This window comes from Callithrix jacchus, chromosome 7, assembly GCF_049354715.1.
Source record: "Callithrix jacchus isolate 240 chromosome 7, calJac240_pri, whole genome shotgun sequence".
Lineage (NCBI taxonomy): Eukaryota > Metazoa > Chordata > Mammalia > Primates > Cebidae > Callithrix > Callithrix jacchus.
Window position 1 is genome coordinate 57,007,524 of NC_133508.1, and position 57,823 is coordinate 57,065,346.

The window sequence follows — 57,823 nt, forward strand, 5'->3', positions numbered from 1 at the left end:
GGTGACATCACTACGTGGTGCGTGCAAAAATGGAAGGAAGATAGAAGCCAAATTTTGTGCAGACAAGGAAGGCAGAGACTAGTCTTGTTTTCCAATTACTCCCAGCCTGATGAGACAAATGCAGCCTCATCCCAAGGGGGAAGCCCTGGGCTTTTGGAAGAAACAAAGGCCCCTTCCTTCCCAGATCCCCAGTCTGAGGGAAGTGTCAAGATTCGCAAACCAAAACATATACAGGTAGCTACAAAGGAATGCATCACCAAACGCAAATGAATGCCCTCCCAAACAAGGATGTGTGATTGGAGGCAGTGGGGTTTTTCCGGGAAAACTTCCAGGAGAGGAGAGGAACCTGGATCCACAGAGAGGAAGCTGGTCAGAGGAAGGGTGGGGGCGGGGAGGGGGCAGTGACATGTGGACTGTGGTTTGGTACAGCCAGAAGAGGAGGCTGGCAAAGCTAGGGGCAGGAAGGGAAGCGCCAGGAGTCTCTTCTGCCCCTTGTCAGCAGGTTTGAGGACATCGAGAGAGACGGGTCACCTTGAAGGTGAGTGGGTTATCTGCAGTGTGAACTTCTAAGAGTCCTCTTCTCCCACCTCCCATGCCCTCCCCCCCGGCATCTCAGTCCTCCCCTAGCTGGAGATCAGCCCCTACTTTGTTGTCGTTTGTAGACATGGAGTCTCACTACATTCCCCAGGCTGGTCTCAAACTCCTGGCCTCAAGCAATCCTTCCGTCTTGGCCTCCCACAGTGCTGGGATTGCAGGTGTGAGCGATCTTGCTGGCCCAGGCCTCTACTTTGTAACAATCAGATCTTTATCTGGGCACCGACACCTGCCCCCCACCACATGCCACCCCACATCTATGAGCATCATCCTCATTCCATGAGCCTTTCTTATGTGCACTTACAGCCAGGGACTCAGAGACCAGGGAAGGGAGCTCTCCTGCCAAGGTCTCACAGCCAGGAAGTGGGGGAGCTGGCATGGGAGGCTCTATCAGTGCGACTGCGACTGCTCAACTCCCAGGCTCAGCCCGGGTAGCCCAGCCCTGAGAGGGGCTCCCAAAACTCACACCCCCTTGGATTTTCTCCAACCCCATCTTTCTCTTACACACCACCCCCTCTTCAAAAAAGGCAAATGGTGCTGACAACCAGGCACCGCCCCCAGCCTCTCCATCAGATGTAACTGTGCCCCCTACAGGGGCAAATCTGGCAATGGCACAACCCTGCTAAGTTGGTTTAGGGAAAATCCCCAATTTTGTCCTCCATATCTGGTTGCGTTCCTCATCCTCCAGGGCCCCGAGGTGGTGTCTGAGCAACCCACCTGCCTTCAGCAGGAATCGTGCTGCGTTGTTTAGCCAGTCTCCCAAACCCCCACAGACGCCTGACGCTTCTGGATAACTTCCCGTCCTCTTCCAGGGTAGCCAAGACCCTACCCTGCTCCTTGGCTATCAATTCCCGATTTTCCCTGTTGCATCTGCAGTTGAGTCCAGTCTCTCTTCCCTGCTGCGGAACCCAATGCCGTGTCCCTACATCTGACCCCATGGCTTTGAACAAAGCCTGCCTTACTTTGCTTCAACAAGTGTCACTGGGTGAGTTTTTTTTTTCTTTAACATCTTTCAGATGGAGAAAGAAAAGCCTTTAGGCTCATTTCCTTTTGGATGCCTGGCAAGAGACCAATTCTCCTATCATGTGTGTAAACCCCCCAGTCAGGCAGGCCAGAGTGCCCGGGGGTGGGGACTGTACCAGCCAGCTGTGGGCAGGGCTGTGGGGGTGGGAGGAGGAGGTGGAGTCTCCTTTTTCTAGGGCATGTGTCACCTGCCTCCTGCCCAGGGGCATTGCCCCGGCACTCCCCTGCCAGTGTTCAAGGCAGTGTGAAGCTGGGGCCAGCTCCCTGCAGCCTCTGGAGTGCATCACAGACCTTTCAAGACCTATGTTGCTGGCCCCCCAGAACCCAGAACATGGCAGAAGGGGCGCAGGCCAACCCCAAAGGGTTCAAAAAGAAGGTGCTGGGTAGATGCCCCTCTGGGGTGAGGGGCTCAAGCTTCAGGGCCTCCTGTCCTTCAAGAACCTCCAGGTAGGTGCCTGCTGCCCTGAGATGGAATCTCCCAGGGAGGGGCAGGGACGGGGGTGAAGGACTGGCTCCTAGAATCCCTTTCTCCAGAAAGGAGAGCTCTGAGAGTCAGCATGGTGGACTGAGATGGTCACTGCATTTCCAGCACCAGAAGGGCCTTTGGGATCATGTAGTCAACCCTCACGCAGTACTCACGTGGCCCAAAGACAGTGAGGCCACAACCCTCCTGTGGTCCAGAGAGGCTGAGGTCACACATTTTGGAAGCAGTGCTGGGACTGGAATCCAGGGACTCAGGACTCCTGGCTTTGGGTTCGAGACTCAGCTGCTAGGCTGGGTCACATGACTTCCTTCCTGGACTCCCTCGCGTGTGCATGGGAGGTCTGGCCTGAGACAGCGGGCTTCCTGTCCTGGAGGCTGATGTGTGAAGGGGGCTCCTGCCAGAGCTGGGGGCAAAGAGATGCTGGTGCCTCCTGGCTCTTCCATCTAGGGTGTGCTCCTCCAGGAGGGGCTGGGCAGGTGCTGATGACAGCGCTAGGAGCAGCAGCTAGGATGTCAAAAGACAGCATTGATGACACCTGTCATGAGGCTCGGGAAGGCAACAGCAGGTCCTGCTCTGCCAGGGGTGGAGGGGATGGACTTAGGCTCTGGGTTTCATCCTCCCACAGGTCTAGCCTAGGTATGAAAAAGTTCTTCGCCATGGCCATCCTTGCTGGCAGTGGTAAGTAACGACGCCAGGGGGACTCCTCTCCCGCTCCTGGCCTGTCTCCCTTGACCTTGGATGCCTGAGTTATGGTTTCACTGACCGGCCTAGGTTCCTTCCTCTCTCTGGGCCTCTGCTTCCTGGCTCGGTCCAGCAGGCTGCGCCCAATTCTGGAGCTGTTTACCCCTCCAGCCACCTGTAAACAGGCATTTATGAGCCCTGGGGGGAGGCAGGGCTCAGAGCTGAGCAAGCATCATAAAATGCTGTTGTTGGCTGGGCATTTGTGTACCTGAGTGTGTATCAGTGTGTGTCCATCAGAGAGGAGTTAATGATTTTGTGTGCAGACAGATGCAGGCATCCGTGTGTAGGTGTGTCTGAGCACGTGGTGATGTCTATGTGTGCAACACGCATCAGTAAAGTATGTGACAGTGCAGGCACCTGAGTGTGAGCCCATTTTTGTCTCTTCATGTGAGCATGTGTTAATTGGGGTGTGTGTCTCCAGAGTGTCCTTATGGATGTAGGGTACATAGATTTGCAGGTGTGTGTGTGTGTGTGTGTGTGTGTGTGTAGGGTGAGTGTCTGTGTACCACAGAGTGGTGGGAGGTCAGGGGCTTCTTTCTGGGGGTGGTACCCAGGGTGTTGTGTTTGGGCAGCTGCCCCATAGGATTGTTGCGTGAGGCTCTTGACGAAAACCTGACCCTGCCACGTGTCCCAACATCATTCATGTGGCGGGTGCCCCAGCTCCACGGACTGTCGTCTTGGGCCTCTTGCAGGCCTTTCATGCAGCCTGTTAACCTCCCAGAACACAGCCTGGCTTGAGGAAAAGAAATAAAAGCCAAAAACAAAAGTAAGCTTCCATATAGCCAGACATGAGAGAGGGCTGGTTGCATTCAGGCAAAATGACCTATTATTTAGAAGACTACTTGAGTTCAGCCCAAGCTAGGGGCAGAGGCTTCAGCCCAACTAAACGTGGACTTGGATTCCTTCACTTGGAGTTCGAATGTCGACGTGGCCTCGGCCAGGCCCCTGATTCTCCCCGGATGCGTTTTGTATGTCAGTGCATCTGTAATGCATGAGGGTGTGAGTATACAAGTATGTGAGTGCATCAGGTGTGTGGGTGAGTGTGAGTGTATCAGGTGTGTGTGGGTGGAGTGTATCAGGTGTGTGTGGGTGTGTATCAGGTGTGTGTGGGTGTGTATCAGGTGTGTGTGGGTGAGTGTGAGTGTATCAGGTGTGTGTATCAGGTGTGTGGGTATCAGGTGTGCGTGGGTGAGTGTGAGTGTATCAGGTGTGTGGGTGTGTATCAGGTGTGTGTGGGTGTGTATCAGGTGTGTGTGGGTGAGTCTGTATCAGGTGTGTGTATCAGGTGTGTGTGGGAGTGTATCAGGTGTGTGTGGGTGAGTGTGAGTGTATCAGGTGTGTGGGTGTGTATCAGGTGTGTGTGGGTGTGTATCAGGTGTGTGTGGGTGAGTGTGAGTGTATCAGGTGTGTGTATCAGGTGTGTGGGTATCAGGTGTGCGTGGGTGAGTGTGAGTGTATCAGGTGTGTGTATCAGGTGTGTGTGGGTGTGTATCAGGTGTGTGTGGGTGAGTCTGTATCAGGTGTGTGTATCAGGTGTGTGTGGGAGTGTATCAGGTGTGTGTGGGTGAGTGTGAGTGTATCAGGTATCTGTGGGTGAGTGTACACACATCTGATACACTCACATCCCTGTAGTAAGCCCTGCAGCCTTGAGAAAACAATGCAGGCCATACTTGCTGGGGGCTTGCTCCATGCCAGGCACTGTCCCAAGCCCCTTCCATCCATGAACCCATTGAAAGCTCACTGCAACCGCATGCGTGGTCCCTTGTAGATTTCTTTCCTCCTGCTTAGCTGCCCACCCTCCTTGTCCCAGCTTCCTCCTGCCTTCTCCCCCTACGCTACGTATCCCTAGGCATTGGGAGGATGATCAGTCCAGACTCACAGGATGAGAGAGGTTGGGAGTGGCCACCTACGGGGCAGGGGCTCAGAGCACCCCCTGGTTCTCTTGCAGTTCTGTCTGCAGCCCATGGCAGCCTGCTCAACCTGAAGGCCATGGTGGAGGCTGTCACAGGGAGGAGCGCCATCCTGTCCTTCGTAGGTTATGGCTGCTACTGTGGGCTGGGGGGCCGTGGCCAGCCCAAGGATGAGGTGGACTGGTAGGTACCAGAGGCTGGGCTCCTGTCAGGGGCCAAGTGAGGATAGCTGAAGGTCAGACTGAACTTGACCTTCATCCCTGAGAGGGGCAGACTTTCTTTCCCCAAAGAATTTGGCTTCTTTAACGAGTTGGTGACCAGAGCCTGCTCTTTAACCATGTTCTTTCCAAACGGTCTTGGATGCTTTCCGTTGTCCATCTCCAAGGTCATGAGCTTGGAAGTGTTTCAGCCCCTCCTCTCTCCAGGAAGGGACTTTTGACTTGCTCCAAACACACAAGGGAGAGCAGTCAAATAGCTGACACCCTGCAAAGGCAAGGGCTGGGACCCCTGCCTGCCTGAGACGGGAGGCTCTGGAAGACAGGACTGTGCCTCCTCCATCAGACTGAGAGTTCCCGGAAGCCATGCTTGTCTTCTGCTCCTATCTCCCCAACAGCTGCCAGCACCAAGTTGGTATCACAGAAAGCCTAATAAATGCACATTCACTCCACCAGAGGTGATGGGGACAGCCACACTCCCTGTGCTTCCTGTCCTGCATCCCACCAGTCCCTGTGGACCCTCCAGACCTTTGTCCCTCCCTGGCCATGAGGCACAGCCAGGGGTAGCCTCTACATATAGTAGATGTTCCTCCAACCTTGACTTAAACCCATCATACAGGCCCTTGACCCCTCCGACAGCTGCAGCCGGGGCTCTGCGGCGAGAGCTGGGATCCCTGTGGATAGAACAAAGACACAGGAGAGAATGTGTCCCAGGGTGGGCAGCTCTGGCTGCAGCCATGAAACTGAAGCTGTAAGGATCAGAACCTGGGGTGCCGGCCCCAGCTCTGCTTGGCTGTGTGACCTGGGACAAGTAACTGTCCCTCTCTGGGCTTCAGTTCAAACGTTTGAGTTGTGAGAGACTGGAATACATGATCAGAGGTCTGTGCTGGTGGGAGATGGGCCAGCCCGGCCATGCCTGTCCACTCACCTCTGCTGGTCCCTAGGTGCTGCCATGCCCACGACTGCTGCTACCAGGAGCTCTTTGACCAGGGCTGCCACCCCTACGTGGACCACTATGACCATACCATTGAGAATGACACTGAGATCATCTGCAGTGAGTCCCTCCCCTGCCACCTGGGCCCCCAGAGAAGGGAGTGGCCGGCTCCATCAGCCTGTGCCGGGATGGTGTACAGTCTTGCCAGAGGAAATACCAGCTGCCGGCTGGATGCAGTGACTCACACCTGTAATCCCAGCACTTTGGGAGGCCGAGGCGGGTGGATAACCTGAGGTCAGGAGTTCAAGACCAGCTTGGCCAACATGGAGAAACCCCGTCTCTACTAAAAATACAAAAATTAGCCTGGCATGGTGGCAGGCACCTGTAATCCCACCTCTGCCTCCCAAAGTCCTGCGATTATGGGTGTGAGCCACCAGCCCAGCCTGAAACTGAAATTTAACCAGCCATTCTGTGTTTTGATTTTGGTTTTGATTTTTGCTTAGTCTAAATCTGACCAGCCTAACTGTGGCTCTAGATCGTCTCCCTGAGGTGCTCTGATGCTCCAGTCCTAGAATTGGCATCTTGGTTCTCCTGTCCTCCAAATCCTGAGTGATTCTGATTCAGTGGGTCTGGGTGGGGCCCAGGAACTTGGCCTTCAGCCAGCTCCCCACATGGTTCTGAGCCTGCAGCTCTGTAGAGAGGCTGAGGCATCCTGGCCTGGGAGTTGGGAGACCTGGGTTTGAACTCAGGTTCCGGCTCCTCGCACCATGTAGACCTAACCCCGCCTGGCCTCCGTCTCCTCACTCATGGGTCCGTTGAGGGGTTTGGATCAGAGCAGACTCTTTCCCTTCCAGTTCTGTCACTGGGACCCCACCTGCAGAGGTGGCTCCATTCCAGGACACCCAGTGTTTCCAGGGATCCAAGGTAGTAGCACCAGGCCTGGCTGGTCCCCTCATTTACTATGAGCTGGCTGTGACTATTTCCCAACATGTAGGTAAGTGCAAGTGGCATCCAGGTAGCAGGGCCCAGGTGTCCCTGCCCTACCCCACTCTATGCCCCTCTCTGGGGCAGGACTCCCCCTGGCCTAGCCTGCAGGCAGCCCCTGGGCCCTCTTTGCCCCCATGTCTTCACCTGGCGCTGCCAAGTTGCTCCTTATTAATAAATCACGAGCAATGCTGGCTTTGCAAAGACACTCAAGTCTCCTGCCATCTGGGGAGGAGTCTAGTGGAGAACGGGGTGCATGTGGGACCCCTTGGAAGCCCAGAGCTCTGCGGTCCTCATGTTCTGCTGGTCAAACATGAGGTGGAAGGGCTGGCTTGAGATAGCAGTAATCCCCCTGTTAAAGCAGTTGGAGGAGCGAGATTCTCCCCCACCTACCAGCCACCAAGGGTAACAGACTAACTTAAAGCAATGACTTTCACGTTGGGTTTTGGGGATCCCTGGAGCCATCAAAGCTAGCAGCCTTGAGAGGTGACAGTCACATAGTCCCTGAGAGGTTCAGCAGGCACTTTAGTTTATTTTATCATTAAACAGCATCTTCTGGGGCCGTCTGATGCATCAGCCTTCTTTAAAGAGTTTCGTTTAAGAGACAAGATTTTGCTGATAGAAAGTGTGAAAGGTCTGCAGACCTACAGAGTGAGTTGGAGGTTCTCAAAGGGTATTCCCTGAACCAGCAACAGCAGCAGCTGCAGCACCCAGGAACTTGTTAGAAGTGCAAAATATCAGGCCCCACCCAGACCTACAGAATCTGACACTTAGGGGTGAGGTCCAGCAGTCTTCGTTTGAACAAGCCCTCCAGCTGATTTTACTATGCAGCTAAGGATGATCTCTGAAATCTAATAATTATAACAACTGCACAAGGACAAGCTGCGGGAGCATTAGCCCTCCATTAAGCCTGTGCTAGGCTCTTAGGCATTCACTAAGCTGTTGACAAGTGTTTTTCTCACTAATTTCTTACCAATAAATTCCACATTTTTTTTTTTTTTTTTTTTTTTAGAAACAAATTTTTGTTCTTTTGCCCAGGCTGGAGTGCAGTGGCACAATCTCGGCTCACTGCAACCTCCGCCTCCCGGGTTCAAGGAATTTTCCTGCCTCAGCCTCCCAAGTAGCTGGGATTACAGGCATTCGCCGCCATATCAGCTAATTTTTTATATTTTTAGTTGAGATGGGGTTTCACCATGTTGGTCAGGCTGGTCTTGAACTCCTGACTTCAAACAATCACCTGCCTCGGCCTCCCAAAGTGGTGGGATTACAGGTGTGAGCCACCGTGGCTGGCAATAACTCCCTCTTGAGTGGGTGTTCTCTGATTCTGTGAGTGAAGGGAAGAGGTCTGGGGTGGCAGAAAGTAGCAGGCCTGGGGGTGGGCCTTCAGTTCTCTGTGTGACTTAGGCAAACCCATTCCCCTTTCTGGGGCTCAGTTTCCCCAGCTATGCAATAACTGTTAGATGTCAGTGGTTCCCCAATTTTACATGCACCAGAGTCACCTAGAGAGCTTGTTACAACACAGACTGCTGGGCCCCAGCCCAGAGCTGCCGACCTTGCAGGCGTGGGGTGGGGCCCATGGGTGGTGCTGGTCCTGCTGCCCTGGGACCACATTCCGAGGGACGCTGGGCTCTCCAAGTCTGTGTGGGCTCCCCCTTCCCAACAGTGGTCCTGGGGGTGGGGCCTGCTCCTTCCACTCATAGCCTTTGCCCCCCATCCCCCTCTAGGTGAGCTCAACAAGACAGAGTGTGACAAGCAGACGTGCGCATGTGACAAGAACGTGGTTCTGTGCCTCATGAACAGGATGTACCGAGAGGAGTACCGAGGATTCCTCAACATCTACTGCCAGGGCTCCACGCCCAGCTGCAGCATCTATGAACCGCCCCCCGAGGAGGTCACCTGCACTCGCCCATCCCCAGCACCCCGCACCCCTCCCTAGAGCCGCTGAGGTCTGAGAGAGAAGAGTGGGTGGAGGGTCTGGCTTGGGGACCAGACAGAGGAGCAGGGAGGGTAGGAGCCAGGCTGGGGCCCCAGGGTTGCTGGCTGCCTCCTCCCTGGAGCCCTCCAACGAGGGCTCAGCAGTCTCCACCCCCAAGGACTCAGGAAGGCCTGGGTCCTGACTCTGGCCATGTAGCTCCTCCAGCCCAGCCCCAGGCACGGTTGCATCTCACCACTGATTCTGCACTAGGTGGGAAGCATGGAGCTTTAGGGGTCTCTCCTGATGAGGGTGGCTGGGGAGACCTGAGAGAGAGAGAGAGAGAGAGACAGGAGGGGCCTCTGAGTAGAGCCTCTGTTGTGGCTCCAGCTTGACTCCCCAGAGTCTTAGAGAGTCTGAGTCACCGGCCCAGGCCCAGAGGTGGGTGCAGCCTCAGCCCAAGGTCACAGGAAGGCAGATTGCTGGTCCCAAAGCCTGGGTTCCAGGAGCCCTCGGCTGGTCCCACAGGATGATCTAGGGTGGTGGTTACTTTGGGCTTGAGGCTCTCTAGAGCCCTGTTCACAGAGCAGGTAGCTTCACCCCAGCCCTCACTAAGGTAGCCGTGAGTCCAGGCTCAGACTCCAGGGTATAATGCTGTGCTGAGTGTCCCAGCCCCGGAGCCCAGCCTCAGAGCAGGCTCCTGGGCACTGACCGAGCCACACCCAGGGACACCCCCTGGGCTAATATGGGGACATATGAAAACATGGCCCCAACATCTACAAGTCTTCTCTGTACCCCCCACTGACCCATGCGTGTCACCCCAACCCTGCCCCACCACACCACATGGCTCTGAGAAGCACCCCTACCCCCGCCCTCTGGGTCCCTGACAGACACTGCCCTCCTGGCCTGCCCCTGGAATGGTGAAGGGGGGGCCCTCACCCTCTCTCCCTGGGCTGTGGGCAGGTGTCACAAGTCCCATTGGTGGGGAAGAGGCTGAGGGCTGAGACTGACCTCAGTGAAGAGGGAAACAAAGGAGGGAGAACATCAAGGTGGGAGGCTGCGTGGAAGATTCTAGAAGAGGGTCAAGGTGGGAGGCTGTGTGGAAGCTTCTAGAAGGCAGTAGGGAGGGAATAGGGTGGTGAAGGAGAGGGGAGAAGATGGAAGCCAGAAGAGATGAGGTGAGTGACAGCCATCAGCAGGGAGGGGCCTCCAGGCAGCACAGAGGAGCTGGGGGCAGGGCCTTGCAGGGCTAGGTGTCTGTGTAGGGCCTGGAACTAGGGCCGAGGTGGAGGGGACGCCCCTGCGGGACCCCAGCACTGTTGTTTCTCCAGGTGCACCTTCCCCTGCTCCTTACCTGTCTGAGCCTCAACTCAGGGTCGGCGGCCTCCACGGAGCAGCCCCACAAGCCCGAGGACCACTGAAGCCACTCTTCGCCTGAACTCAACAGCCACCAGCAAGTTCACCTGGCAGTGCCCCAGGCACCATAGTTGCTGGGGAGGAAGGGCAGAGGAGAGACATGTATGAAAAGGAGGCCAGGGAGCCTCACCAGCCCCAGCTTCCAGAGCCCCAGCCATGGAGACAAGGACACTGCCCCCCAGTGCCACCGTCAGTGTGTGAGGGGCCCATGCGGTCCTCCTCCCCACCCCACTCCCCACTCCCCAGCCTCCCCAACAGCGCCGCCTCCTGCTAGCCATGGTCCTCCGGCTGGGGGAATGCAGGTTCCCAGCTACACCCCTCGACATGCACACACACCCTCCCCTGCCCCTCAGGAAGTCCAGGCCAAGGTCTGGGGATGGGATTCTGCTGCCTGGGGTTCCTGCCCACCCCCACTCACCCCAGACACTTTGGATGCTGCAGCTCCTGGAGAATCTCCACAGGACTCGGCTTCCTCTCCTCAAATGAATAAAGGCCTCCTACCTCAACTCTCCATGGCTCAGCAGTCATGGCCCCTCCTTGGCCAGGCATTGGGGGAGGGCACAGTGACTCCCCCTGCTTCCCCAGCTCTGGGGAAGGTGAGTTCCCATGCCCAGTAGCTGGCATGGCCCATCTCCCTCCTGCCCCCCGGCCTGGGGGCGAGAAGTGGTGCCAATGCCATGGACCCTAGGCCCTGTGGTCCAGCAGTGGGGCGATAACCGTGGGATGATGGTAGCGATAGGCTAAGTGCTTTTCAGGCACGGATCTCCTGACCCATTTCTGTTGATAACTGAAGCCAGAGAGTTCCAGTCACACAGGTACAAGTGACGGAGCTGGGCTCTGAGTCCTCTGCGTCTGACTTACTGTTTGTTTGTTTTCTTTTGAGACAGTCTTGCTCTATTATCCAGACTGGTGCGATCTCGGCTCACTGCAACCTCCACCTCCTGGATTCAAGTGATTCTCCTGCCTCAACCTCCCAAGTAGCTGGGATTACAGGTGTGCACCAGCATGCACAGCTAATTTTTGTATTTTTATTAGAGACAGGGCTCCACCATGTTGGCCAGGCTGGTCCTGAACTCCTAATCTCGAGTGATCTGCCCACCTCAGCCTCCCAAAGTGCTTGGCTTACAGGTGTGAGCCACTGCGCTCGGCTGGGTCTGACTTTTAACCTCTGCTCCATGCAGCTCCTGAATGATGATTTGGGCAGCTGGGGTGACGGGAGGAGAGACTGAGGACCGAGGTCCTGATGCTGGCCCATCAGGTTCTCCTTCCAGCTCTGCCGCTGACATCTGTCGAGCTTTGGTGGGCCCATCTGTGAAATGGGACTACATTTCTACAGTTCAAGGTCCCAGGGTTGTCGTGGCAGCCACTGAGACAACAGGGAGGAAAGGGCTTTGTGAGCTGAGGCGGGGGGGGGGGTGGGGGGCCAGTGGGCAGGAGATGATTACCATCGAGATCATTTGTATGGAGGCCAGGTATTTCTTCAGAGTGAAAGTGAGTGACGGTGGGGCCATGAGGGTCCCACAGGGCAGCTGGGTCCTGGCCCCTTCCCTGACTCAGGCTCCTTCCTGTATGGACATGGGTTACCTCCCCCACAGTGACCACACAGCTTGTTTCCCATGCTCCCTAAAGCCGTGGGCTTCCCTGGGGACATCAGCGGGGACCACTATGTTACATGGGGAAGCTTTCACTGGCGGCCCTGGAAGAGGAAGAGGGATTTCTCAGCTCTCTCTCTCTCTCTCTCTATTTGAGATGGAGTCTCACTCTCTTGCCAGACTGGAGAGCAGTGGGTGATCCAGCTCACTGCAACTTCCGACTACTGGTTCAAGTGATTCTCCTGCCTCAGCCTCCTGAGTAGCTGGGACTATAGGTATTCACCACCACGCCTGGCTAATTTTTGTATTTTTAGTTCAGACGGCATTTCACGATGTTGGCCAGGATGATCTTGATCTCCTAACCTGGTGATCCGCCCACCTCGGCCTCCCAAAGTGCTGGGATGATAGATGTGAGCCACCGCACTGGGCCTCAGTATTTTAAAAGTTTGAAAATCCCTGGACAAGCTCACCCACAGGTTTGTTCACTCAGTGGCCCTGAGTCCCCTGTGTGCCAGCACTGGAGCTGGGCTTCCAGCCTCTGCCCATGGGAGCCCGCAGCCCAGGCGGACGGCAGACAGTGAGCTTCTAACCTTGGCACGTGGTGCCAAGTAGTGTGGCTGGGAGCACAGGGGTGAGGACCCAGGTCTGTGTGGCAGTCCCAAAGGTGCCCAGAAGGAGATGAGGTGCAGCTGGGGTCTCCCTGGCGTGGGGAAGAGGAGCAGAGCATGGGTCTCATTTTGGGAGGAGGGGCCCCTTCTACTGCCTAGGGATCTCCTCGCCGTAGCAGCCATGAAGGCTCCATCCGAGGTAGTGAGGTCTTCCACGGTAAGGCGTGAGGAGGGGGCTGTCCGTGCCCCTCCCTGGCCTGGGGCTGCCATCTCTGCCCAGACCTACCTCCACCTGCTTCTTCGGGAGACCCGTGCCCCTCCCAGCCCCTTTCCTGGTTCCTGGGACCCAGTGGCCGTCGCTGACAGCTTTTCCAGAACGCGGGCGACACCTAATGGACGTCATGGCTCACAACCGGTGCTCCGCTCCACCCCTCCCACACCTCTGCCCCAGACCCAGAGTGGAGATCTGCTGGGGGCCTGCCCCACAGTGCCCAGGAGAGCACAGGAAGCCATCAGTGTGGCCTCCGCCATCTGCTCACTGCTGTCACCACCGCCTCTCAAGAAGCGCTGCCCTTAAAGCAAACAGCACAGGCTGGGTGGCACCCTGGCCCTGCCGCCTCGAGGGCTGTGTAGAAGCAAATCACTTCACCCATCCCATCCTGTTTCCCCCTTATACAAAATGTTGATAATGAAGCACATCCCATAGGGTTGGAGGATTACATGAGCTCAGGGATGAGAATGCCCCTTCCACAGGGCCTGGCGGGGAGAAGACAAACTGTCAGAGCTGGTGACTGCTGCCCTGGGCAGAAGGTCCTCGGGTTGGCGAGGCAGATAGCGGCAGGTAGAAGAAGGCGTTGCTGATGGAAGTGGACTGCCTGTGACATTCTCCTCCAAACAGAAACCTGGCAGAAGCAAAGCTGTGGTTTAGCCAGAAAATCTGGCTCCCTGCCCGTGAGTGTGAGGGGAAATGGGAGCGTGGAAGGAAGAGGAGGAGGATGCAGAAGGGAAGGGTCTGTCAGCCCTTGCTGCCCCTGAGCCACAGCCAGGCACCCGGGGCCTTGACTGACCCTGCTCCCCGCTGGGCCTGGGAGCTGCCCCTTCCTCGGCTGGGCCCTGACTGTGAATGCAGAGAGGCGGCCCTTCCTCCAGAGGTTGGCGCGGTGACACTAGCTGTCGGCTTCCTCAGTTGTGGCTTCCTAACAAGCAGCTGATGCCACCAACTGTGATAACAAGGAAAGTTCTGGAGAGAAATACCAAGGCTCCTAGCAACAGGAGACAGGGGTGCACAGTTTTTAAAAACAAGACATATTGCCCTGTCAACAGCAACCCTTCTAAAATACCCATGCTCTGGCGAGAAGGGGGCCTGGGATCTCGGGATGTCAGGGCCCACGTAAGAAAGGCAGAGCACATCGACCACTGCACTGAGAGCTTTGGTGGGGACTATTCATAGCTTTGCTTCTACAGGGAGGAAACTGAGGCCCAGAAGAGCCAAGTAAATGACTTCAGGTCACACAACAAATGCAGGATTTGAACTCCGACTCCAGAGCCTGAGACTCAGAGGGCATCTGATCCAGCTCCCACATTTTGAGAAAGTGGGTGGAAAGCAAGAGATTGGGAATCAGAAGACAGGGTTTCACATTCTGGCCCCACTGGACACGAGCTGGCCATCCGCAACAAGTCACCAGTTCCCCCACCCCCTTCCCTAGTCTCCAGTTTTCATCAGATGAATAAAGGGCAGGGCAGAGAGGGTGGGCAAGGCCTGTGGGAGAGCGCAGGATTGAAGATCGATTAGCATAAGTCTCATCAACAAGGTGCAACTCCAGCCCAGACTTGACCGGGACGCACTGTAAAGACAGCCCAGTGGAAGCCACCAGGAGCGTGAGCAGGGAGTGCCAGGGCTGGGCTTAGTCACTGCTGGCCTACTGCTGCGTGAGGCAGAGATGGAGGGGCCGAGGGTGGGCGCAGAGAGAACGGCAGAGAGAAGCTGCAGCGACCCAGGCACCAGCGATGGTGGCTCCCACCAAAGAAGGTGGTGGCGAAAGTCGTAAGAAGTGGCCAACTTCTAGATTTTTCCCCTTTTATTTTTCTTTCCATGTAAACATTTGATGAAAGCATTTTATAAATACAGAATCTAGATGCATTTTGAAGGCAGTGCCAACAGATTGGGTGTGGGATGTGGAATATGAGAATCTGCCACCCAGGTTTTGGCCTGCAGGAGAAGAGCCCTCAGCGGAGACGGGCAAGGCAGGCGCGCAAGGAGCTGGCATGGACAGATGCGATTCTCTCCAACCCTCGACCAGGGAGGCTCTGCGTGGCCCCACCAGCCCTCCTACTTCTCATCTTCAAGTCTCAGATAAGATGTCAGACCCCCAGCAGTCCTCAGGGAAGCTTCCCTCACCCTCCTGGAGGTGGGCATTGCTCCCCAAGCCCACCCTGATCCCGGCACCCTCAGCTTGTTCTGCAATCCCCTGCTTACTTATTTTCCCTTTGGTCTGAGAGCTCTGTGGAGTCTGGTGCAGAGGGGCTGGCCTGGAGTAGGTCTTCAGTACACATGTGCTCATGGAAGGCATGACCCTGTCGAGGACAGCGGGCTTTCTCAGTGAGAGTCCACGCATCCCTCTACACTCCCACTGCAGTTCTCTGAGAATCAGGGCATCAGTGCCAAACAAATGGAGCTTGTGTACCATCAAGGGCCCATCCTTTCTATCTTATAGATTAGGGGATGGAAGAGAGAAGGGAGTGAGAAAGATGGCCTGGGCATGGTGCCTCACGTTTGTGATCCCAGAACTTTCAGAGGTCTAGGCAGGTGGATCAATTGAGGCCAGGAGTTCGAGACCAGCCTGACCAACATGGTAAAACCCCGTCTCTACTAAAAATACAAAAATTAGCTGGGCATGGTGGCGCACACTTATAATCCCGGCTACTCAGGAGGCTGAGGCAGGAGAATCACTTGAAACTGGGAGGCGGAGGTTGCAGGGAGCCACGATCGTGTCACTGCACTCCAGCGAGGACAACAAAATGAGACTCTGTCTCAAGAAATTAAAAAAAAAAAAAAAAAATGGCCTGGATCTCACCCGGGAAACCTGTCCCCCAGCATTGAGACTGGCCATGGCCCTTCTTCTTCCACTGTGTCGTTCGGCCAGACATCTTCACAGTCTGGAGCTGGTCTCTGCGGTGGTCTGGATCCCCGAGGTGAGGAGGTGCCCACTGGCTTGGGCCGGCCACCCTGGTTCCACGTCCACCTTTCTACACCTGCTTCTCTCACAGCCTGCTTACACTTTCCCTGATGCTCATAAACCTCAAGCTTCCCATCTAAAGCTGCAATTTCCAACCACGCATGGGTTGGGGAGAAGAGTAGGCCAGTCACCCACATGATAGTAAAAGCCAAGCCAGGTGGAGCGCAGGAGCCCGAGCCCCCAGGCCCTCTGCTGCCCCCCACTTCTGGTGTCCCTTTCTGTCTTCACCAGAGAAATCCAGAGTTTGTGTCTGAACTCCTAAAAGTTAGTACCACTCTCAGCATTCTGCCGAGGAGTTTCATATCTGATTTCTGTTTGTTTTCTTTAAATCCCTGAATCCCTCCTGCCTGGCACTGTGCCTGGCACATAGCAAGTGCTCAATAAATGTGTGTTGCCTGATAGAGCAAAGGATTACAGCTGTGTGTTCTCTGTTATTACATGAACCTGACCTCCTTCTACACCTTCAAGGAAAGGAACAAAGGCCATGTCCACAACATTTCCTCGGCCTCTAAGTCCAGCTCAGGGCTGAGAACCCACCAGTCTCAGTGAATAAGAGAACAGGACTAATTACGCCAGTTAGTTATGGCTGCCTAACAAACCTGCCAAGACCCAGCGACTTAGAACAAAAGCCTTTATTTAGCTCACAATTCTGCACGTTGGCAGTTCAGCCTGGGCTCAGCTGGGCAGTTGTTTTGGTCTCAGCCAGGTTCCCTCACGCATCTGTCGTCAGCTATAGGCTGCTGCTCGCTGAGCTCTCTCTCAGTGTCTGAAGTCAGCTGAGGCCACTGATCCCGGCAGCTCTCCTCCTCCAGTAGGCTAGCCCAGGCTTTTCCGCAGGAGGCAGCTGTCCTAAGAGAGAGTAGCAGTGCCGCAGACCTCTTGAGGCCTAGCTCAAAACTGGTAAACCATCCCACCTACAGCATTCTATTGCCCAATCTAAGCCACAAAGCTAGTTTAGATTCAGGGTTGGGGCAAACAGATTCTGCCTCTTGATAAGAAAAGCTAATTACATCGTAAAAGGTGAGGAAGCAGGGAGGCAAGGACAGTGGTGGTTTTTTTCCCAGCTGTCCAGAGCTGGGTGTGGGCACCTGGGCAGCACACAGCCAGGGTGATGGCAGCATTTTCCCAGAGCTCATCTCATATTTCCAGCTGCCTGCTTGACATCTCACTTGGATGTCTCAGGCATCTCCAACTTGAGGAGTTCATAAGGGAACCTTTGGTTTCCTAGCGCTCCCTTTGCCTGCGAGCCCATGCTTCACCCACGTTCTCAGGAAACCAGGAACCGACCTCACTGCCTCCGCTCCTTCCACTTTTCACATTCCGTCTGCCAGCAGGTCCTGCTCATCATCTCTGTGTTTAAAACAGCCCGTGCTCTGCCCTCTTCTCTCCATCTCTTTGGCCGCTGCCCAAATCCCTGTCATCAGCAGCTCTTCCTCCTTCATGGAAGGAAATAAGCAGGGACTGTCTCAAACTGTGACCCAAGTTACACTCACTCTCTGGCTTACAGCCCCAGTGTGGCTTCCTGTTCAGGAAAGACATGCCGAATCCTTCCGTGGCCAGGCACACTTGCCAGGACGCCACCCTCACCAGCCTCTCCACCCTCATCACCCTCCACTCTCCCAGGCACAAGAGCCTGTTTCATGTCACAGCTCTTGCTCTGTCTTGTCCCTGGGCCTTTGGACTTGCTATCCTTTTTGTCTAAAGCGCTTCTCTTCAGGATCTGCAAGCGGTGGGATCCCTGCCACCATTCAGGGCTTGGTCAAATTTTACCTCCTCAGAGACGCACTCCCTGACCGCCGGATCTAAAGCTCTCTCTGGCCACGCCCTCCACACCCGTGTGTCTCGCTCTCTGTGCTTTTCACTGAACTTCTCTTACTGGTTTCCTGGCTTGTGTCTGCCTCCCCTCAATGAAGCATAAGCTGTGTGGCTGGGACCTTGTCTGGTTCATCACAGTGTCCTCAGCATCCAGGACAGATGCTCAAGAGAATCCATGAATGAAGAAGAGAAGAGACGAGGTGAAGGAAGCCTCTATGGGCCTTTGGGATTGAGTGTCTGCACTTTTGCCAAGTCACCACTAGATGGGGACCTTTTAATTACCTACTAATCACAGCTGTAGCACCGCGTGCCTGCGCATGTGGGTGTGTGTGCCTGCGTATGTGTGTGTACATGTGTGTCCATGTGTGCATGTACATGCATGTGCCTGTGTTTGTGGGTGCACTGTGCGTGTGTGCATGTGTATTCATGTACAAGTGTGCATGTGTGCATCTGTGCATGTATGTGTGTGCATGTGCATGCCTGCTTGTGGATGTGTGTGCACTGTGCATCTATATGTGTGTGTGCATGCGCGTGTGTAAATGTGTGCATGTGGGTATGTGTGCATGTGTGCATGTATGGGTGTGTGCATGCACGTGTGCCCCTGTATGTGCATTCATGTACATGTGTGTGTGTGCATTTGTGCACGTATGCATGTGTGCATGTGTATGTGTGCATGCATGTGGATGTGTGCATTGTGCATGTGTGTGTGTGCATATGGGTATGTGTGCATGTATGGGTGTGTGCATGCGTGTGCCCATGTGTATGTGCATTTATGTACATGTGTGTGCATGCATTTGTGCGTGCATGCATGTGTGCATGTATGCATGTGTGCATGTGTGTGTGGGGCATGTGTGCATGTATGGGTGTGTGAATGTGTGTGCATGTATGTACATGTGTGTGCATTTGTGCATGTATCCATGTGTGCACTTGCATGTGTGCATGTGTATGCCAGCAGTGTGAACTTGTGCATGTATCTGTGTGTGTGCATGTGCGTGTGCATTTCGGGTTCTCAGGTACAGCTTCCTCTTTCCAGATAACTCCACCCTAGTCCACTCTCAGGGTTGGCAGTTAGGAGGGGAAGCCACCAGATGCCCTGGTTTGTGACCTCGGGCAAGTTAGCTTCAGCCTCCTCATCTATGAAATGGTGCTAAACCCTAGTCATTCCTGGGGTGTGGTTAGGATTGCTGGTGTCTATCATCAAGTGCCGGATGTGCCTGGCACACAGAAGATGCCCTTTGGATGCTCGCTGCTGTCCTCAGGGTGACACACGCCAGTTCCACATGGAGAAAAAGAAGCGTCCTGTGGAGCCGGCCGGAGCTGGCTGCAGTCAGCCTGTTTGCCACTCTCCCTCTGCAAAGTCTGTGTCCTGCAGAAGCTTCCCTCCCACGCCTCCCTGGAACTTCTCACGTTGTGCCAACACCACCGAGCTTCCTGCCCCCTCCGCTCGCCAGCAGGAAATCTGCCAGGGCTGTTCACTCCTCTGGCTCTCCGATCCTGCAGCTCCTACTGTTCTAGCGCCTGGGTGCCCTCTGTCCTCCCACTCCCCCACTTCTGCCTCTGAAGATCCTTCCAGATGCATCAAGCCCAGCTCCCCATGTAGCCCCCACACTCTCAGGGGTGAGGGCTACTTGAGCTCAGGCCTCCCAGTCAGCCTCACTGTCCAACCAGAGGGCCCAGCCCAGGTGCTGTCACCCTGGGAACCCTTTTCTCACCTTCTTTCTCGTCTCTCTCTCTCTTTCTGTTGATCTGTCTTCCGGTTCTCCCTCTTCTCTTCCATCTCTCGTTTCCTTCATCTCGAGTCTAACCCTCCTTCCTTGCTCCCTGTACCCCCTCCCTCTCTAGTTTTGCATTTTGTCCTCCTGTCCTTTCTGATGTGTGCATTTGACATCCAGTTCTACTTCAATGGCCTGCCCCATCCCCAGGCCTTCCAGAACTGATCTGGAGCAGCGGTCTTTCACAGTGGACTGTCACTTCTGTGGCATCCCTCAGCTGATGACCGGGCCTGTCCTGACCTGGATGATGAGACAGACAGACCAAGGCCAAGAAAAACCATCTTTGGAAGCCACCTTTTAAAAACAAGCCCAACTCCAGACCTGGCATCTTTTAATGTGCTAATGGAGAAAATGAGGCATAAAGAAAGGAACTGAGGGCTTTGGAACGCCTTTCTTGCCGCGTGAACTACATCTCCACAAATAAGACGAGGCAGCAAGTCTGCAGTCCTGCCTGTGGCTAGCCCCTTGCCTCAGCCCTCCTCATTCCTGAATTATCTCTTGGGTGTTCTTGGTCAGTGTCAGAACTCTGAACACTCCTAGATTGTCCACTGCGGTCCACACCTCTCCTTTGGGCTCCAGACTTCTGTACACGTGTCCATGTGCTTTCCCCTTACATGTCCGGTGTGTGTCTCCAACTCAGTGTGGCTCACACCAAACTCTTGCTGTCTTCATCATCAGCTCTCCCCTGATCTTCACAAGCTCAGTATTTGGTGCCACTATCTACAATCACTCAGGCCAGGAGCCTGGGACGCAGCCTCTGTTCCCCTCACACCCCACACCAAACCCATCAGCAGGTCCTGTCAACCCTGACACGATCTGCATAGCATTCTCAGCATCTGACACTTCATCCCCTCTGTCAAAGTGCTGGTCCCGGCTGTAGCTGTACCTCCCAGTGCTTTGCAACACTGGGAGGTACAGTGTTGGGGCCATTCTTTCCTCCCTGACTCTCCTCCCTCTCTGCACTATAGCCAGAGTGATCTTTCTGGGGAAAAAGTAGAGCATCCTCTGCTTCACATGCTCCATTGACTCCTTTGCCTTTGACATAGAAGGCATGTGTCTCGCCCCGTCCGACCTCTTCTCCATTCTTCCCCAAGGCGTCTCTGCTTCTAGCCCACTGGCCCTGAGGTCTCAGACCAAATGGCACCTCCCCAGAGGGGCCTTCTTCGACCACCTAAAGCAGGCACTCTTCTGTCCCCGACCCCCGACCTCTGTCATTCTACAGCATGTTGCTTTGTCTGAGGTGCTTCAGTGCACTTGGCCCTGTTAGACGGTGTCTTTATTAATGAATATGCTATGGTCTCCTGCTCTTTTTGGAAGGCAAGCTCCTTCAGGGCAAGGATTTTGTCCTTCTCATTGCTGATCTCCTGCCCCCTAACATGCAGTAAAGGTTCCTTGCCGACCACCTTACTGACCACGCTTATATGGCCTATGGGCCAGTGCCAGCAGCTGACCCCCAGGAGACAGGAAGCCAGGCTCTTGGGCCAGATATGCTGCTTCTGTGCTCTGGGGCCTCAGGCAAGTAGCTTCCCTCTCCAAGCTTGATTCCTCAGCTTTCAAATGGGGATAAAGATACGTGCACTGCCTATTTCATGAGAGCTTTTGTTCATTCACTCATTAAACAAGCAAGTATTAAGCTCCCGACACATGTCCTAGCCTTTGGCTAGGAGCAGGGTGGGGGGTGGGGGTACAGGTGCAAGCCGGCAGACCCCACACTGCTTAGTCCAGGGGTATAGTTCTCTGTGGGCTCTATGAGAACGAGAGCCCTCAAACAAGACAGTCTTACTCCCTGCTCTCACAGAACTTTCTAGTTGCGGGGAGAGTCGCTGCACATGGACACAGAGAAATAAACAAGATCATTTCCGGTAGAGATGAATGCTGGAGAGACAGCGGGTAGCATGTCAGAGAGCGGAGGCTGAGATGAGGAATGCATTCAGAGCAAATGAGAAAGGTCTTTGGAATTCACAAAATACGAATTCCAACAGTTACCATTTTCATCTTTCCCCTTTGGCAGAGGGAGGCAGTCAGAGGCCGGGAGATGGAGATGATGGAGGTTCAGTTGGCTGGAACCCCATCTCTGCCTCCCACACCGGGTCCTCCCTGTACCACACATGTGTGTGCGTGTGGGCGGAGGGGGTGTCACTGCTGGGTAAGCTTAAAGTCCCTTGCAAAGATGCCAAATGCTTATGTAAGCCCACTCAAAGGAGGGAAAACCAGATGGCCTGAGGGCAGCTGTCCCCACCACCAGGCAAACTGGGCCCTGGGCTCTGGTGACAGGCCTTTCTCTGCACTGATCGCTCAGTGACATTTAGAGTCATGGACAGACCAAGTTGCTTTCTTCCTTTCCCTTCCCTGCTTACCTACTGCATCCCAGAGCAGCCCCTGGTTGCTAGGCAACCTGGGACCAGGCCTGGGGGCAGGATTTCAGAACTCAGGGGAGGCTAGGGAGTTGGTTAACTCTTGCAGGGCAGCTCTTTGAACTGAGGTGCAATTAGGCTAGGGAAACAGTTGTTTTTGTTGTTGTTGTTTTGTTTTGTTTTGAGATAGGGTCTCACTCTGTTGCCCAGGCTGGATGGAGTGCAGTGGCGCAATCACAGCTCCTTGTGGCCTCATCTCCTGGGCTCGGGTGATCCTCCTCTCTCAGGCTTCCGAGTAGCTGGGACTACAGGTATACACGACCACACCTGCTAATTGTTTGTATGTTTAGTAGAGACAGGAGTCTCAGTGTGTTGCCCAGGCCTGTCTTGAACTCCTGGGCTCAAGTGATCCTCCTGCCTCAGCCTCCCAAAGTGCTGGGATTACAGGTATGAGCCACCGCGGCTGGCCAGGAGAGGGGTTTTATTTCTTAAGGGGTTGCTGACCCAGTGCTGTCAGCAAAGAGGAAAAGAAACCTTAGATGCAGAAGCCTCCACCACACCAGTGCCCTGAGTAGGGCTCTGGACTCAGGAGCCCTGGTCAAGGCTTCAGGAGCAACTGGCTGCTTCTGCTCTGCAGGGGCAACATGAGAAGAAAGCACAGCTCAGGCCAGGTACTTTGTGGTCCAAGTCCCAGCCCCTCTGGCACCTCCTGCCACCACCCAGCAGTGTTACCGCCTGGGGCTCCAACCTCTGCCCCTCAACCTTTGCTCCACTCTTTCTCATCTCCAGGGGTCCTGGGCTTGGAGGGTGAACAGCATTGAATAGAGAAGGTTCCCTGGGGAGTGCAGCCAGCCCACGGGAGCCCAGGGTGGAGGCTTGGGCTGGGCCAGTGGGGCGTCCCCACCCCTGTGGCGCAGACAGGTGGGAAGAGGCATGGGAAACTCAGTCCCTGGAGGCCTCCTTCTCCAGTCCCGTCTCCCGATCCTTCTTACCAGGTCCTGATCCCTTCCCCTCTCCTGAACGTGGCCTTGGAGGTATCATAGAAGAGACGCTTTGCTTTAGGCCTGAGAAGGACCACACCAGAGAGCTCCAACCCAGGAAGTCTCCCTGAGCTCATACAGGGAACACAATAGGGTTCTTTCCCTGTCAACCACGTGCTGGCAGCAGTGGGCTGAGGCAGTTCCTCTCGGTGCAGGAGGCCAAGCCCCCAACCCACATGGCTGGTGCCAGGAGCCTCACAGTCCTAACTCTGGGTCTTGGTGTGTGCTGAGCTGGAGTGGTGGGTGGGGGGAGCTCGGGAGACCAGGGGTCTGAGCTCTGGCACCCACTCTGGGAAGGAGGACGTATCCCCTGCCCTAGGGGATGAGTGGCAGAGAGATGGTAGTTTCCTAACCTCAGGAGGAAACAGAGGAACTCCAAGACGCACTCACAGCTATGAATAAATATGCCTGGGAAGGAAAGTGATTCATACAACCCCATGAGGCCAGGCAGGAAGTGAGCCACATGCTGTAACGGGCCACGTGTTTATTCAGTGCTCTTCACCCTCCCAGCCTGGGACCCCAGGACCCTCCCTGCTCTGCTGGAAAGGATGGTCCTCACCAAAGGCCACCACTGGGTGCCTCTGAATGTGCCTGCTGTCTAGCCCAGGATTACCCTGCACATACCCATACCCTACCAGCCCCAGAACACAATCTGGATGCCAAGGCCACCCCCCACTTGCAGGGCACTCTGCCCACTTGCCCTTGTCCTTGAGTGGTCTCAGTAACATGTGAGTCCCCCTGCTCTTCTTACCTATTTGCTTTGGTGGCCCTGGCAGCACCTATCCTGGTGCTTGAGATGCAGTCGTCCTTAATAAATATTTGTCCAACTGGAGGACAGCTGAGTCGTTTTGTTAACACATGACAGAAACAAGGAAACATGTTCTCAACAGTAACAGTTGTCAAGGGAAGCTTCAACATTCAGTGTAAGCCCAAGTGAGCAAGTATTTATGGAGCATGTACTATCTACCGGGCTCTGGGCCCCCAGAGAGTGTAGGAGATACATTCACGGGCGGGAGAGGCCAGGGCAAGATGAGCATGGACATTCGGAGAAGCTCTGCAGCGTCAGGAAGCAGCTCAGGATTGCCTCCTTCCAAGCACTTGGAAGCATTTCATTTTCTAAAAGATCACCGGGTCAAAGAGGAGGTGAATGTTAAGGAAAGGCCCAAGTTCGAAGACCTTTCCCTACAGAAGAAGCTACTCACAAACCACGGTGCCATTGACGGTGTGGAACTGTAGCCATTCAGCACAGGCTGGCGGCCGGACTCCTTCGGCTTCTCGTAGCAACAGTCATGTGCCCGGCAGCATCTGGGGTGAGACAAGTGGGAGATAGGGATGTGCCCGGGAGTCGGTCCCTTGGGAATTTGCTGGGGGACCTTATCCAGGGACTGGAACGCATTCACCTGCCTCCTCCTCTAGGCAAGAAGGCATTGAAGGCAGGGAGGTGAATTATCAACAATATTAAAACTGGTCCTGGTGGCTCATGCCTGCAATCCCAACACTTTGTGAGGATGAGGCAGGAGGATCGCTTCAGTCCAGGAGTTTGAGACCAGCCTGGGCAACATAGGGAGACCTCCTGTGGTTTTTAATTAAAAAAAAAATCTGGGCATGGTGGCATCCACCTGTGGTCCCAGCTACTCAGGAGGGTGGTGGACTGGTTGAGCCCAGGTGATGGAGGCTGCAGTGAGCTGTGATGGAGTCACTGCACCCCAGCCTGGACAACAGAGCGAGACCCCATCTTCTAAAAAAAAATAAAATAAAATAATAAAAACAACCAGTAGCATTTCCTGAGCCCTTTCTAGTATCTGTTGCTATCTCATTAGCTACTCGTAGAAACATATGAAGTAAAATAATTGTTGCCCTTTTGTAGGGAAGGGAATGAGATTCCGAGAGGCCAATTTCCCAAACTTAGGCAGCTGGAAAATGATAGACCCAGGACACAAATCTAGGTCCATTCATTCATTTCACACTTTTGACTGAGCACCTACCATGAGCCGGGCACTGTGATGGTCTCGGAGGAGACAGCTGTCTGAAAAAGCAGAGGTAGTCCTTGCTTTCATGGCACCCAGAGGTGGCTGGAGGAGAAATAACATCTGGGCTCAGTCCATGTCCTCAACCACTGCGCAAGGGACAGGAAGGCCTGGATTCTAAGGCCTGAAAGCTCAAGTAAAACGTTTCGGTCTCCCTCTCTCACCGTTGCCATGTGCAAGTGAGGGCTCTGCTGTTGATCAGCTTTGGCCAGTGATGTTCAATTCTGAATCAGCCTTTGGACTTTGACAGGGGAGGCACAGAGCATCAGGGAAGGGGGGACACACTTTGAAATCGGCAAATTCTTGTTCAGTCCTAACTCTGCCCCTTCGAAGCTGCATTGCCTTTGGGAGGTGGTTTAGCAACTCTGGGTCTTGGGCCCTCACTGTCCTCACCTGTCAAATGGGCTGGTATCACTATCTTGTGCATTCCCTGTAAGAATTAAATTAGGTTCATGTGGGGCCTGGTGCAGTGGCTTATGCCTGTAATCCCAGCACTTTGGGAGACTGAGGCAGGCAGATCATGAGGTCAGGAGTTTGAGACCAGCCTGTCCAACATGGTAAAACTCTGTCTCTACCAAAAATGCAAAAATTATCTGGGCATGATGGCGGGCACCTGTAATCCCAACTATTCGAGATGCTTGAACCAGGAGGCGGAGGTTGCAATGAGCCAAGATCACCCTACTGCACTCCAGCCTGGGCGACAGAGCAAGACTCCATGTCACACACACACACACACACACACACACACACACACACACACAATTAGGTTCATGTGCCAATCACCAGTCCCAGTGCTTGGCACATAATGGGCATTTCATAAGTGTCAGTTGCCCTTCCAGGGCTCTGAGGTCCTTCCATGGTTCCATGAGCCCAACCCACGAGACTTGAGTTCCAGGAGTGATATTTAAGGCCCCACTGTGGGGACATATATATTTCTCCACACTAGGTTAAATGTGGCAAGGAACATTTCACTTTCTTATTTCTTCAAATGAAATGACATGCAAACTGTCCTGTTTCCTACCTCCCCACACATATACTCACCAGGAGACACCCACCTCTACTTTTTCTAGGAACTCACACTCCCCCACCCCCATCCTTTAGAGTAGGCCTGGAAGCCAGGTTTGTGCCATGCAACCTCGCCCAGATGGACAACCTCTCCGAAGTGGGGCACTTGGGTTCTGTCTCCCAGAATATGGAATTAGGCCTAGTGAGTCAGTTGTGCTGTGCCTATAGTCCTAAAAGCTGGAGGGCTGAAAGCAGAGCACTTTTACTATGAGGATGAAACAGCTTCCAGAGCTCCGGGCAGGACCGATGGCATAATTGCAGAGGCCAAAGCAAAATGAAAGCATGGGGCCCTTTATTAAGAATTTCAAGATGGTGGCAGCAGAGCAGTAAACCACATTTAGGCCCTTAGGAGTGCCAGCCCCTGCAAAACTTTACAGGTCACACACACACTCAAGAAGCTGGCCCTGACACTGGGTTTCTCAAGACCCATCCTCAGAGCCCCCTTCAGTTATTCCTTCCATTAGCCTGAGTCATTTTCTGTTCCTAAAACCCTCTCTCTGGCTTCGAGCATGAACTTTAATGCAAAAGAAATGATAGGTGGCCTCAGAGCCTCTGCACCCACCTGTCAGTGTCATCCACAGGGATCCCTTTGCTCCCAAGCCCACAGTAGCAGCCATATCTGTAATAGGAGAAGAAGGCACTCCACCCCGTGATGTGTTTGACCATCCTCTGACACTGCCAGAAGCTGCTGTGGGTGGGGGCTGCCACTGCCGATGAGGAAACAAGGAAGAAGGACAGTTGCAATGAGCACGATGCTGCCTTGACGTCCCCTCCCCTTACTAGAATGCTTAGCGTTCGGAGTATCACCAGATCTCCAAAATGAAGTGCAAGCAGGCATGACTGGAATCATCACCCCTTTCCTGGGGAAGCAAATAGGCTCAGATCTGCATCTGTAATACAGCTAGTTTTTTGCTAACCCGGATGAATGCCCAGTTTCCATGAGGTTCAGGACAAGGCTCTCCTGTCAACCACAGTCTTCCCCCTCCAACCAGGAAACCACCGTCCTAGGCAGAAACACCCTCGGGTCTGATGCAACATTAATGGGAAAAGTTCAGAGCCAGAAATGCCAGTCCCTGCAGATGTCATCAGGCCTTTGCAGTCTCACAGGAGAAACAGAATACTTTAAAGGGAGGAAAGGTATCCTCGATTCTTTTTTTAAAAATGGCAAGTACACATGAACTCAGCTGTTTTTGCTTCTCCAAGAGGCTTATGGGAGTGGGCACAAATGCATACACAAAGTGGTTTGCTGAAGCATCATCTGTGACATCCAAAAATTGGAAACCACCCACATGTCCACCAACAGGGGGATAATAACAAAATTATGTGTCTCAAAAATAAACTATATTAATAACGCTATCTCTAGGCGATTGGGATGGAAGAGAGAGAAACAGGCAACATTCATTTTATACATGTCTCTGCTGTCTGATGTCTTTTCACAATAACCCTTTCTTTTCTTTTCTTTTTGAGATGGAGTTTCGCTCTTGTTGCTCAGGCTAGAGGGCAGTGATCTGGGATCACTGCAACCTCTGTCTCCTGGGTTCAAGTGATTCTCCTGCATCAGCTTCCTGAGTAGCTGGGAACCTAAGTAGCTCCTGAACCCAGGAGGCAGAGGTTTCAGTGAGCCGCGACTGCGCCACTGCACTCCAGCCCAAGCAATAGTGCAAGACCCCATCTCAAAGAAAAAAAAAGTTTTTGTGACTCAGCTGAAACAGAAGACAAGAAAGTGGATCTGGGCAAACCTCCACTCAACGAATCCAGCAGAAGAGTCTATGAGTCTTCCAACAGACCCCAAACTGGTCCTTTTTCACTTTGTAGAGGTAAGCAATGGGCTCTCCTGGCAGCAATGACTTATAACTACCAATTATCCCATAAGTCACCATAAAAATATCTTTCTGATAAGCATTAATCATTCTTAAATTAGCTAGATATAAATAAAAGCTACTAGCATCCAAAGGAAAACATACTCCTGGGGGTGAGAGGGGTAAAATAGTGGTCAAACTCCCTTTCTAGCAAATGGTTAGCAACCTCTGATTTCCTAGACACTTTATAGGATCCCTGGGTACCTGCAATCCCAGCTACTCAGGAGGCTGACGCAGAGAATTGTTTGAACCCAGGAGACAGAGGTTACAGTGAGCCAAGATCACCACTGCACTCGGGCTTGGGCAACAGAGCAAGACTCCATCTAAAAAAAAAAAAAATCCCAACACTCGGATCAGCCCATTTTATAGCAGAAACAGAAGCAAGAGGACATTGGTGGGCACCAGTTCCATTTCTGATTCTTTTCTGAGTGACCTGTGACTTCCCTCACCTGGTGCCACCTGGAGAAGCCCCCCACCCCACTGACATAGACAAAAGAGAGTAGCTTGCTGCTGTCCCAACAAGCTCTCTACTTACATCACGAGAGGAGGAGGAGGAGGATGGCAATGACCTTCATTCCTGAGGAGACCAGGAGGTCTGAGGTGCCACGGCCACACCTTCACCTGTGTGTGAGGGGTCTCCCAGTTGAGCCTCTGTTCTGGGGCAAAATGACTAAAATGAGGCAGGGGTATTTAAGTGCAAAACCCTGACTGCAGCACCTTGGAAAGCCCTCGGCAGAGAACTCAAAGGGATCATTTTCAAATCTCATTTCCTTTGAATATGGTACCCTTTCTGGCATTTAGACCTGAACATATAAAAATAAGAAGGGTTCCATGGTTTTAAAAGGCAAGTGTTGTTTTCTTTTCAAATCTCTTTCTTTGGCAACACCATCCCCTCTCTTTTGAGGAGTCTGTATTTCTCTGTTCCCGAGTTGGAAAGGCATCTATGCGGTTCGTAATAGAAGTCCCGCACAGGAACGCCCAGCTTGGTCTGCGTCTAGACCCACAGTGCTTTTCTTCCTTGACACCCAGGATTCTTATTCATCAACTTGGTTTCTTCTGTAGAGTGAGACTAGAAATTCCTATCAATAATTTCAAGCCTTTATTAATTCTTTATTAAGAAATTTTAAGGGCTTCACAGGTATTACATGGTTTCATCCTTACAACTCCTTTAGAGGTTCTATTATCATTTGGAAGATGGGTAAACTGAGACCCAGAGAGGCTGAACAAACTCTCACGATCACATAGCTGTCTACGTAGTGGACCCACTGTGGGACCTGCTGGAATAATGAAAGTAAAACTGTTTTGTACTATAAAATGCAGTCACAGGTAAACACAGGGTTCATATTCTCATTAGTGTTGGTCATGATACCCACATCAGAACAGCAGAGAAGAATGCAGGTTGCAGCCCTGCCGTGGAGCTGCCAGGGATCAGTCAATGGCTTTCTTTACATACCACATAAAGTGGTCTTTAGAGGTCCCATCATAAATCAGGCTAAATTCGGTAATGTCAGGACTTGGAGTGTGATACAATTGCTTGGTTGAACCTAGAGAATCTGGCAGTGCAGAGCTTGGGCTAAATTTACACCTAGTGGCAAAGCATCCCAGAAAATTTCAAAATGACCACCCCGCTGCATCCCTGGGAGAGTTAATCAGGGTGTCTTTGCTGTCTTCCTGCTTTGGCAAAATTCTGGTAGATGCTGCGAGGCTGGGCCCTGACCAGGCCTGGCCCCAGCCAGCCTTCACTTCAGCTGCTGCAAGGGATGTTTTTAATTAGGTTCTGTCTCTACGGGCTTGCTTCCTTTTTCTCTTTTGAATCTAAAAAAAAAAAGTCATGTGCAGGTTTAGTTCACGAAAAAGGGGCTCAGATCTTTTGAACGAGCAGGTGGTGACACTTTAGAGAGACAAAGAAAGGGACCTGGGTGCATTACTGGTAATGAAATCCAATAGACTCTTATTAAGCACCAACTATGAGCTCTTCTAATGAGAACATTCTAACCCAAGGAAGGCGACCAAGCTGGCTGGAGAGACCAAATAGAGACAGAATACAGCCCCAAAGCCCCATGTGGGCGCAAGTCTATGTTTGGTTCTCCACCGGTTCCCACATGCATCCCTCTTCAGGACTGGGATACAGGTGCTGCTGACACCCTTCCTCACTGGGAACCACCCTCTGCTGCAGGAACTGTGTGGCCCAAGGTTTTAGACCCTCCCAGAGAAGACAGGAGAGGGGTCTCTAGCCAATCCCTGGCTGGGGTGATAGTTTAAAAGGCCATCCCTTGCCTCTTTCAGGATAGCTCTGAAAAGTGGTCCTGGCCCCAGAGCTCCCTGTGGCCTCAGCAACTGCCTCTGTGTGTCACCCTCTCCCTCCATGCCAGTTTCTCTGTGTGTGTGTGTGTGTGTGTGTGTGTGTTAGCTTCTCCCTCTGTCAGTTTCTCCCTTGTGTGTCAACTTCTCTCTCTATGTCAGTTTCTGTGCGTGTGTTAGCTTGTCCCTCTATGTCAGCTTCTCCCTCTATGTCGGTTTCTGTGTGTGTTAGCTTCTCCCTCTGTGTCAGCTTCTCCCTCTATGTTGGCTTCTGTGTGTGTGTGTGTGTGTGTGTGTGTGTGTGTGTGTGTGTGTGTCAGCTTCTCCCCAGGTCATCTTCTCTCTGTGTGTGTCAGTTTCTCCTTCTGTGCCAGCTTCTCCCTCTATACCAGTTTCTTCACTGTGTGTCAGCTTCTCCCTCTGTCAACTTCTCCCTTCCGTGTCAGCTTCCCCCTCTCCCCAGTCTCCCCTTGCTCACTTCCCGACAGCTGTGTCTCCTTGAGTCTCCCAGCAACATACTTCTTTGTGTCAGAGTCTGTTTCTAGGGAGCTCAATCTGCATCCATGTGGAGTAATGAGCATTGCTCCAGTTGTTGCATAAATAAATGTCTCTGAGCTCAGAGGAAGGAGCAGTGAACTCTCTTGGGACGGTCACAGAAAGCTTCCCAAGGGAGGTGGCATCTGAGAAGGCCTTGAATTCCCTTAAGTTTATGCTCTGCTCCTGTTTACCCCTCATTGCAACCCTACCAGGCAGGTTCTATCGCATTCACATTTGACAGAGGAGACCCAGTCTCAGAGAGGGGGAAGTAACCTGAAAAAATCTACACAGCTACGAAGTGGGCCAGGACTTAAACTCTGGTCCCTCGCTCCAAATCCAGTGCTCTTCCCCCTTGCCAGTCTCCCTGCCCAGACATTCATGTGGCATTTTGAAGGTTTGAGGGCATTTTCATGCACTGACCTTCACAGCTATGATTCAGGCATGGTTCTCTCCATTTGACAAGTCATCGGGGGCTGCTTAGGACTGTGCTGAAGCTAAACCAGGAGCACAGGACCTGAGGGCCAGAGGCTGGATGAGGGGCACGAATGTAGAAAGTACGGCATTGCCTCCCATGCCAGCCCCTAGGGCAGCAGCCAGCAAGTTGTGCAGTCCCTAGGAGCTACTGTCTGGGTCATTTCCTGGACCCATCAATTCAGCTTTCATCAACAGTGATGAAACACTGGTTGGCTTTTCTTCCCATAGAGAAAATAAGATGGATGGAGCCTGCAAGCTCATTAAGGACAGAGGTCATGTCTGTTTTGTTCACTTCTTTATCCCCAGTGTCTTCCTAGCACAGTGCCTGGCGCAAACTAGCACTAAGGATGATGATGGCTAATGTATATATCATATTTATGTTATTTATGCCTTGCAGGGGTTCTGAGCACTTTACATATATTTACTCACTAAATCTTACATCCCCCAGCTGGATAAATGCCATTATTACCCTCATTTGGCAAATAAGGAAACTAGGCATGGAAAGATGGGCAGTAAATAAATATTTGAGGCATGAATGAATGAATAAATAGTCTTATCATACTTCAAGTCACAGAAATAAAAACAATCCCTGCAGCCCCTGGAGTACCAACAGGAGGCTAAGCACAGGAAGTGAATTAGGATTCTCTTAGAATCTTTCTGAACCCTCCCAATGAGGCATATACAATTAATTCTAGTTTACCAATAAGAGTAATTGAAGCTGGCAGAGGTCAGGTCATTTACCCTGCAAACTGACAGGTCTTGGACTTAACCCCAGGTGTGTCTGACTCCAAAGCTGGCCCTCCTAACCTTTGAAAGCTCTCTTGCTTCGGTGCCTATCCAAAACACCGAGAAGGCAAAACCCAAAACAACCCAAGCAGCAAAGCAGGTATCACTATACTCTTCGACTCTTATTTTAGACACAGTTCTAAGAAGCTGCTCGGCTTCACTTCTCAGGTCCAGCAGCTGCAGAGGAATGGTGTCAGAGCGGCTTCTTTCTTACAGGAAGGTAAGAGGGGGTGATTAAAGTGATAAACAATGAAGCCTAGGAGCCTGGGCCACTGTGTGTTGGGGCAGCTGGGTCTATCCACATCAAAATAGTGCACCTGGAGCACAATTATTGACCGTGAGTTGCCAAGGAGGGTAGCATTGTGCAAGAAACTGCAAGGGTGGAGGGCGATTAACTCAGGAGCCACGTCAAAGAAGAGGGCTGGAGCTGTTCTGCCCCTTCCTGACAGATTTAAACCATCCGAGCCTCAGCTTCTTCCACCAGGGAGGTGGAGACAGTGATTCTAGCCCCCCACAGAATGCCGGCAAGATTCAACAAGCTCTTGAAGGTGAAAACACTTGGTCAACAGTAGCCAAGGCAAGTTCCAGAGTTTGATGTGTTCTGCTTAACAAGACTGGAAAGTAGGCTATACATTTTTTGGATATTTTCCAGCAATACAGGGAAAATCATAAAAAGCCGTGGCACAGTCACGCACCATATAAGGAGATTTTCGTCTAATGACAGACCACACATATGATAGTGGTCCCATAAGATTATATTGCAGCTGCCTCTAGAGGCATACCATTTTTTATCTTTTATACCGTATTTTAAATTGTACCTTTTCTGTGTTTAGATCTGTTTGGTTACACAAATACTACTGTGCTACAATTGCCACTGTGTTACAGTATTCAGAGTAATAACAGGCTGTACAGGTCTGTGGCCTAGGAGCAGTAAGCGACACCATATCATCTAGGTGTGTAGTAGGCGAGACCCATCTAGGTTTGGGTAAGCACACTCCACGATGTTTGTACAATGACGGAATCACCTAGCAATGAAGTTCTCAGCGTGTATCCCCATTGTTAAGTTTCATCATCCAGAAAGTTCCCTCTTGTAGGTCCCCTCAGGAAGCTGATCACAGGAGCCATGACTAATTGTCAGCCTCTTGGCCTTGTTACTAGACTATCCACCTGGTTCGCCTTCTGCTTAAAGGTTACCCATGATCTCAATCCACATGTCTAATGAGATCAAGGACAGGCAGAGCAGGACACTGGGTATAGACTCTGAAATCTAGAAGTCACTCATTCAAAATGGGGCCACTCTGTGGGGACAAGCTGCTGAAAAACTGGGGCTCCCGCCTTCAGCCAGCCCCTGGGGAAGTCATTTGGACTCCAAGCCAAATATGGGTGGGAAGGATACCAATTAGCAGCTTGCTGGATCGCTCAGTGGAAAGGCTAGACTTGGAATCAGCAACACCATCATCATTAACTTATTCTCACTTGCTGAGCACCTATCACAAAGTAAGCATTGTGTGGGCAAAGCAGGGGATTCTGAGACAGGCAAGTTCCTGACTTCAAGGAGCTCCAAACTTACTGGAGGAGGTGCACACTCAGCCTCACAACAATCCTGTGCTTATCATCTCCCTTCTAGAGGTGTGGAAACGGAGGACATCTAGCCAAGGTAAATCATTTACCCAGGATCCTCAGCTGGCAAGTGGTGGAGCCAGGATTCAAACTCAAGCTTTGGCTTTAGAGGCCACGCCTGCGGTCCCTACAACCAGCGCAATGGACAACGCAGATAAGTGCCGTGGGGGAACACGCAGGTGAGGAACTTGGGGGTGGGACTCGGGTCCAGGGTGGGCTGTGGAAACAGCTAGATATGGGTTGTAAAGTTGCTCTGCTGCTCATTCACTGTGGGGAACCCTGAGGCTCCACTGTTTTCTAAAGCAAAGGATGGCGATGATGCCTCCATGGAGAAGCGTCGTGCAGATGAAAGGAGCCAACCTAGGGAGGGTGCACAGTGCCATCTTGGGCATGTTCCCCTGGACCAAAGGGGTCCTGAGAGAGCACAGAAGGTTTTGTGGGGAGGCTGTGGCCAGGAAAGGCCTTCACAGAAGAGGTGGCTTTTAAGATGGGGCTTGAAGGATCAGTCAGTTTGGCTTAACTTCAAGGAAGGGGGCAAGGTGGGGCAGGCATGAGCAAAGACACTGGAGATGAAAAAGCTGGGGCCATTTGGGGAGCAGGCTGGCTGCAGCCCAGGGAGAGAGCCGGAGAGCAGAGCAAGGCATGTCTGTAAAGGAAGCTGAGTCCACATTTCTGCTAGAAGGGCAATGACCTCTGCCCATGTTTCCTGAGACCCACTCTGCGTATGTGCCTGACACCAGCCATTATTGGGTCCATTCTTTGAAGACATCCTCTATATAGAAGGTCGGGGACAAAGACAGCAGAGTCACAGCAATGAACCGACAGCTTCCTGTCCTCCTCTTCTGCCTCCCCCGGGGTTGTGCATTACGCAACACTGGAGCGCGAAAGGCCTGTACTGCGACATTAAACCGACCGCCATTTCACTGTGCACTGGCAAAGGCGTGCGCATAGACGCGCATGCGCTCACACACACACACAGACACACACGCGCGGGGTGAGAAGCCAATTTGATTCTCCAAAGGATTGCATAATTCTTAGGTGATTCTAAAATAGCTAATGAAGAATCCACTCTAATCTTTTTAGGGGTGGGCGCTGAAGGGCTGAAGAGCATTGCTAAGACACTTTGACAGAATCATTAACAAAAAATAAGCCGCCAGCACTCAGTTGCAAAAGCAGCAGCTCCTGAAACCACCATCTTCTACACATTCCGAGGGCCACAGAAGGCTTCTGGATGACCAGAGTGAGTGAGGGGGCAAGCCAAACGAGAGGCCTGACCAGCCCAGGCCCTCCCCACCAACTCCCACGGGTCACAGTCTTCCCCTCTGAGATGAGCAGAACCACCACCACTGAAATGATCTTTCACGGCCCCAAAGAACTGCCCTGTCTGTGCCAGTCACTTGGCACTTAATTGTGTCCAGCCTGTGCCTGCTATTCCACCCTGGGCTCAAATTGTATTGAAAATAAACTGATTTATAACTCTGCCAGTGCGCAATGCATCCTCCCAACTGGACTGTGAACCTCTTGTAAGACAGTTAGAACTGTGCTCCCCTCACAATCCTGTGTCCACAAGTCTGGGACAGACCAGATCACAAATATTTTGCCACATGCTAGGTAATGAATCTATGGTTTTTTTGTTTGTTTTTGGAGAGATGGTGTCTCGCCATGTTGCCTGTGGCTGGTCTCAAAACGCCTGGCTTCAAGTGATCCTCCCGTCTTGGTCTGTCAAAGTGCTGGGATTCCAGGCATGAAACCTGGTTTGGTCTGAATCTATGGCTCTTGTATGTCTACTAACATTATCTTCTAACGATACTCTCAGTAAATTATTCATCTGTGTATCCCGTGAGTCTAGAACAGAGCTTGTAAGACAGCAGTCCAGTTAAGACTTCTTTTGAAGAAATCTTAATTCCACCTTGGAAGAAAGGCTTCATCCAAGAGGTTGGGATCTCAAGGGTGAATGGGAATTAGGCAGATGAGGGAGGCTCGGGAGGAATCATCAGGGGTCAGAGGGAGTGTGAGGGTGTTGTATATGTGACTGTGTGGCCAGAAATGGTCCGAGCACCCATGGAGGAGCAATTAACCTTGAAGAGAATCAGAAGACATTAGAACTGGAGGGAGTGAGGAAAGCAAGGAAGCGTAGGCAGGCAGGTTTGCAGGTCTGATGTCAGAAGGCTGAGGATGTTTCCATATGATGGCTTCTATTTTCTCTCTGAAGATGGCAGTAAAGGTATCTTCTAAGGAGGAGGAGGGAAGGAGGTGGGAGGGGGAAAGATGGGAGGTTTGGGGAGCAAAAACCAAGTTTTGAAATAGCCATTGAGAAGAAAGGAGAGGCCGCGTGAGGTGGCTCATGTCTGGTAATCCCAGCACTTTGGGAGGCTGAGGCTGGAGGATCACTTGAACCCAAGACTTCAAGATCAGCCTCAGCAACATGGCAGAACCCCACTCTGCAAAAATTACTAAAAATTAGCCAGGCATGGCAGTGCATGCTTGTAGTCCCAGCTACTCGGGAGCCTGTGATTGCACCACTGCACTCTAGCCTGGGTGAATGGGCGAGACCCTGTCTCACCTTCCAAAAACAAAAAGGAAGAAAAGAGAACCCAGGGGTGGGGATGGAAGTGCAGGACTGAGGGTCTAATTGAGGTTGGAGACTCCGTGTTTCTGTTACACCAAGGTGTGTGGCTGGCAAGATTTCTTCAGTACCCATGTGTTGGTGAACTGATTTGGCTTGGGGTTTCATCGGATGGAAGGAGGCCTTTGAGAATGTGAAGGTAATGGGCCAGGATGGGGAAGAAACAGGTGGATGGAGAGGTGGAAAGCAGACAGCAATGGACAGGAAGCCCAAAGATGGTGGAAAACTTACCAGAAGTGACTCAAGTAGCTGGAAGTGGAAGAGATTGTGGCTGGGGCCATCAGAGGAGGTGTCGATGCTGTTGATAAGGTTCCCAATGTGGCCCCGAGGTGGGAGGCTGATGTGAACATGAGGAGGTCAAGAAACTGGTGCTGAAAGCCCTGTACTGAGAAGGGGGCCCTGCTCCCCGAAACTCAAACAGATACCCTAGAAGCATCCACCCAGAGTCCAGAGCTCCGGGAATGCATCAGTCCCACAACCTCATTTTAAAACCAGGGACACTGAAAGGGTCCGGACCTGACCCAAGGTGACGAACGAGGTTTGATACTAATGGGGCCACTCCCCGTTCCACCACGCCCAGGCCGGGGCTCTCCTTCCCCTGGACACTCTCCTTCCCCTGGACACTCTCCTTCCCCTGGACACTCTCCCCCAGAAAGAAGCAGAGGCAGGCGATGCTAGGAAGAGTAGGAGAGAAGGAGGCTGCGGGTCCTTGTCGCCTCCAGGCGGGGCATGGCAGCTCGCAATCCACTGACCTGGGGCTCAGGGCCTCCGCCCTCCCGGCCTAGCGGCGCCACCCTATCCCACCCGACTCAGGCCACTTCCGGTCGGTAGGTCACGCCGGAAGCACGTGGCCCCCCACCCCGCGGCGTTGCCGGGGAGACCAGGGCTGTTTACCAGCGGGACAGAGCCGGGCACAGGCGGCGGATGGAGCCGAATGGCGAGGTGAGAGCGGCTGCCCAACCCGCCTCAGCCCCTGGCAGGTCCAGGGACCGGCAGGCCAGTCCCTTGAGCTCCCAGCAGGTCGCCCCCTGCAGGTCACTGGGGACGCGACCCACCCCCAGGGACGCGAACCCCTGGAGACAGGTGAGGGGCCTGAATAAAAGTCTGCTCCCTGAGGCAAAGCAAGCCTGTCCAGAGCTGACCTTTACCAAAATAGGATGACGCCCGGGCTCTGCAGAAGCTGAGTAGCCTGTGCAACCGCTGGGCCATGCCCTCCAGGCTGGGGACACAGACCCTGGGAGAGAAAAGGACATGGCAGTCTCGGGCAGGGCAGAGACCCTAACCAGATCGACCCTCCCTCAGACCTGTGCTCTTTCACTTAAGTCAGTTCTCACTTTCTAAACGCTCTTTCTCACCCCTCCCCCAGATCCCTCCCCTGCCCCTTAAGCCTGTTGCCTTCTAGGGTGCTGGCACATGGACCTAAATGAGTTATCCCCACCACCTCCCTGCCTTTCTGACGCTGGAATCATCTCCAGTTCTCTTTCCAAACATTTGATCACTTGGTGGCTTGTGGTTCAGTGTGGCACTCTGTATAGGACCGTGTATTCTAATGATTAGTTTAGGGCAGAACTGGCAATGGTACCAGAGTTTTTTCATTCTCAAGCCAACTACCATCTCCTGTTGGTTCTTCAGAGCATTTTTATCCTGAAAGCCTGGTGGGGGTGGGTTGGGGGGGGGAATGGCAATGGATAGGATTAACTGATACAGTTTTAAAAGACCAATTCAAATGTATGCATCTTGGTATATACCAGCAGATGGTATGTAGGTGGTTATATTTTACTGCATGTACTGTAGGCTTAGATTTGGGTTGTGAGTGAAATGGGGTGGTCTGACCCTGTGGTGGCTGGTGGGTACCCTTAGAAAGCAGGAGCCCTGCTTTAGCTTCTCCCATCCACATTTCCTTCTTTCTAGTTGGTCTGGTAACGAATCTGAAGGAATGGGCACCTGCCCTTCTGACAACTTCTTGGAAACAGTTAGCAGTGTTTGCTTCCTGACTCCTAGCAGGCCTCTGGGGTGCAGCTATTGTGTTTAAGTAAACAGGCCACTCGCCTATTCAGCTTGGCAGCTTGGTAGATGCCTATGCCTAGATCTTGTCAAATCACTTTGTGGTTGACTGGCTGCCAGGCCTAGAGGTGGTGAAATGAACTGAGCAGGGATAATGATGGCTGCTTCTAGGAGCCTTCCTGGACTGAGGGTGGCAGAGTTCGGACCCGAGGTGTGAATATCAAGGCACGGTTGGCCCAGATCCCCAAACACCTGTTTCCCCCACCACCCCATCCCTATGTGATGGATGCTAGGGAGAGCTGGTGTTCCCTCCGTGTAACAGATGGTCCCTGCGCTCGGGAGGAGGCAGTGGGTTATGAAAGCAGGTTGGATATAATGGTTTTACCTGAAGGAGGTGTTAGTCTCTAAATAACCATGAGTGGGTTCCTAGGAATTAGTCATAATTGAGGTTTTTCTCTGAGACAGCTCACAGTCATGTTATCTTATGACCAGGGTGTCTTGAATATGACACCCCCTGAACATGGATAATTATATAGTACCAAAAGGTATAGAAAGTGCATGCACATACTCAAGTTTTACTGTTAAAAATAATCCCTGCAGAGCGCCTGTGAGAACACATGACTCTCCTCATCAAAGTTGTTAAGGAAGAGGTTTCTAAGTTACCAAACTCACTGACAGTTAAACCTTCCTGAGGCATGTGTGGGCGTTGGAAGCCAAGCCTGTGATAATTCTGCAGAAGCTGTGGCAAATTAATAGCCATTCCACAAGTGGGGAGGGTGGCCTGAGAGGGGCGTGGGTTTGCCTGTGGGGCTTATCTTTGGCAGAACAGTTGGACAGCTATGACCTTCTCCTGCCATCCTGAGTGAAAGTGCAGAGCTGCTAATTGCCAGAGAAAGACTTGAGAATGAGACTAAAGGGGGAAAAACACATTCTTCACAGTTGATCAGAAAATAGATGAAATTAACAAGGAGATGGGCAGCCTTTTTTGATGCCAAAACTTTGCTAAGGAGAAGCCTCCTGAGCTACTAGCAGCCAGACTGGGTGTGAAAGATGAGGGAGACATGGAAAATGGGAGTGGAGAGAGACTCAGGCTGTGAGTAGAATGCAGCAGACATAGAGGGCTTTAAAATTTTTTTAAAAAGGTAGCATTGTCCAAGATTTGGAATGAAGCAGAACATCGGGAATATACAGGGATATTGTGTTTTGTTTGGTCCTGGGGTGAATGGGGATGAAGCAGATACTCCCTAAAATTAGGCAGCAGTGGTCATATGCACAGAATGGTAAGGTTAGAATACAAAGCCCGAGAGGCTCAGGTTACGTTGTTCAAGATTTTGTGTTGAAAGGAGTGCACTTGCAGGAAGTGCAAATCATTCTGCAGGAAGTGAATTTGAGGCAAGTGAAAGTGTGGAATTAGAAGAGAACAATTCAGGATTTTTTTTTCACATGTTTTTGAGGCAACTGCATAGGTGGTAGCTCATAGCAGTCCACCTCCCTGCATTTCTGCGCAGTGGACAGGGCGGGTGTGAGTTTCAGGACTCACCCAGCTGGTTCCGTAGGAGTAGAATCACTGAGGACACGGGGAAAGTTCTAAAGCAAAACAAGTAAGGCTTTTGAACTTAGCCTAACAGAGAGCACTGAACAGACAGACAACCCAAAGCAAAAACAAAAACAAACAAAACCCTTAACATTTCATGAAGTCTCTACCATGCTGTAAGTCTGGTGCTTCCTGCCTTACCTACATTATTTCATGTTATTATTCTTGTGCTACAGACAAAAAGACTGATGTTTCGAGGTATTTAAGTAATAGCTCGAAGATCATTTAGCTAATTTAATAGTTGAGGAAAGTTTTGTGCCGGAAAGGTAGAGTGAGTGCCCCTTGGTCACGTAGCTAGCCAGTGACAGAGAAGCTGAAATTGAATTCAGGTCATGTGACACCCAGTTCTCTGTCCCTTGCACCCAAATATGCTGTTTTTTGGGACCATGTATCACTGGGAAGTCACCAGAAGGTCTTTAGAAGGCTAGGAGAGGCCAGGTCAGCTTGTGAGTGGAGAAGGCAGGAGTCACAGTGGTGGTCAGGATTCAGGGGGAGGCAGGGGACCCAACAAGACATTTGCAATGTTTGGGGAAAGATGGAACTGGAGATTGGGAGGAGGAGGTGGTGGTAATAGTGTTCGTGAAGTGGCCACCAAGATGGCAATGAAAGAGGAGGTGTCATGGTATAGCAATTCCGGGTCTGCACAGAGAAATGTTCACGCCTCCCACCATATTTCATTTCATTGCTTCTGGTGGATTTAACGAGCCCTCACATAGACTTTTGGTGGGAGATCCAAACAGAGGCCCCAGGGTGCCTATAAGGTACCTGGGAAGACAGAAATGTGAACAGCTTGGGAGGCTCAGGCACAAGAATAGCTTGAACCTGGAAGGTGGAGACTGCAGTGAACTGAGATTGTGCCACTGCATTGCAGCCTAAGTGATGGAGTGAGACTCTGTCTCAAAAATAAAAAAAAGAAGAAAAAGTGAACAGCTAGCAGACATACAGAATGTAAGGTGCTGGGAGGGCACCAAGGCTGCTCCTCAGGAAGCAGCTTGTATGGGTACAGAGGACCCAGGACCGCGTGTCACAAGACCCGGGTCCTGTCTCCAGCTCTGCCACCAGCTGGCTGTGTGACCATCAGGAAATCACTCTATCTTTCTGGCTCATACATCTGTAGAATTAGCATGTGCCCAGAGTTGCTATAAGCCAGGGGTCAACAAATGGCGGCCCACAGGCCAAATCCAGCCTTGTCACCTATTTTGTGTGGCTCGTGTACTAAGAATAGCTTTCACATTTTTAAATCATTGAAAAAGAATCAGAGAATATTTTGTGACACATGAAAATTATCTGAAATTCAAATTTCAGAGTCCAAAAATGAAGTTTTGTTGAAACACAGCAGGTTGTCTGGTTTTTACCAGAAACTTCCTCCCTCCTGAAAGAATAAGCATTAATCCCCCACCTCAGTCACTCTCTGGTACAAAGTTTCTGTTTTCTTCACAGCAGTTGTTACTCTTTGAAGTATCTGTTTACTTGTGTTTGAACCCCTGTCTCTCCTCACTATAGTAATTTACATTGCAAGGACCTGGGTTCGCTGATCTCTCCCAGGTGCCTAAAATAAATGAATGCATGCTGGAATGAATACATTGCAGCTGGCACCCCTTTCTCAATGCCAGAAATGTGTGCTTATTCTGGACACTCAGGGAGGGAATGGCTTGGATCTAGAAGTCCCAGGAAGTTTAACCCATGTCCTCCTGTTTTTCTCCTGCTCCCTTAGGGGTCTTGAGTAGCAATGGCCACAGAAGCCCCTGTGAATACAGCGCCACCTGAGTGTAGCACTGTCATCAGCACAGCAGCTGACAACCTCATTTGGCAGCCAAACTCACTGAGTATGCACATGATAAGGCCCAAGTCTGCCAAGGGACGAACAAGACCGAGTCTGCAAAAACCCCAGGGCACGGAGGTGTGCTCTCGTCGCATACCATTTTCTCCGCCTCCAGCCATTCCCTATGAGTCTCCAAGCAGCCAAAAACCAGGAGCCTGTGCACCGAAATCTCCAAGCCAGAGAGTCTCTGATGAGATCCCTGAGCTGCTGCAGCAAGTGCCCATTGGGGCTTCCTCTTCTCTCAATAAGTACCCAGTCCTTCCTTCCATCAACAGGAAGAACCTGGAGGAGGAGGCTGTGGAAACAGTCGCTGAAAAGGCCAGCTCACTGCAACTGAGCAGCATCCGGGCTCTCTACCAAGAGGAGACCTGCACCATGAAGACAAGTGAAGAAGATTCCAGAGCTCGAGCTTGTGCTGTAGAGAGGAAATTCAAGAGACAAGGCTCTTGCAGGGCTGAAAACATGGAGGAACCATCGGACCAAGAACCAAGGTTGCTGCTTGCCGTCAGATCGCCAACAGGCCAAAGGTTTGTACGCCATTTCCGGCCAACTGATGATTTGCAAACCGTTGTTGCTGTGGCCGAACAGAAGAACAAAACCTCCTACCAACACTGCAGCATTGAAACAATGGAGGTGCCCAGGAGATGTTTTTCTGACCTCACCAAATCTCTGCAAGAGTGCAGGATCCCCCACAAGTCTGTGCTGGGCATCTCGCTGGAAGACAGGGAAGGGTGGCCCTGAGTCCACAGCCAGCCAGCTGGGGTCCTGGGTCTCTGAGCAAGGAGCATGCTCGGGCTTTGTAGCCTCCCAAGCAGCCTGTTTCAAGTGCCATATGGACCTGGTGCAGCTGGGAAGCTTGGGACTCTCATCTCCACTGTGTGTCCTCTGAAGCAGTGAAATCTGTGCCGAGTGCGCTAAGAAGGCTCCCTTCCTGCTGTTCCATTCTCTCCACCAGCAGAATAAACTGGCAAGTTACCAAGGCTGTTCCTGAAACAGCAGTGATCACGACTTCTCCTTTCCAGAGTTTTGGGTCCTTCTAAACTAACGGTCCCTAACTAAACTAAGCAGGTAAAGGAACACCTGCTTGCCTTTACCGTGAACTCTGATTCTCTTGCAATGCTTTCCTTTCTGTATTTGATGCAGGATCAAACACTTCCCAGAGGGATTCTGGGAGTTCTAAATATCCAGGGTGTAGGAACTATCTAACTGGCATTTGTGTTTCTTGCGAGTATTTTAAAGAAACAGGCCATCAACCCCGTCTTTGGAAGTAGCCCCTTGGCCATCCCACGGTCAGTTTCTTGGGGATTACTATTTGTGTAAGCTGGCATCAAAGAGAAGAATGGGTCTTCTTCCCCAAAACATCAGCATTTCTGAAACAGTCCTAAAGCTGGAAAGTAAGTTGCTTCCATGAGCATGGATTGCCCAGTAGCTACTTTTTTACCACTGACTAGGTTTACAACTTCTAGTGCTACTCTCTGTGGGCAGACTTCTTCCAAAACAGAAAAACCAGTGCAATCTGATTTCTTTTGCTTTTGTCAGTAATGGAATCAAATTTTGTTTTTAAAACGTACAAACCTATAAGTCTAAACAGGTTTGTACAGACAGCCTCCTTGGCTTATCTGGGGTGGAGCAACTGTTTTATTCCCCAGTTCCAGTGTGTTGCCCACTTCCAACGTGGAATGTCCTTTGGAGCTGTGACAGAGGTGCCTGTTCTGACTTAGAACCTCTGGAGGAGGAGAGGGTACCTTGGTCTGGTGTTACTTTGCTGTGCCTGTGCTGAGAGACCACATGCCCAAGCATCTGGTTGACCGGCCTGAAGTACATCAGCCTGTCTCAGCCTGAGCTGCTTTGAAGACGGTGGGGTCTTGTGTTTCCAACTTCGAAGTGGTGATGTGGACAATTTGCCAACGTTCTCCTCTACTGCAAGTTCAGCCAGACTCCACCACTCATCTGATCCCTTTTATGGCCAAATCATCATTCAGAGTAGGGAACACTCAGACATTCTGGGCATGTTGTTCCTCCAGAAGCCCTGAGTTCCGGTATGTGCCCCTGCCTCCTGGGTACACGAAGAGAAGGCAGGAATCAGGAGTTCCAGAAGCATATACACATGGCTACCCCAGCAACAAGTGCCTCCTGTGCTCAGATAAGGTGCAGGGTGGGGAGGCGTGGCATTGGAGATGGGCACCACTGCCGTTTGCTCAGAAGAAGGCTGGCCTCATCCTAACTGCATCCTACACCGCCCAGATCACCTAGAATAGGTTATTTCTGAACGTTTTACAGAATTTCTTAATACCATCCTGGTTTGGTCAGCCATTCCTTTGATTGGAAAGGTCAGCTGGTGCCACTGGTGCCTCGGGCTCGCCCACACAACTGGTCACCTCTTCCCGTTAGTGACTGCAGCCAACGGAACTTGAGCCCAGCATCTAAAGAGTACAGGAATTTCACTTCCCACCAGGACTCAAGCACATAACTCTGCCTCTGATCTAGGAGGCTGGGGGAAGAGCCTCCCATAAAATCACACCTACTCTGTGGTAAGAATAAAATCCCACCCACCTGGGACTTGGTAATTTTTCCAGACAGGAAAGCTTTAGAAAAACTTGAGTGAAATGGAGCAAGCTTGAAGAAGTTAGAATCTTCTGCACTTAGGGTTTGCTGCTGCTGCTGCTGGTGAGCTTAGAATTTGGGGGCTGGGAAAAAGTGGAAGGCATGAAGCATAGAAATATTTTAGGATATGTTAATAAAGCTAGACTCAAACCATCATAATAATTTTTTTGGACAAAAATGATGATGCTAACAATAAAAATCAACTTGTGTGAAACTGAGTCAATGGAGAAAGCATCTTGTATTTTAGCCTAAGACTCGGCTACCACACACAACTGGACAGAGGGGTGTGTTACCCTGATCTTCAGTTTTCTCGTTGGGAAACCTCTACTGTTAAAACCAAGTCCTCCTCCCCAGACACTTCAGATGCCCCCTGCAGAAGCTCTGGGGCTCCTGCTCTCACCTTCCGTCACAGCACTTAGCTTGTCTGGATAAGAGTCACCTGAATGTTTCCTACACATCATTCCAAGTACTCTGATTTTGAGCGTTGGCAAGAACCAACTAAATCAGAATTCCGAGTTCCTGATGGCTCTGCATGTGCAGCTGAGGACCCCTGTCCTAAATGGACTCAACTGGCCTAGTGTACTCTTCTTGGTGGCTTTGAGTGGGTCAGCCTTGCCCAATTTGGGATCACAGACCTTAGTTATTCATTTAACCAATGGTCATTGAGGGCTTACCCGGTGCCATACTTCAAGACAAGCATGGGTGTCCTGGCAAGAAAGTATTGGCAGGAAAACATGAACCCACCATTGGACTCTCAACTCAAACCCTACTGAAGTCAGTGGCTATAGCTTTATCCGTGAAGGACCCCAGAGTGAGGATCCCACATTATTACTACTGGCTCTTCTCCCCACCTTCTGGCAATGCTAAGGAAACCCTTCCCGGCTTTTCCTAGTGATGGAGTAGGAACTTTGCATAGGACAAAGCTTCATGGTAGGTTATTCCAATATATTGCCTGATAAAGTCCAATAGGTAAATTAGTCTTGGCAGCAGAAGGAACAGCAGGAGAAGTAAGTGACTCATCATCTAGAATCCAGAAAATTTGCACCAACAGATGGCAGGTGGTTATAACACACAGTTCTTGTCCTGAGAGTGTCTGGGGACCCAGCCAACAGCCGTCAAGCCAGGGCAGTCCTGCAGAAGAGATGGCTTGTGAACATGACTGTGGACTCACAGTCACCCCAGAGCACCCACATAAAATGCTTCACAGACAGAGACACTAAGCGCGGCCTTGAGACATTCATTTCAATTAATAACCTTACAGACTAGAGCCAGATCCCCCCACATCACAAAAGCACGCACTCGAGGAATGAAGCTTTGCTTTTGCTCATGCTCTTACCTGCCATTTTAAATGGGTGTCTAATGTCAGATAAAGCCACCCTGCCTCTTGGGACAAAGATGTTTCTCTTCACACAGTTTTAAAAACAAAGCCCTCATAATAAGTTTGAATAAAAGAGCCTTTTACACAGTAAGAGGATCTACTTTTCTACCTTTTAAATGGAATAATGAAGAAAGGTGTATTAATTTGCTTTAGCGTTAGTTTAGAAGTCATTCTGAGAATGAAGCAGGAACATCTGTTTTCTTAGTCCACAAAGGCAACACCCCACAATAAAGTTCAAAGTTCACGAGCCTATTGACTCTCATCTGAAAACCAGAACCAACCAAACCCCATCATATAACAGGAAAGTCCCGAGGTCACTTCAGAGGAGTTAGCAATCAAGAGAACAGACTTTTGGTGACTCAGTTACCGACACACAAGATAGCAACTCATAAAACTAAAATTGGGTGGTTTATTTTTTGTCTACACTGGTGGCGTGCCACTTTCCTGATTAGGGAAGCTTCTCCCAGCCCTTTCTGACGTTCGTCTGTGTTCCTTTACGTTCAAACAGTTTAGGAAGCAGCAGCCCTCCTAACAGTCGACGCGGAAGCACAAATCTCTGGAGGTATTTTTGGACACACTTAAATCTTATCCCAAGAGGCTGAACGACTGTGGAGACAAATGCCCAGGGGTAAAACTGCGCAAGCCTCATTCAGACTGGCCTGCTCAGAGGCGCCCTCTGGCTGCCGTGTTGAGGGGCTGGGGTGGAAGATGGAAGACCAGGTGCTGGAGCTGTATGACTATGACCCAGCGAAAGGTGATGGTGGTTCGGGCCAGGGTGGTAGCCAGAGATGTCATGAGAGGTGGCCAGATTCTGGACATATAATCCATTTTCTTAAGGGAAAAAAAAGGATAGTTTGACGAGTTGGGATTTACCCAAGTGGACTTAGCTTGACCAATATTGCCAACGTGGATTGTTTCTGCAAAAACAAACATGCAAACAAACACCATGGCAGCAAAGCACATGCCAGGTGGGGAAAAGACACTGACCGGCAGGAATATTCACATCCAGGAAATGCAGGAGTGTTTTTGGACACAGTGTACAGAGAAAACCAAAGCTATTCATTGTTTTAATTAAGAGAGAAAACTAACGTCACTGTTTCACTTAATGTTTAGGTGTAAGTTAAAAGTAATTACCATCTAACTCTAGGGGTTTGTGATATGATTGCTGACCAAGGTTACTTAATAAGGAATCTTTGTTCCAGTTAAATACATTGTTTATCTCTATCTCCCATCCTTCATCCCTCCTGTTCTTGCTACCTTTCCTTCCATTTATCCCAATCCAGCAGATGACTGGGGATGCATTTCTTCTTGGGAGGACAAATGAAGCCATCATTCTAGGGTCTAATTAATAAAGCTCCTAGTTTCATAATGTTCGTGCCCACCTCATGTTTATATAGGGGAATCTGTGCAGTGGGGCCTTTTTGTGACCGGCTAAGAGCTGCGTCTCTCTGACATTTATCCTCTTTGACAGTAGGTGTCATGGGTCCACTCTGGCTGGTGAGCGCCTCCAGCAGATAGCCTGGGTCTGCTCTAGCTCTAGCCACTGTTAACAAGAATGGCCAGCCACCTGCAGACAAAACGCTGGGAGAATGGCGGGAGCTCCCACCTGCCAACTGGGACATATTGTCTGGAAAGTGCTGCTCCCCATCCCTCCCCCTGTATACAACCCTGGGATCCTGCAGATGTCAGACCAGACCAGATGTAAGTATACCAGGGCCTGAAGACTCTGGATCTGGGCTCTTGGCCACTCTGTAGAATTTCCCCAGCCCCGGCCTGGACCTCAGCTCACTCTTTTCCTTCCTTTTTTTTCCTTTTGTCATCCAGGCTGGAGTGCAGTGGCATGATCTCAGCTCACTGCAACCTTGGCCTCCTGGGTTCAAGCGATTCTCCCACCTCAGCTTCCCAAGTAGCTGAGACTACAGCTGCGCACCACCATGCCTAGCTAACTTTTTGTAGTTTCATAGAGTGTTGTCCAGGGGACAACACTGCTCCTGAGCTCAGGTAATCGGCCCACCTCAGCCTCCCAAAGTGCTAGGATTACAGGCTCGAGCCACCGCACCCGGCACTCTATTCCTTCTTAATGGAGTTCCCAGCAGGCCGTCATCTGGTTCAAATCATCTGTAACAAATTCATTCAACAAATATATATTAAGCACCTAGATGGCAGGCACATATCAGGTTCATCAGTGAACAGAATAGGCCAAAACTCCCTCTTCCCATATACTAATAGGAGACAGAAAGTGAACAACATCCATAATTAGTATAGAATGGTGGAAGAGGATACATGCTATGGAAAAGAGAAAAGTGGAGCAGGCTGTGGGGATCTGGAGAGCATGGGCGGGGCAGGGGGTTGGCAGAAGATGAGGTCTGACATGGATGGTCAAGGAACACCTGAGTGAAGAATCAGAAGGAAGCAAGGGAGCTGGCCTGTGGATAGGTGGGGGAAGAGTGCTCCTGGCAGAGAGGACGCAAAGGTCCTAAGGAGAGAGCATGAGCATGTCTAGCCTGTTAGAGGAAGGACCAGCAGTGGGTGTGGCTGGAGCCACGTGGGGAGATAAGTCAGAAGTGGGGGCAGGAGACACGCAGCATCACTCTGGGTCAGATGCAGAACCACCTCAGGTGGCTGAGCAGATGGATGTCTTCAAATCCACTCTTGGCTGCTGAGTTGAGATCAGGCAAAGATGGAAGACCAAGTAGAAGCTATTAGCATAATCTAAGTGACAGATCATAGCCAGAATGGTCCCCACAGGTGTCATGAGAAGTAGTCAGCTTCTGGATATAGAATCTATTTATTTTTTTAAAAGTAATAATTTTATTGTAAAAGTAGTATTGAAGTAAATGCTAACCCATGATGTGTATCATCATTATAAATTCTTTTTCCCGGCACAAAAGACGCATTCTTACAGAAGCCATTATATTCTTCCCCCAAAACAAAAACACATGCTTCTTTTGAAAAATGGAAAATGGGAAATATAGAGAAGATGAAAGAGGAAAAGAAAAATCATCCCTAATCCTTTTGGTCAGAGATAACCGTTGTTAATATTTTGCATATATTTTTTCATCCTTAATGACTAAATTTATGTTGCACATTGCTTTCTTGCCAGTAGGCACACATGCATATTTTTAACATTCGTAATCTTAGCAAACACAGTTAAATATTCCTTCTCCAAATTTCTACAGACTTCGTGATTATTTTAAGACTGAGTAATATTGAACATGTTGATGCACCATAATTTATTAAACTATTTTCCCTTTATGGAAGGAACATCTACATGTTTCCAATTTTTTTTCTTTTGCTATAGAAGGCTATGCTGAAATCTGAATTTAGGTAGCTTTTGCATCTTTTGAATTATTTCTTTAGGACAAATGTCCAGGAATAGGATTGGTAGGTCAAATGATATGAAAATTTTGTATGGATTTTGCTTGGCTTTTCAAAGCATTATATAACAAAGCACATAACAACTTCACTGTAGCATCTTCAGTTTTGCGGTCACTGCTCTTTAAACTTTTCCCTAATATTGTTGATTGAAAGTAGAAACTACACTTCCAAAACTTTCCATGCTGCTGATTACTATTAAGTGTTAGCACTTCCCATGCCTCTCAACACACTTCTAACACTAAAATGAAAACATGAAGGCACAGTGACTTTGTTGTCACAATCCAGACCCTGTATTCCAATTAAAGCCAAGAGAAGTAGGACTGCTGGGGGCTGAGAGAGAAATGTCTTTGTTCTTACTATTTGTATTTATATGAAGCATTACACTTCTCCAAATATGTATGGTCTTGAACATGGTCTTGAAAACGCATGTAAGATTTTAATGAATGAAATCTTATTTAAATGCATATCTTTTCATTGAGCCAACAAATGGAACATGTACATGCAACAGACAGGCGACATGACCATGAACCAGACTGGTCTCTGCTCTCAAGAAACTTCCAAGCTAGTGAGAAGAGCCATGTGAATTTAAAATGGGGATATATGGTAAGAACTATACTAACCTTTTATCAAGGAGATACTGACTAGCGCAACAGTGGCAGGAAATAGTCCTCTTCATTTACAATCAACAATCTCTGGAAGGATGTCTGATTGCTAAACTTCACAGGAGACTGATCAGAGCCACTGGCATTCAGTCTGAGGACCAGGGCCACCAAGCCATGGTTTTCTAATGCCTTTTAATTTGGATTAAAAAAAAAAGTGTGGAGCAGGTATAAGAGACAGGTTGAGGCAAAGGCCAGTCTGGGAACACAGGAAATCAGTTCACTCTGCAGAGTATTTGTCCCCATTGCCATTGAGAAGAAATTCCTGGGTGTTACTGAAAATGCTCTTGCACTTGGTCTTGGATGTTCAGGCTACACTACCCTGCTCAGATCATTCCCCACCAGGCCTCCCAGCCAAGGCATCTGTCATCAACCTGTATAGAGTCCTCAGTCCCATCCTCCAGGAAGTCCAAGGTGTGAGCCATAGACACTTGCTCAAGAGAGAAATCGACATGTACACTTACAGTCCAACCAAAAGGCTATCCCTTCACACTGAGGCAGAGGAGCTGGAAGACCAGTGTGTAAACAGAGGTGTGGCAGACAAGGGCCAGATGGGAAGCATTAGGGGAAATGCAGAAAGTCACCCACAAATCCCAGACAGCACATTTTCTACAGATTGGGATGGGTAACCCCACTCGGAGTAGCCAGAAATACCTCCCAAATGGCTTCTGAATTCTAAGACTATCCAACGGGCAAAAATAGAATAATGAATTTTTAAAAGGGGGCCTCCAAATCCAAAAGGTCCTGGAACTTTTAAAAAAAGATGCGCCCTAGATCAGCAGAAGTAACGTCTCTGGAACTGGATTCTGGGAACCACTGTTTTAGAAACTCCCCAGCGACTGCTGAGGCTCAGCTGGGCTAAGAACTTCTGGGCTGGATGAGGTCATTTCAAGGTCCCTTCTAACACCTGTGGTCTATGACTCTCCAGGGCTGTCCTGTTCTTATAACTTTGCTCAGTCTTCCTCCTCCTCGACCCCAGCACCACTTGTCAGGAAGCCACCTTTCTGTGTGAGCTTCAGCCCTGATTTCCCTGAAGCCTTGGCTGGAAGAGACCTCTCTCTTCTCTTGGGTTTCCCCAGCTCATTATCTTGCTCAATTTTTTTTTTTTTTTTTTTTTGCTTTTTGTTTTTAATAAAACACTCCAATGTGGCGTAGAAAGAGCATAGGATTCAGAATCAAGTGTCCCATGCTCATCTGGGTGGGTCATCGTTTCTCCAAGCCTCCATCTTCCACCCACAAATGGAAAAAGTGCTCTGAGGGGGGCTGTTGTGAAGAATCAGATGAAATCATGTGAATGGAGAATGCTCTGACACCTGTGAAATTAGGTACAAATGCTCGTTTTTATTTTAGCAACTATCCATCTTCTATTGTTGTCATTTCTCTCTTTATTTGCTCCACAGACACTTGCTGAGCACCTGCTTTGTGCCAAGCACTAGGGATACAAAAATAAAGATGTGCCCAGTGCCCTTCAGGAGCTCCCAGCCCAGTGCAGGGAGGCAGAGAGCCACCCAGAAAGCTATCGTATCTATCATGAGATGAGCACAATTGTCAATTTTCTTCACTGATGCACCCGCAGGGCCTAAAACAACGCCTGGCACAGGGCAGTTGCTCAGCAAGTATGGAATGATGAATCAGTTCAAGGGTGTTATGGAATCACGGGCTGAGGATGGGGGAGGCCTCTGCAAAGTAACATGGAAGCTGAGGATTGAAGGGCTGAATAGAAAGAACCAGTGCACATCTGGCTTCTTCCACAAGGCTTTTTTTGAGATGGAGTTTCGCTCTTGTTGCCCAGTCTGGAGTGCAATGGTGTGAGCTCACTGCAACCTCTGCCTACCCGGTCCAAGCGATTCTCCTGCCTCAGTCTCCCAAGTAGCTGCGAGTATAGGCATGTGCCACCACGCCAAGCCAATTTTGTATTTTTAGTAAAGATGGGGTTTCACCATGTTGGCCAGGCTGGTCTCGAACTGCTGACCTCATGATCCACCTGCCTCGGCCTCCCAAAGTGCTGGGATTACAGGCGCGAGCCACCGCACCTGGCCTCCACAAGGTTTTAAGGCCCTGCAAGATCAGCTGGTGACTAATTCTTCATTGTTCCTCTTGGTGCTTAGCAGTGGGCACTGTACTTGGTAGGTGTCAACCTCCCAGAAATGAAATTGTTAAAGATCCTGCTTTAAAAAAACAAAAAGCAACTCAGCATCAGAGGCACAAAACTTACTTAGGTCATTTGAGTCACCCAAGCCCTTCAGCCAGCTCACAGTGATGTATCTCACAATGATGCCATGCCCAAAGAGCTTGGCATGGTTTCCAAAGCTCCTTGCAGTGCCCCATGTAGAGCTGGCAAACACAGATTCATTCAGCCCATCTGCTTTGGTCCTCATCCACATATTTCAGAGCAGGTTTCTCATTACCTTAATCAAGATAATATATTCTTTGCAGCAAGGGACTGTGAAGACAGGTAGGTTCCTGTTTTCTAAATATTTCACATTTTCATAAGAACAGAAGCTCAGTCTAGTGAGCCAAGTGAGACAGTGTCACACAAGCAATCAAATTCTCAAATGGCCCCTGCTGGGGTCCCTTTCAGGGACCACACTTCTGAAGGAAAACACCATGACCTCAGTTCAGAGACTAGATCCGAGGCAGAGCTGTAACCCTGGGGACACTGGGTGAATACATTTTGGGGGCCCCCTCTATGATCTCTTGTCCTTGGGTATATCCAGGAAGAGAAATGGAGTTCTGTGACCAGGATGGCTTATACATTCCCTGCCTGGAGAGAGAGGCTTGGCAGCCACTCAAGACCCTTTCAGTTCTGTAACTCCACACCCCACTAGGGTTGGGGTCTTCATTGCCTGTAACTGGAGATTTTGCTAAGAGCAAGTACTGCTGCAAAGCAGTGAGTGCAAACAGGCTCCTTTCTGCAAAATGCTCAGATCTGAGATTCAGCAATTGCTGTTGAGCCCTCTAGGCCGGCTAGCCAGCCTACAGGGGACTATGTTTCTGAAGCATTTACACTGGGGCACAGGTGAACAAGGAGGCTCACAGACAGCCTAGCTGAGCTCCAGAAGCTCTGGCGTTTGGAGAACGTCTTCCCTTATTTAATGCTTAGCCTGTGCCTAAACGGACACACCTTACATCAGGATAGGGTGGTTGGCCAAGTGGCTATGCGTTGAGGTTGCTGTACAAGTCAAATGGCGTTTTCTCTGCATGAAGGAGATCACACAATTAGGAAATGTTGAGTTTGAACTTCACACAGAACGATCTGCCTGCTGCATCAGCGTGTCATTTCCCCGTCTCCTTCCCCTTCTCCAACTGCTATTCAGTCCATACCCCATTAACCTGCCTTTGCTTTTCTTCATTTTTTTATTATTACCTGAAATTATCTTATTTGTGGGCTTATGTATCAGCTGTTTCCCCAACCCCAATATGAGGTTCACGAGAGCCAGGGCCTTGCCTGTCTGTGGCCCTGGCACCCAGGGTCTGGCTGGTAAGCACATATTGAATCATAAATGAATGTCCTGTGAACTCAAGAGCACGCCCTGGTGCACTGGTTTAGGGCCTTTGGAAAATGGTAACCTAAAGGTACATTATCTAAGAGGAAGAGGAATCTCCAGATTCCTAGATGTATCTTCTCTAAGCCAGTGCTGCTGACTTAACCTCAACTACTGGAGGACAACCTGAGCCACAAAAGGTCATTTAAGTTGCAAGGGCAAAAAGAGTTCTTTCTGTAGCATCATGGGTGGTGAAGTGCACGCTTCCCAGCCCAGATCTCCCAGGCTTAATTCCACGCCTCCCACCTACCCATCAGGCCACCCTGAGCAGTTCCTTAGCCTCTCAGTGTACTTACCTCCCGGGCTTGTGGGAATTAAACGTGTGGATACGCGTGAAGCTCTCAGCATCCAACATGGCACCTGGACAACATCATTGTCACCACCCTTGCCAACCCCTTTGTAAGGTAGGGACTTGCCTCCATTTTAAAAACAGTGAGGTCAAGAAAATGGGTGGGCATGCTTGCAGTGTGCTCAAATGCAACCTTAAAGTGAGAGGAGTGCCCCTGAGCAGGGTGTCACATGGCTGGGGGGCCACGACGGGCTCTCTGCCCACTGCCAGCATAGCCCTGCTATGGCCGTCAGTTTTCCCCCTCTCCCCAAAGGCTGCTTCTTGGTCCCTCTCTCACAGCCAGGCCATTTGGTCAATCTACAGCACGACCTGGTTTACCTCCTAGAGAGCTTACTATCTTTCATCGCCCCCCATAGAAATGCAACACAATTTCCCCCACCTCTGCTGGCCCAGACGCGAGTTAACATCTGTGGAACCCCTTGCCATGCAGTCTGTGTGTAGAGCTTTCCCCAAGCAGTAGAAAGAAGAGGGAGACAGGCTATGTTTTGCCCGAGGCCTCACCCGCTCAGATCCAAAGCTGCACGTGCCATCCGGACAATGAATGTGCCGAGAGAACTTCCTTACATGGCTGCTTGGGGCGCCGTTTCTTCTGTAGAACCTGGGGCGAATTTTTAGCTAAAACAAGGAAGGGACAAGGAGAATGGAACGAACTTGTTTTTAGTGTCTAGTAAGAACTTCAGAGACTCTCATTTGATCTTCAGGGTGTTCCTCTGAGACAAACGTCTCACCTCCATTCTGCAGAGGAGGACATGGGGCTCAGAGAGGAAGAGCGACTTGGCTGAGGTGGTGCAGCCACTGAGCAGAGGGCTGGGACTCAGACCCAGGGTCTCTAATGGCAAAGCCCTCCCTGGTGATTGCGGCAGGACGGAGGAGGTGAAGGGGTGAGGAGGGGCATTTAGAATCTGGGGGGGTGGGACAGAAGGGGCACCAGCATCAGCCAGCCCATCTGTGCAAGAAAAGCCGGCGGGTGGTTCTGAAATGCTTTGATCCCCCAACCCAGGATGAGAACCCCTGCTAGAGAGTTCGGAGGACATCTCTACTCCAGGTCCTAGTGCTTTGGCATGTTGTTATTACAAAAAATGAGGGGTGATTACCATCCTTTAATCATCCTTGACACAATTTTCATGTCTAGGACAATTTGTGATGTAAATGTTCACACTGTGCCTTTGAAGGAGGCTGAAAGAGACCGCAGAGGACAAGTCCCAAAGAGTGTTTTCCAAGGCCAGGCCACATTGTTCTGCAGTACCCAAGCCCCAGGGGGAAAGTGGCAGTGGGGTCGGCGAGGATAGCCACTTCTCATACTAGCCGAGCCGAAGTTTCCTTCACAAAAGAGAGTGTGAAGACAGAGATGGAAAGTAACCGTAGCCGACACGCCCTGGGGTCCCTCTCAAAGTTGGGGCACAACTGAGTCTGCGGAGGCAACAGAAGATGGAGAAGATGAACCCCAAGCCCCCAGCTCCCACCCATCAGACTGGTTTTTATTTCTTAGGCTACAGACAAAAAAAATTCCTTTACCCAATTCAAGCACTGCACTTTACCCATCAAGTCAGACTTCTAGAAAATTGCTGAAAACCATGGCATTGCATACAGAGGTCACTTCATTCAACAAACACCTAATGTCTGTTAGACAGCAGGTTCCAGGCTAGGCCCTGGGGACTCAGACCTGCCCTGGAAGGGGTCATCCTCTGTAAGGGAGGCATGAGTTTTAGCTGGTGTGTGAGGGTGCCTTACCAGGTAGCCTGGCTGTAACAAGTCAGTAAAGGCCATGCAGAAGGGCCACCCTGCCTCTGAGCCTTCATCAGTGAAGCAGGAGCTTGCCAAGCAGAGAAGGGGGTAGGGAAAGGCCTTCCAGGCAGGGGAAAGGGCCATGTCCCGAGCTTGGAATCAGAAAGGACTTGCCCTCCTAGCACATGGTGAGTTCAGACTGGTTGGTACCCCAGGCTTCCCAGGAGACTGTTAGGTAAGGGGATTGCAAACGGTCCTGAAGGCCACACCAGGGTGTGTGGATTTGACCTGTAGGCAAAGGAGGGCCAGTGGTGATTCTAACCCAGGGCTGTACCAGGGCCCAGATCAGAAGCTCATCTCAGAAGGGCCTCTCTGTCGGCTGCATGCAGGGGACCCGAGGATGAGGCTGACTGGAGGCCTAAAGGTCCATTTGGAGGCCTGCACTGAGGCAGGCACGGTGTAAGCAGGGCCTCGCTGCAAGGCACCAGGCAACGAATAAGGCTCCTGATAAAGGACAGCCTGGAGCCTTGGTGTTTACAACCCAGCTGTTGTCCTCGAATATCCCAGACGTCGACGTACCCTGGAGGCTGCTACCCGTGCCTGACCAGCGCCCATGGACACGCAGTCTGCTCTTCTCCCAATACTTCCTCCAACACTGTCACTGTCACTGTCACTTTCACAGCCTGGCCTGTGAAAGATAAGCCCAAGAGCAGATGGGACCTTCTGCAGTGGCCAAGGCCACCAGTTCTCCTTGACTCCTGCCTCTACGTCCCCTTTCACACAAAGGGACACAGCCAGGCCATTTGGTCACTCTATAGCACGACCTGGTTTACCTCCTAGAGAGCTTACTATCTTTCATCACCCCCCCATAGAAGTGCAACACAATGCCCCCCACCTCTGCTGGCCCAGACACAAGTTAACATCTGTGGAACCCCTTGCCATGCAGTCTGTGTATAGAGCTTTCCCCAAGCAGTGATATTTTAAATAACATAAGGCAGCAAATACCCTCAAATGCTTGCTGTGTGTCAGGCACTGAAGCATAAGCTTTTTGTGGATTCTCTTTGGCTGTGATTGTTTTTTTTGTCTGAGAGAGGGTCTCGCTAGGTTTACCAGGCTGGCCTTGAACTCCTGGGCTCAAGGGAGCCTCCCACCTTAGCCTCCCAAGTAGCTGGGATAACAGGCATGTAGTACTGTGCCGAGCTTTTACAATTTTTTTTTTAATGAATTCTGTTTTTCTTTTGCCTTAAACATACGTAGGCAGGCTTCAGTTTGTCTCACCCTTGCAGTGGAACCTAAGAATTGCTGTTTATAATGTTTAACAAGTAAGAGCAATACATGCTGTTCAGTAAAGGGTAGGTGAGGCTGTACACTTATTACATTCTTTTAAAAAACTTTTTTGTTTGAGATAAGGTCTTGCTATGTTACCCAGGCCGGAGTGCAGCGCAAGACCATAGTTCACTGCAGCCTCAAACTCCTGGGCCCAAGTAATCCTCCCACCTCTCAACCTCCAAAGTAGCTGGGACTACGGGTGCACATCACTGTGCCTGGTGGATTCTCTTTTAACCACACAACAATCCTAATGGTGGCTCTAGAAGAGTAAGCAATACCTACCACGACAGAAAGGTCCTTGAAAAGAAGGGAGAAGCCACTGAAAATCATCTGAACCCTGAAATCACAAACCAGCTGCTTCTTGACAACGGAGTACACCATGTAGAGAAACCTCTTCCTTCTCACCGCCCCCTCCCTCCACATCCCACGAGAAATCTGGGGCTTTTATCCTTTAAGTCCTCTGGTGAATGCTCTGTGTCTATTAGAAATGTCTCTTGAACATTTACCACATTTGAAAAACATCTTCATTAATTGATGAGGTGGGTTTTCTTTGAGGATTTTCACTTCTCCCCAACCTGGGAAATGGCTCTGACATTTAATGAGGTGGTCTGTGGCTCTTACGGTCTGTACGTTTGTCACACTTCTCCATTCCTGGCTTAAAAAAGACATTAAACTCCTACGGGCACACAGTGAATTCCTTTGCCCCCAACACTTACCTCTCTATAATGAGGCCCTAGAAAGTGCCTTGGAAGCTGTTTCATGCAAGTATCAAGTTGGTAATTAAAATGGCAACAACCGCAATTACTTTGGCACCAATCTACTATTTACTGCGTGGAACACTCTTTGGGGAGATGAGGGCAGTATGAGCTGCAGCTGGTCCAAGTGGTTAGAAACGCGTCAATGCAGGGTTCTACTCTGATTCACTGAGGAAGCTCACTCGGCTGGCAGTGTTAGCAAGACCAGAAGGATTCTAGACAATTGCTCTGCAAACCTTCTCATGTACCATTTTAAGAAATGCTCTATCTCTTCAAATGACTAGCTATCAGCAGGTGTTTTTCATGGATGGAGGTTTACGTTGCTAAGCTGAGGATGACAGTTCTTTGTTCTTTTATGAAAAGGCCAGCAAACTAGCCTGAGTATCATAGTGGGACTCTGTCTCTACAAAAAAATTTTAAAAACTTAGTCAGGTGTGATAGCACACATACCTGTAGTCCCAGCTACTCAGGAGGCTGAGGTAGGAGGATGGCTTAAGCTTAGGAGCTCAAGGCTGCAGTGAACTATGATTGCATCACTGCCCTCCAGCCTGGGTGACAAAGTGAGACCCTGCATCCACAAGAAAAGGCTAGCAGGAAGTCCAGCCATCGTTAGGGCCGTATGTCAAAGAGATGTCCCATGCAGTGCCTGAGAACGTGAGGATCTTGGGGTTCGGTCAGTACTCCCCCATAATCCAGAGGCCAAAGTATCCCAGCAGGGAATGTAGCCTCAGGGGAAAGACACACTGGAGTGAGAAC

General features: G+C 50.9%; 3 protein-coding genes across 17 annotated transcripts; 2 read left to right on the plus strand and 1 right to left on the minus strand.

Annotated features, from left to right (window-relative positions):
- Window positions 1–1,846: 1,846 nt before the first annotated feature.
- Window positions 1,847–10,719, plus strand: PLA2G2F (phospholipase A2 group IIF). The gene is made up of 5 exons (XM_003733368.7): window positions 1,847–2,064; window positions 2,727–2,779; window positions 4,791–4,935; window positions 5,912–6,021; window positions 8,610–10,719. Exons 1-5 carry the CDS (start codon window positions 1,949–1,951, stop codon window positions 8,819–8,821), a joined length of 636 nt encoding a protein of 211 aa, XP_003733416.1. The 5' UTR covers window positions 1,847–1,948; the 3' UTR covers window positions 8,822–10,719.
- On the minus strand, window positions 8,645–36,747 carry LOC108592529 (group IIC secretory phospholipase A2). 13 transcript variants are annotated; one of them, XR_013519830.1, is made up of 10 exons: window positions 36,678–36,747; window positions 36,157–36,262; window positions 28,117–28,237; window positions 27,786–27,904; window positions 26,285–26,429; window positions 24,616–24,702; window positions 23,833–23,935; window positions 16,937–17,085; window positions 14,890–16,498; window positions 11,639–13,315 (listed from the first exon to the last, which is right to left on the minus strand). XR_013519830.1 is itself a non-coding variant. In XM_078330620.1 (8 exons), the coding sequence occupies exons 5-7, from the start codon at window positions 26,386–26,388 to the stop codon at window positions 10,168–10,170; spliced, it is 327 nt and encodes a 108-aa protein (XP_078186746.1). In that variant the 5' UTR covers window positions 26,389–26,429; window positions 27,786–27,904; window positions 28,117–28,237; window positions 36,157–36,262; window positions 36,678–36,747; the 3' UTR covers window positions 8,645–9,123; window positions 10,152–10,167. The 13 variants fall into 13 exon arrangements, 5 of the variants coding, with proteins under 5 accessions (XP_078186746.1, XP_078186745.1, XP_078186742.1 ...); XR_013519835.1 differs by lacking the exon at window positions 11,639–13,315 and adding an exon at window positions 23,382–23,746 and having other exon boundaries at window positions 16,267–16,498; XR_013519831.1 differs by lacking the exon at window positions 11,639–13,315 and having other exon boundaries at window positions 16,267–16,498; window positions 28,117–28,232.
- UBXN10 (UBX domain protein 10) lies at window positions 31,833–46,696 on the plus strand. Of its 3 annotated transcripts, XM_035307993.3 has the most exons (3): window positions 31,833–31,899; window positions 33,307–33,478; window positions 41,238–46,696. In XM_035307993.3, exon 3 carries the CDS (start codon window positions 41,253–41,255, stop codon window positions 42,084–42,086), a length of 834 nt encoding a protein of 277 aa, XP_035163884.1. In that variant the 5' UTR covers window positions 31,833–31,899; window positions 33,307–33,478; window positions 41,238–41,252; the 3' UTR covers window positions 42,087–46,696. The 3 variants fall into 3 exon arrangements, with proteins under 3 accessions (XP_035163884.1, XP_008998800.1, XP_008998799.1); XM_009000552.5 differs by lacking the exons at window positions 31,833–31,899; window positions 33,307–33,478 and adding an exon at window positions 36,814–37,008; XM_009000551.4 differs by lacking the exons at window positions 31,833–31,899; window positions 33,307–33,478 and adding an exon at window positions 36,814–36,867.
- The last annotated feature ends 11,127 nt before the right edge of the window (window positions 46,697–57,823 follow it).

Bases quoted from the DNA above. Each gene is read 5' to 3' on its own strand.
- LOC108592529 (XM_078330618.1), bottom strand. From the start codon at position 26,388: ATGGTCAAACACATCACGGGGTGGAGTGCCTTCTTCTCCTATTACAGA. The intron at 23,936-26,284 runs GTGGGTGCAGAG...GTCTCACCCCAG, and splicing joins CCTGTGGATGACACTGACAG to ATGCTGCCGGGCACATGACT. The intron at 17,086-23,832 runs GTGAGTAGCTTC...CCTTCCATGAAG, and splicing joins CGTCAATGGCACCGTGGTTT to GAGGAAGAGCTGCTGATGAC.
- PLA2G2F (XM_003733368.7), top strand. From the start codon at position 1,949: ATGGCAGAAGGGGCGCAGGCCAACCCCAAAGGGTTCAAAAAGAAGGTG. The intron at 2,065-2,726 runs GTAGGTGCCTGC...ATCCTCCCACAG, and splicing joins TGTCCTTCAAGAACCTCCAG to GTCTAGCCTAGGTATGAAAA. The intron at 4,936-5,911 runs GTAGGTACCAGA...GCTGGTCCCTAG, and splicing joins CCCAAGGATGAGGTGGACTG to GTGCTGCCATGCCCACGACT.
- UBXN10 (XM_035307993.3), top strand. From the start codon at position 41,253: ATGGCCACAGAAGCCCCTGTGAATACAGCGCCACCTGAGTGTAGCACT.